The 72,089-nt window shown below is 41.1% G+C and overlaps 1 protein-coding gene, 2 long non-coding RNA genes and 5 other non-coding genes across 10 annotated transcripts in view; 4 read left to right on the forward strand and 4 right to left on the reverse strand.

Moving 5' to 3' along the window:
- Positions 1–270: 270 nt before the first annotated feature.
- LOC138245413 (5S ribosomal RNA) lies at positions 271–389 on the reverse strand. Its single transcript, XR_011194023.1, has one exon. It is a non-coding gene; the product is annotated as a 5S ribosomal RNA (ribosomal RNA).
- A 1,505-nt stretch (positions 390–1,894) lies between these two features.
- LOC138243641 (U1 spliceosomal RNA) lies at positions 1,895–2,059 on the forward strand. The gene has a single exon (XR_011192294.1). It is a non-coding gene; the product is annotated as a U1 spliceosomal RNA (small nuclear RNA).
- Positions 2,060–2,682: 623 nt separating this feature from the next.
- On the reverse strand, positions 2,683–2,801 carry LOC138218968 (5S ribosomal RNA). The gene has a single exon (XR_011181558.1). It is a non-coding gene; the product is annotated as a 5S ribosomal RNA (ribosomal RNA).
- A 2,312-nt stretch (positions 2,802–5,113) lies between these two features.
- On the reverse strand, positions 5,114–5,284 carry LOC138243643 (U1 spliceosomal RNA). The gene has a single exon (XR_011192296.1). It is a non-coding gene; the product is annotated as a U1 spliceosomal RNA (small nuclear RNA).
- Positions 5,285–16,393: 11,109 nt separating this feature from the next.
- Positions 16,394–16,465, forward strand: trnat-cgu (transfer RNA threonine (anticodon CGU)). The gene has a single exon. It is a non-coding gene; the product is annotated as a tRNA-Thr (tRNA).
- An 11,040-nt stretch (positions 16,466–27,505) lies between these two features.
- Positions 27,506–29,531, reverse strand: LOC138242906 (uncharacterized). The gene is made up of 3 exons (XR_011191781.1): positions 29,396–29,531; positions 29,197–29,283; positions 27,506–28,719 (listed from the first exon to the last, which is right to left on the reverse strand). It is a non-coding gene; the product is annotated as an uncharacterized lncRNA (long non-coding RNA).
- Positions 29,532–29,654: 123 nt separating this feature from the next.
- On the forward strand, positions 29,655–33,405 carry LOC138242862 (uncharacterized). Of its 3 annotated transcripts, none has more exons than XR_011191723.1 (4): positions 29,655–29,755; positions 31,699–31,846; positions 31,934–32,047; positions 32,153–33,405. It is a non-coding gene; the product is annotated as an uncharacterized lncRNA (long non-coding RNA). The 3 variants fall into 3 exon arrangements; XR_011191725.1 differs by having other exon boundaries at positions 32,747–33,405; XR_011191726.1 differs by having other exon boundaries at positions 31,746–31,846.
- A 33,685-nt stretch (positions 33,406–67,090) lies between these two features.
- Positions 67,091–72,089, forward strand: part of LOC138242770 (zinc finger protein ZFP2-like) — a 7,608-nt gene continuing 2,609 nt past the window's right edge. The window contains exon 1 of the mRNA XM_069198326.1: positions 67,091–67,508. Coding sequence (XP_069054427.1) covers positions 67,124–67,508 — 385 coding nt within the window. The 5' untranslated portion in view covers positions 67,091–67,123. The remainder of the gene's footprint in view (positions 67,509–72,089) is intronic.

Raw genomic sequence — 72,089 nt, forward strand, 5'->3', positions numbered from 1 at the left:
ACAATTCTGAAAAACGCGACTCTCCGAACGCGAGCCGAACAAGTCTCCACAGCCGAAGCGCTGTGTCTCTTTTCAGCTGGCGATAAACCTTTCCTCGATCCTTTGCGGACTTGTTAAACTGTTCCTGATCAGAATAAAAAACGCTCACGCTAATACACAAGCACCCGTGTCTCGCCAAAGCTGACAAATAAACAGACGGACAAGCCGCACTGCACGTGTGAACAGGGGAATGAGCGAGCGAGCGGGGATAGGGCGCCTCCTGCGCTTAAAAGCTTACAGCACCTGGTATTCCCAGGCGGTCTCCCATCCAAGTACTAACCAGGCCCATCCCTGTTTAGCTTCCGAGATCAGACGAGATCAGGCGTGCTCAAGGGGGTGTGGCCGCAAGCAAGAGCAAGGCTCGCTGGCACCCTTCTTATTGAGAGGACAGCTCCGTCACCTCTTTTACGACGCTGCTTTTTTTCCCTTGCGTTTTTCTCTTCTTCCCACATTCTCTCTCTTCACTGCCTTCGTCACCGCTCTATTTCACTTCAGCCTTTCACTCTTGCTTCCTTCCAATGAGGACGGAGCTGCGGGAGAAAGGGCGCTATAGAGGATCGCTGTGGAGAGCTGCTGCTGTGCTTTGACATCTGAGCTCTGTGGAAAACGATCTCAATACAATTCTGAAAAACGCGACTCTCCGAACGCCAGCTGAACAAGTCTCCAGAGCCGAAGCGCTGTGTCTCTTTTCAGCTGGCGATAAACCTTTCCACGATCCTTTGCGGACTTGTTAAACTGTTCCTGATCAGAATAAAAAACGCTCACGCTAATACACAAGCACCCGTGTCTCGCCAAAGCTGACAAATAAACAGACGGACAAGCCGCACTGCACGTGTGAACAGGGGAATGAGCGAGCGAGCGGGGATAGGGCGCCTCCTGCGCTTAAAAGCTTTCTGAATTCTGAGTACGTACGGGATCCTCGGCCTTGCGCTTATAACAAAGTCCAAGTCCCTTTGCAGACAACAGCAGTTGTCACATGATTGTCTCTGAGGATGTGCGACAATGGCCAAGGAGAGCCCCGATCTGAGCTTGCGCTCACTTTTTGACCAAGACACAGATGTGTGCTGATTGGTTGAGAGTTTGGCGGGCATTGGAGACCCACGTGGTATTACCACGCCCTGCCAGTCCCTGATTGGTTGATCAAGGTGAGATATGAGTAACTTACTCTTGACACTTAGGAATGCAGTCCAGATGTCCATTTGGCACTCCCTAGACAGATAGGCGCCAATGGATGACCATTGATCATGATAGCCAGGCTTAGCTAAGTGCATCCCCATCTGGGAGCTGTCCCTTATCAAAAGAAAACATCTTAAATCAGCCTGCATGAATACTTTCTCTGTGGCTGCACCACAGAGATGGAAGGTGAGATGGGGCCTCATTTAGGACAGCATACCACCGCTTAATTCTGTCTTATTAACAAGCATTGCCACTACAACGGCATCTCTCCTGTCAAACTTCCTCCTGACTTGTTTGACAGGATCTGGGCCGTGGTGAACAGTGGGAAAGACGCCCTGTGGAGAGTGAGGAACATGGGGCTGTTCAAAGGCATCGAGGTCCCAGTCAAGGCAGCAGGTAGCCTGGCCCTGTTCATCACCCAAGAGAACTATTACCTCAGAGATCTGTGGAGAGAAAGGAGGGAGGAAGCAGAAAATCTGTGGGAAATAGAGAGCATAGGTCAATATCTCAAGAAACTGTGAAAAACATTATCATGTTTAAGTAAAGAATGTGATTTACACCAGAAAAAAAGAAATTGTTGCTATGTAACTGGTACCGTGTCAAAATGTAATGAGATGTGATCATATATACTGTTTTAAGTATGTATATTAATGTAAAGCTTTCTAATTTGTGATGTCCTGTATTTTTTTGTGAAAAGAAAATAAAGTTCTTAAAAAATCGATTCACCCAGGGCGAGGCTCGGCCATTGCACTCCGGCTGTGCTGACCCCTGCGAATTCCCCAAATGTGGGAATCTCGACTGCATTATTTCTGGTAGTGGGGGACTGCGTTCGTGCTCTCCCCTGATGTGCTTGGTCCAATATCGGATACGGAAGAGTTACGACACCACGTGCTGCGATAGGATCCCAGTTCGAAAGGAGTCGATGCCACTGCTGGTTCCCGGTTTCTTTTAGTTAGAGGTCCGGAGAAACATTTCAAGCTGGTTACACTACTCCTTCCGGACATTCATTCCCTTTTCAAAGTCAGTCGTTTTGCTGTAGTCTGCATTATTTAGGCTGATTATCGAGGTTAGCCTTTATTTGGTCATGGGGGCCTCGGTACTGTATGCTAATTCTCGACAGTTTCACCCGTTTTCTGATTGCTAGGTTCTGTACCAGTGCAGACATGTCAAACAGTGAATGGCTGTACCTCTATTGTATCCGTGCTCAATGAATGAAATCAGTAATAAATGAATATATGTATAGTTACACGAAAAACAAGTGGTTTATCGACTCATCTTCATTTGCAGATTTAGAGGCAGCTTCGATATTCGTTTTACAAACGTTTTTTTTTTTTTATATGGGTCACACACATGCCATAGCAACAAAACATCTCTAGAGATGAGGCTATAGATCACCTTTCCATCCTCCAGGTTTTCCTCCCAAAGCCTACGGCACCAACGGCGACCCCTGCTGGCCGAGAGAGCAAAAGCTTGCAGCACCTGGTATTCCCAGGAAGTCTCCCATCCAAGTATTAACCAGGCCCAACCCTGCTTAGCTTCCAAGATCAGACGAGATTGGGCACATTCAGGGTGGTGAGGCCGCAAGCGAAAGCCATAGCGCCTAACTCGCTACTTGAAGCTGTGTGTGGCTGGGGCTCTGTGCCCCCCGAGTTGGACTGAAGGATCGTTCGTGTGCAACTCTTTGGAAAGGAGCCTCTTTCCAAATTGCATTGCGTACCTGGATGTTGGCGAATGTGCTCCCTTGTGTTGGCTTGTCCCGCACTGGAGGAGAACAAACAAACTGCATGGAGGAGCACAAGGCAAGTCTTCACAAGACAAAAACCTCCAGTGCACAGCACTCTGAAAACATTTCTGGGCTGTCGCGTGTTTATTTCAGCACATAAAGCACACCAGTCCAACACGTCGGCCGGGCGCGCGGCGCCTCCGCCCTCTTGTGGCTTGCGGCGTCAGAGCAAGAGGCTCTTTCTCGCTGCCTTTCCGCTGTGTTGCAGAGCCCCGAGAGGGAACCTGGAGCGCACACTTTGAGGGGGGCGCTCTGCCCCCGGTCTCTTGCGCGAGTACTAAATCTCACGGCGCCAGCCAGCGGCCAGGAGACAAATACAATATCGCGGGACAGGGGGGCCTCGTCATTGATTGTTACATATGAGACGGGGATTAGGAGGAGACCCCGACTGATTGGTAAAGGGGAACACTAAAAGACCGACAAATGAATGTACCTGCATGTGTCGTGTCGTCTACTTCCCCCGCCCTGCTGTGTTTGCTGTATTGTCTTTGAAGCCGGCCCCCGAGACAAGACGGGCTGTTCCTGTGCCCCAATTAACACTTTACAGGTGCCATTCCCCGGCATTGTGGCCATTGTCGGTGGTCACACGCGATAAGATGAGGTGGAGAAGAGCGGGGCATGCCCAGCGCGAGACATTCAAGGAGGGGGCTGTGCGAGGTGAGGTCCGACACGCCGGATCCCCGACGCTGCTAATGCGGAGCACTTGTTGAACTGGCATTGAAAGGACGTGTGCGCACGGAGCGAGCCTTCCCTGCGGCGGAGCGTGGAAACTTTCTCCCCGCGCTACAGGAGTTGTGTGCGCTGCAGCGGTGCCGAGAGAACAGCACAGAAGACAGCAGGCTCTGGAGAGCGGGTAAGAGATGGAGCCTTGTGGGCAGGCGAGCAGGCCCGTTTTTGGGAAATTGCTGAAAAGGCTCCGGTGTTTGTTCGGTGTATGGCAGGTGCACGACGCGAGCTTGCGTAGCGATCTGCCGGTCTGGTGTTATGCAAATGAGGCCAAATTGCGTCCCGGGAAATGCTGCGAATGTGCATTGGTGACTGCAGATGTGTAGGAAACGGCGCGCTCGTTTTCTCGTTTTGCCCACCCAAATTGAGCACGGATACAATAGAGGTACAGCCATTCACTGTTTGACATGTGTGCACTGGAGGTTTTTGTCTTGTGAAGACTTGCCTTGTGCTCCTCCGAGCAGTTTGTTTGTTCTCCTCCAGTGCGGGACAAGCCAACACAAGGGAGCACATTCGCCAACATCCAGGTACGCAATGCAATTTGGAAAGCAGCTCCTTTCCAAAGAGTTGCACACGAACGATACTTCAGTCAAGCTCGGGGGGCACGGAACCCCAGCCACACACAGCTTCAAGTAGCGAGTCAGGTGCTATTACTTTCGCCTGCGGCCACACCACCCTGAACGCGTCTGATCTCTGAAGCTAAGTAGGGTCAGGCCTGGTTAGTGCTTGCATGGGAGACTGCCTGGGAATACCAGGTGCTGCAAGCTTTTGCTCTCTCGGCCAGCAGGGGTCACCGTTGGTGCCTTAGGCTTTGGGAAGAAAACCTGGAGGATGGAAAGGTGATCTATAGCCTCATTTCTAGAGATGTTTTGTTGCTATGGCATGAGTGTGACCCATATAAAAAAAACCCATTTGTAAAACGAATATCGAATCTGCCTCTAAATCTGCAAATGAAGATGAGTCGATAAACCACTTGTTTTTCGTATAACTATACATATATTCATTTATTACTGATTTCATTAATTGAGCAGGGATACAATAGAGGTACAGCCATTCACTGTTTGACATGTCTGCACTGGTACAGAACCTAGCAATCAGAAAACGGGTGAAACTGTCTTGAGAATTAGCATACAGTACCGAGGCCCCCATGACCAAATAAAGGCTAACCTCGATAATCAGCCTAAATAATGCAGACTACAGCAAAACGACTGACTTTGAAAAGGGAATGAATGTCCGGAAGGAGTAGTGCAACGAGCTTGAAATGCTTCTCCGGACCTCTAACTAAAAGAAACCGAGAACCAGCAGTGGAATCGACTCCCTTCGAACTGGGATCGTATCGCAGCTCATGGTGTCGTAACTCTTCCGTATCCGATATTGGACCAAGCACATCAGGGGAGAGCGCGAACGCAGTCTCCCACTACCAGAAATTATGCAGTCGAGATTCCCACATTTGGGGAATTCGCAGGGGTCAGCACAGCCGGAGTGCAATGGCCGAGCCTCGCCCTGGGTGAATCGATTTCGATTTTTATGAACTTTATTTTCTTTTCACAAAAAAAATACAGGACATCACAAATTAGAAAGCTTTACATTAATATACATACTTAAAACAGTATATATGATCACATCTCATTACATTTTGACACGGTACCAGTTAAATAGCAACAATTTCTTTTTTTCTGGTTCAAATCACATTCTTTACTTAAACATGATAATGTTTTTCACAGTTTCTTGAGATATTGACCTATGCTCTCTATTTCCCACAGATTTTCTGCTTCATAGCTTCGTAGCAATATCTGGGACAGACTTCCCCCCTGAGGGTAGCGGCCTGTACATTATTTCCCTTCTGAGTCTTTCCTGCTTCCCACCCCATAGAAATTGAAACATCAATCTCCTCAGCGCCGCCGCAACACGGTGTTGGATTGGGAAGGTAGAAGCCAGAAAATTCAAGACAGGCAAGAGCTCGGCTTTGATGACCAGCACCTTCCCTGTCATGGTGAGGTCTCGGTCCTTCCATTGCATCAGTTTTTTGTTTAAGATTGGCAATTTGTTCTGCCAATTTACTGTTCCTATCTCTTCTCCAAAATACACCCCCAGGACCTTAATTCTCTTCTCTTGCAGCCTGAGATCATGTCCTTCTTTTGGCTCCCTCCAGTTCTGATAAAAAATCTCACTCTTAGATTTGTTAATTTTTGCAGAGGAAGCCAAAGAGAACTGATCACAACACTGCAGTGCTCTGCTAATTGAGGCATTGTCAGAGAGGAGGAGGGTGACGTCATCCATGTATAGAGACGTCTTTACCTCCGTTTCTTTCACAGCGCCGTGCACCTTTTCATTGCTCTCGCTTTCAGAGCCTCCGCACGGCACACGAAAAAAAATCAATATCAGGACGCGCATTGAAGTGAAAGCAGGAAACATGCACTGTGCAGATCCCTCCACATTAAGAGGTGAGTGGGTGTGTTTGATGCACAAAGAATGCTTTGAAAAGCGTCAAAAGCAAGTCATTCCAAGTTGGTCGTTTGTGTTTTCCATTCACATGCGAAATGCTGAAATTATCTCTCGGCTCCTCGGTTTTCATTTCTGCTCCATAAAGGAATCACAGCACGCGTCGGCTTCCAGCATGGTGGGTCGGGATATGATGCCGGGGGTCGGAGAGAGCGATGTCTTCCTCGTTAGTATAGTGGTGATTATCCCCACCTGTCACGCGGGAGACCGGGGTACATCAGGACGCGCATTGAAGTGAAAGCAGGAAGCGCTGCGACATGCACTGTGCACACTAAGAGGTGAGTGGGTCTGTTCAATCACAGCGCTAGGCGAATCCCCAAACAGTATGCATGGCGACAAAAGGAGCCGGTTTGTTTCTGCTTGGTTTTGAACCAGGGACCTGTCGCATGTGAGGCAAACGTGATAACCACAACACTACGGAAACAGTGGGAAGCTGTGCCCAGTGGCCCAGTGTTGAGCTTCGCCAATGCGATGCGATTCAGCAGCTTCCAGTGCCTTTATTGGAGTGCGCTGATGGACCTTGCTCATTCTCCAGAGACCAGCACGCTTTTCATGGACAGAGCAGGAAAGGCGGTGCCACATTCTACAGCCCTCTCCACGCAATCGACAAAATCGGGCTACTGAAGTGGAGAAAATATCCTCTCCAGAAAGTGCAAATATCATCTTGGAGAGTATAAATCCTCTTGCCGAAGGTCAGCACTTTCTACGAGAGTACCCCTCCCACCTCCTGCAGGTTTCTGAGCTGCAGCAATGATCAGTTCGTCTCACATGCGAGAAGTCTTCAGGTGGAAACAAGAGCCCCCTCTTCTCGCACATTTTGCACATGTTTGAGTGGTTTTAATGCGGCTCTTTCGTACATGGTGCTGATCTTTTGGAAAGCAGGAGCAGGTGACTCCTGTCACATGAGAGAGCACAGCCTTTTCCACCCCCAGCGTGTGTTTTGGTAACTTGCCATGATCGTATAGTGGTCAGTACTTTGCGTTGTGGTCACAACAACCTCGGTCCGAATCTGGGTCACGGCAGAATAGGGGCGTCTGCCTGTACTACTTGCACGAATGAAGGCAAAAAAAAAGCCAATCGATGTGAACGAACGGCACTTTACAGAGGAGCGCTGCCTGAGTGGATTGTTGATGAGGCCACTCTGACATCTTCTGTTTTCTTCAATGACTTACTCAGTGAAAATATTCAAGGCGATCTTGTCACTGTACTCCACGTAGATGATCTAAATGAATTCACAGTAGAGTACAGGACACACAGTGAGGAGCTCACGCAGTCAGTACTCTTGAATACGACAAGAGGAAAGGCACACTGCACATCTGTGGAACAGATTTAGCTTAATTGGCTTAGCTGGCTAAAGCACCTGTCTAGTAAACAGGAGATCCTGGGTCCGATTCCTAGCGGTGCCTTTCTTCATGTCTTACTGTACAGAGTTTATCGTTATAGGCAAATCCCATGCCTTTTAATTTATGTGAATGCAAGTGTTCGTTTCCTTTCTGCAACAACTTGTTTTTAAAGAAATCTATACAGCTTGCGAAAGATGAAAGACAAATGTTGAACCCATGCCCCCAAAGAACCTGGAGCCTTAAGCCAGCACCTTAGACTGCTCAGCCACACTACCCGCTGTGCCTTGTCTCTTTGTCTCATTACTTGCCTGGAGGAAGCCGGGTGGCTCTTGCTCTTTTCGTCCAACTTCGTGGCGTTATGACTGTGGAACCGACTGCACCTGCTTTTTCTGAGATGCTTCCCCTCTCATGGCGAGATCTCGACTTCTTTAACATAAAGTTTTTCTGTGGAGCAGGCTTCAGACCTCTGCGTAGAGCACCCTTGATCTCATTTTTTTTACAGCAGCTGCATCCGGAAAATTGTGCTTTTTACTTTTTATTTGTACAACAAAAATACATACAATACAAACAAGAGCACATATAACGTATCAAGCAAATCGCCAGGGGTTCATGCTATAATACAATTACATTTTATGAAACACGATTGCACAAGGTAAATAAGAAAAGGTCCGCACACCCAGTGGGCAGTGATTCGTCGAATATACTATATATCACATTTCTTTGAAAAAATAAAACATTTCCCTGGGTCAGAGATTAAATAAAACTTCACTCGCACCAAACAAATTTATATTTCTAAATATCACAACATGATCGAATTTAAGTCATTTTAATAACAATGAATAGTCACCTATGCATTGCAATATAAAAATTTATATTGATTTAAATCGCGTTTAAATCGCCTTTATTTAAAACCCATAAATAAAGCTGATAGTGTTTAGACTTTTAATTATTTAAAACTGTATTATAGCAGCACAATGCACAATGCAACGTAAATCGCTATCTTTGTCTTCTGCGTAATAATGTTCACCTCTCTGTCCAGCAAATTAACAATAGTAATAATAATGAACTTTATTGTATATGGCGCCTTTAAAGGTGGCTCCTCAAAGCGCTTTACAGGATAAAAACAATAACAACATTACTGTTAGGCTGGGCAAACGATTTTTTTTTAAAGAAATACAAAATGAGATATAATGATGTGTTCCGGCTTAGACATTAACGAAGAGCATAACAAAGGTCATAAAGGTCATAAACTATATTAATTTTGGAACATCAACATATTATGTAAACTGTATGTTGCTGTTATTGGTATTTTAAAGAAAAAAATACTGTAAAATCCTGGGTTCGGTACAATGATTCAGGCATTCATGTGAAGGACAACAGAGCTTTCACTGGCTCAAAAAGACAAAAAGAATAATGGACACAGCGCGAGCCTGCATTCTCTCCTCAGCCGTCCACACCACACTTTTCCCTGGGTCAGATTTTAAATAAAACTTCACTTGCACCAAACAAATTACCACACACTGAACACTGAACATGTTAACCCAAATATGTCTCACAATACTTTTATGGTACATTACTTTGCTAAAATGTATTTAAAAATAAAAACGATTACAAACGCCAGCAGAGAGAGAGACACACACACAGTTCTTCATTGTCAAAAAGTAATTGTTTTTTACTTTTTCAGCACCCAGACAAACGCAAACGTGTTATTAATGAAATGTTTTTATTCATTCTTAATCAAACTCACAAGTTGTCATCTGCTGTTGAAGCTCTGTGAGACTAGACTCACACATGGCTAGACTTGACTCGGCTCTGGCTTTCCCATCTATACCGATGCACTGCAAGTACAACCCCCCTCTCTGCGGGAGTGCTGGCTGTGACGAATTAAACCTGTTTCACAGGTATTTTCAAAGTAGAAGGGGGCGAGATTTCCAGCAAAAGACACCTCCACCCCTTCAAAACCCAGTAAGTACAGTACTTACTAGTTAAGAAAGCTAGGCTCCTCAATGAAATCGCTTTAACATGCTAATGCATTGGTGTATTGGAGTAAGTAAAAAGACAAGGGACATTCTTCCTCCCCCTACATTCTCAGAGTAGAATAGAATTTTCCTTTGACAAAACAAGGCTCGCCAGATAATGTGAATCGAAACCTGTTTTTCTAGCTTTTAAAGTCGTGCAATGTGTAAGCAGGAACACATCATTATTTCTTACATATGAAAAATACATAATATAGCTCCCAAACAAACACAAACGTGTTTTTAATAAAATGCTTTTGTTCACTCATAATCTGACAATTTCAGGAAGACTAAGGAAGGACTAAGGAAATTGTCATCTGTTGTTGAAGCTCTGTGAGCTCGGTGACTTTGAGACCACTTGTTATCCCAGGTTGTTTGAATCGCCACAATTCAGATAGAGAAAAAAGAGCTGACTGACAAGATTAAAGATGTGGCTGTCAATGTTGGATTAAAAAAAACACGTTGCCCGATGTTAGTTGCATTGATTGAAAAATAATTTTAGTTCGAGAGACTGGATAAGTAATTCAAGTGTTTTTTTTTAACTTCCTGAAAAACAAGTAATAAAACTAAATTCAATTTAAAGGTCTTTATTAACATGACAGATGGGTGCAATCAGTGTTGGGTATTTACTTTGTAATCTGTATTGCTTGGTGATGCCACTTTTAAAGGTGATATATAAAATCAAGGCTTTAACTTGCTTTAACTCTGCAAGTCTGAGTTCTTGTGTCCGTCCTATCTGAGACCGAAAGTATTACAATATGTATCTTTATAGCAGGTGGTGTACAGCTTTTTAGTATAGATTACACTTTTCTAAAATGTATTTAAAAAATAAAACGATTACAATCTAATCTTTCCACGTTTGATCCCAAGATCCCAAGAAAAATAAATCTAAACGGGGAGAAAGCTATGCTGAAACTTTATTAAGATACTTAGAAGACTACACAGCCCAATTTATGTTGCATTTGTCTGATTGTGAGGCGAAACAGCCCTACACAGCCCTGTCGCAGTACACAAATATAATCATATCGTTATTAATTTCTTTAGATACGCAATTCCATATTATATTAGCAGAAAAGCTTAAAACTGCCACTATTTCACATGTTAGTTAAAGACTTCGATGCTTAAAATGTTTAGGGAGAAATCAAATTTTCTTTAAAGTACTGATTCCTGGAATCTGACTGGCTGACAGCCTTCTGAAGTAGTTCCATAATATCTGGTATACGGAAAAGAAAGTGTTGAGAAAAAAAGCCTGGATTCTCATGTATCTGATACAAGTATCTTTTAATACAGTCTTTGATGTGCTCTTGAGGATCCTTGTGATATTTTGAGCCCTGGTTGAATGATAAGTGTTGCAGTTTAAATAATTTTCGTAGTTAGAAATTATGAAACGCTCTGTTAAAAGCAAGGGAGTTTTTATGTCCGTTGCAGTAAAAGAAAATGCCTGACAAAGTAGGGCTTGGACAGATTCCAAGTGCTTGTACAAATGTGCTTAAGAAATTATCCACGAAATGCTGTGGTGTTTGTCAAAGAAAAAACTAAAAGTATTTTCGTTTAAAATGACGGTTAGAAAGAATGTGGACCAGCATAATACTTTGAGTTTACAGCTTGTCCAAAGTCATTCATTATTAATACTATTAGTAATATCTTCGGTAAAGGCTTTGATGCATAAATATTTCTGATAAAGGTAGGTTGTGTACTTTTGTCCAACTTTTGTCCAAGCTCAAATGCTGTACATGAGAGGTTCCAGCATGACCTCAAATGACGCGATACACTGCGTGATACTGCATGATACTGCGTTTTAATGTGACACGCCCACCGGGGTATACCACGAAATACACCACCCATTTTGAATGGCTGCATCTGTGTATACGTCGCTGCGACGTATTATCAACATCTAATTGCAACCGTAAAATCGACAACATTAATAAACGCATATATAACGTCGAAAACACATCTAACACAGTGCCTGAGGCTTTTTACTGTATATATCGTGGGTGCTGCAACTAGGAGTATACAGCCATCTGCACAGTGTACGAAGTAAATTATTTACGTAGTAATTAATTAATTTACTATATTTATTACTGTATTTTCTATATTTATTACTATATGTACTATATTTATTTTACACGTGTAAATAAATTAATGTTTGGCCATTGACAAAGTACAACTATTTTTTTATTACAAGTTAAGTAAATCCTTTTGCCCAAAACTGAAGGGGCGACACTCCTCCCTCCCCCCGTGACACCAGGCCTGTCCCCATCCTATTCCATAATGTCATTATATATAATACCTTACAACAGTGACCGTTTCCTTACTAACTGCATGCGTTAAAATTGCACATCAGCTCATAGTAGGGGGCACATAGCTGCGATGTATTATCAATGTTAAATTTCAACCATAATATCGACAACATTAATAAACGCATACGTTGTGGTATATTTTCCGGTTATATACCACAATGCATTGCTAGTATTCGTTGGTCACCATTTTGGACACGTTTTTCAATCGTAGAAGAAATCCGCAAATATCTCAGCAATCCTCTTTTGACGAGTAAGTATAAATAATAATAATAATACTATCTGAATACATACAGATCTTACTTAATATTATTTTGATTAAAATAGTACGTTAATAAGCAAAAAATGGCACATAAAAATAGTGTGAAGGGGAAGATGACACAAAATCGTTTTGCCGTTTCTCTAATTATTCTTATTCTATGTTGTACTTTCAAACTTTGGGTACTCTTTAATTAGGACAGACTTTATTGCTCAACTGCTATGATGCAAGCCAAATTTTATACGTTTATTATAGCTTTGAGCTTAGTTAACCTTAATGGTTCATTTTTGAGATTATACTAAAGAAGATATTAATCATCATTTATTTGGGTAGTAATATTATATAATTTTCTCCTAGCTGCGGTGCTGAAGTCCCACCCTACCTTTAAAGAAATAAAGGAACACACAATGTGTTACTTGAAGAATGCATATGCAAGGCAGGGGGCCAGGAGATCTGGACACTGAAAATAATAGGTTTCTGGTTCTAACTGTTAGGACAATTAGACAGGGTTTGCAAATGGTGGACAAAAATCGTCTTAACTTTCATTGTAATATTTTTTTTCTTGGAAATATAGAAGTTGTACATTTTAAAATCTGTATTGTAATGTATAATAGGCCTCTACCCATATACGTATAATAGTCCTCTAAAATTATCCGTATAATAGACTTCTAACCATATACGTATAATAGACCTCTAAAGTTATCCGTATAATAGACCTCTAACCATATACGTATAATAGTCCTCTAAAGTTATCCTGAACTCCAATCATATATGTATAATAGTGCTCTAAATTTATCCGTATAATAGAACTCCAACCATTTATGTATAATGAACACCTTATCATAGACGTATAACAATAGACAAATATTAGAATTTCATTCTAGACGAATTGCGGACCACATTTAGACGTCTAAGGTATGCGTTTAATAGACGTATATTACACGTCTTTTGCCCACTGGGCCGTCGTCCATGTGACTGGATATAAAAATAACTGATTCATTTTTAACCGGTCTCTGGAAGCTTAGATGTGACTATTTTTCCTTCCTTATTTCTTCATTCCCATGAATTTACTCTGTATTAGAGGAAACGCGAAAGTGGGAAACTGCAGACATTCTTCGTGAGTGGTGGATTGTGGTCAGTGAGCATCTGCACATCTCTAAGTCAGTTCCACAAGCTGTTCTGTTGGGGATGTAGCTCAATGGTAGAGTGCATGCTTTGCATGTATGAGGTCCTGTGTTCAATCCCTGGTATTTCCAAGTGTTTCATATTACTGTGCTCACATCGCAATCTTCTGTTGTGTGAGAACTCCTTGTCTGTGTTTATAGACAGCTAGGTTTACACAATTAAATTTAGACACACTCGAAGTGCTACAGTGTTCTCTCCTGTTTTAAATGTAACTCCAAAACATTTTGTTCTGTTCTTCACACTTGTCATGGCTTTTGCAGAAAACACCCTTTGAATTTCTTGAGAGATCATTCAGCGAGTGAGTCCTTCCTCTGGACTCCGCACTAAGCTGAAAGCTGCACAAACTCCTCATTGTATGTCCTGTACTCTTACAAGCGCTCTCGTGTAGATGTGGAGCACAGTTATAAGGACACTTTGAACTTTTTCCGTTTGAAACGGAAAATGCAAATGATCATGAAAAGTATTGATCGTATAAAATATCCATGGTACAACTCGAGAAAGAACTGAAGGACTACACAACAACTTTTGATGATTACAAGTTACTTTAAGAAATACAACCATCCGCACATGGGCTTGGATCCTGAACGCTTAAGTTGAAAGAGCAAAAGCGAAGGATGACCTGTAAACTCTCTTCATTGTCTTAAAGTTTATAAAATAAAACAATATCTTACTTTCTTAATAATTTCTTACTGTTTATAGACGATTTATTGAATTTTTGCAAAATCTCATTTACAAACTTTTTTCTGTTAAATTGTTATTCACATACTCGAATGTAGATAAACGTTATTGTCTTCCGGGTGTGTGCCCATTTCTCAAAAAAAATATTTGTTAGTCTGTTGGGAGGCTGCACAAGGTGTTTAGAGATAGAACATCTAAAAGACAGGCTTTCTAAGCTTAACATCAAGGCAGTTTTCTCAACAGAAATGCTCTTTGGCACTTTCAGCTTTACTTTGGGAACATTGCCGAGATCACTTCTGAGCCAATGCACGTGATAGTGTGCCGGCAAGTACATTTAATATTGGCTGTGTTAGCGAGCTGCTTTTCCCTTTGAAACTTTTACTTCTTCATGCTGAATCATTGGCAGGGGTAAAGCTAATTAAATCTTTTCGCATAGCGCTCCATCAGAAAATACTTTCTCCTTGGTCAAAACGGGCACAGAAAGTTTTATAAGGGCAGCCTGTTTTGCACCGTCTAAATAACAGACAGTATGCGAATAAGCTTTTTAATAACAGTATTTACAATATAACCCATGTTCAAAAATGCTTTTAGCTTCTTTTAGTCTAAGAAACAGGGGTGTTTTAGCGGATTGTGGTCTTCAATTAGTAAACGCTGAAGTGTTTCCCCGCTTGTGAACAGATCTGGCTCCATTTAAACAGAATCCTGCTCAGCTCCTGCTTTCACTGCAACTTTTGAATTGAGCCCAAAGCGATAAGCAAGCTGAATTATCAAAGCTCATTAGGTACTAGAGATCATGGTATGTTATCAGGTAAATGCAGTCCCATGTATCCTCCGTAATTTCGAGTAAATACCAAAACACACCATCCACGACCCACAGCGGGAATAAGCAGGACTTGGTTGTTCAGAGCGTGAGGCAACTATCGCCAAGAGGGGGGTTTGATCCTCGCTCTCGCTACTATTTGAAATGCCAAAGACGCGTAATAGAGATTTTTGCAGATGTTTTTTTATGCTCCACTATACATTACAATAATGAAAACAAATCAATTAGAAATATGCAATACAACGTCGGTTCCCGAAAATAAAATCTGTTTTACACAGACATCATTGCTTTTGAGATAATCCAGATTCTGAAGACAACTGCGCCCTAGCTCTGGAAAATATTACTCAAAGGTTGGAAAGTACAACACGTTTGTACGTTTGACGTTTACAACATGTAACATGGCACTTCTCCAGCAAAGCAACTCAGGTTGGTGAACTACTGGTGTATTCAATACACCTCCATTCATCCATCACTTGTCAGGATGGTTGAGTGTTCTAAAGCACCATTCAAAGCGCTTTACAGGTAATGGGGACTCCCCTCCACCACCACCAAAGCACCATGATCAAAGACTTGTGTTTTTCTAGCTCTCACGGGTATTCTTGTCTCCAGATCGAGGTGTGGGTTCAAATCCCACTCCTACCAGTTGCTTGTCAGGATGGTTGAGTGTTCTAACGCACCCTGATTAAGGACTTCTGTTTTTCTAGCTCTCATGGGTATTCTTGTCTCTAGATCGAGGTTTTGGTTCAAATCCCACTCCTACCAGCTACTCTTTTTCCCTGTTACATTTTCCCATCTTGATGTGCTTGCTGACAATGACAGGAGGAGGAAAATGGAGAAACTGCTTAGCAGACACATGATGGGCAGGAAGATTCATGAACTATTAGATGTGATTAGCAGAAAGTCAACTATAAATAGACTTTGTGCATTAAGAACTGTTTGTGTTGCCTGTAATCTAGGTAAGATTTTCGGTAAGGTATGCATTCAAATGTGAAAGACTATAATAATATAAAACCAGGAGAAGACTTATTAAAACATACTGTTTTCCTTGCGGTTTCTAATGTATTTTATTAAATGGGGGCTTTGTGAAATCAACTTTTAGCCTCTTGGAATGCAGTCACTCTCCCCGGTCTAAATACCATTATGTAAAATTAGGAAGCAGCAGTATTTTGATAAAGTGCGGTGTTCCTTTATCACAGTAACACAACAGTAAACAGTAAACGCTCAGGTGTTTATAATTACAGTGAGCAGATCAGTGAGCAGGTGAGCAGATCACCCTCAATCTAGAAAAAACCTTTCACAGCGATATTTGAATCGAGCCCCATAGCGTTAAGAAAGCTAAATTACACAAAGCTCATATGACATTGGGAGTCACTGTACCCTATCACGTCCTGCTTGCACTGTCCTACTAAAAGATTAGAGGGATCAGAAAGGACACAAACAACCCATGAATCAACGATTTTGAACTTAAGGGTCGCAAGCTCTACCGACTGCGCCTCTTGTTCCTCTATTACAACAGTAAAATTACTAGGGTTGATTCAACATATAGTAAGCTGACCCCGCTCCCAGCGAAGGCACGGTGGCAAAGTGGTAAGGCGTCGGTCTCGTAAACCGAAGATCGCGGGTCCGAATCCCGTCTGTGCCTCTTTCATTCACCGCCACGTTCCTTTATCTAAGTCTACAAGTAACATGGAAACGTCTCCTCTTGTTACTCTTTCTGTGGAAGCGCACAGTTTCCTGTTAAAGCCAGAACGTATTGCGGAAGTCTAATATATGAAATTTGTTAAGAACTTGATTGTCTTTTCACAGAGAAAAACGAGAAAACCTTTTTTTCAGAAGTGGGATTCGAACAAAAAACCCGAGGGGAAACTGTGACCTGAACGCAACGCCTTAGACCCCCAGCCAACTCGCCTGTGGCTTTTATATTGAATTATATGTAATTTATTTATTTCTACTCGTTGATAAGAAAAAAAGTGAAATCGTGTAATTAGGGAAATCTCTTTTTTTTCATGTGGAAAACTAGCACAAGCAAAAGTTCAGAGCAGCGCTCAATAAAAACGATCAGAAACCGAAAGCGCGAATTATGCAGATCAGTACATTCCCATACCAGTTGTTCTGCAGAAGAAATAAAAATAGCCGAACTCAAAGACGTTGTATTGCATATTTCTAATTGGTTTATTTTCCTGATTGCAATGTATTGTGAAGCATAAAAGCCAGCTGCATCAATCTCTATTACGCGTCATTTCTAAAGGCGTTTCAAATAGCAGCCAGTGCAGTATTAACGCTTTTGGAGCATGTATTACATTGTAAATAATCTTATTTAAATAAGTTTAAATTCGCACACTGTTATTTAGACAGCGCAAACCTGTCTGACCTCATACAACTTTCTGTGCCCGCTGAGTAGATCTTAAAGCAGCTGCAGCCAAAGTACCCGTAATGGCAACACAGTGCTTTGAGTTCGGCTTTTCTTATTTCTTCTGCAGAACCACCGGCATCGGAATATACTGATCCGCATAAGAAGCGCTTTCGGCTTTGATGGTTTTTATTGAGCGCTGGTCTTAACTTTACATTTGCTCAGGCTAGTTTTCCCCATGAAAAAAATACATTTCCCAAATTACACGATTTCACTTTTTTTCCTATCAACAAGTAGAAATAAATAAAACATATAATGCAATATAAGAGCCACAGACAGGATGCCTGGTGGTCTAAGGCGTTGCATTGAGGTCGCAGTTTCCCCTGGAGACGTTTGTTCAAATCGTACTTCCGACAAAGAGCCTCAATCGTTAGAGTAGAAACGACAGAATCTCTAAGTAGAAAACATTTCCACAACATCTCGCATTTCACGTGTTTAATGTTATTTGTCTTAGTGGCTGTTTCGGTGAATGATGGCTCTCTTTTCTTGCAGGGTGACAGCAAACTTCTTCAGAGGGGGAGTCTCCAACGCACGGCTTTTCTTTATCAGGACCGAAGGTAACAGAGACAGACTTCAAATTCAAATGAATTACTTCTTGAGCATTTATGACCGGTAAAAAGCTGAGAGCAGAAGAAAACGTCATTGGAAATGAAGAAATGTCTGCTGACAGTAATCAGAGCTCACGCTCAACTGCGGACAACCGCTCCTTGTTAGTACAGTGTTGAGTACCCCCGCTTGTCGCGCGGAAGACCGGGGTAAGTTTCGGTGACAGGGTGCTGGTTTAATTTTTTAACAACCTGACTTCAGTTAAAAACTGTGTACTATTTACTAAGTTTCAGACTACTTATTGCGGTAGAATATGGAGATCATATCTAGCTCTGAGCTCAACTGCAACAAGAAGTCGTGCTTAACAAAGTCAGAGCCCATCTGAACGTGTGCTCAGTGTAGTGCCCAGGACTCAGGAGCATTGTTGTGGTTCTAATTAGCACGAACTGCAGGGGCTCTGAATCAAAGCAATTTCAATTTATCTGTTCAGTAAATTAAAATGCAAGACACCTTAAAATGGGATTATTACTTTGTCTCTGTCCCGTTTGTATATAATCGAATGTCTAAAAGATACCAGTAAGGACACACAACTACTAATGGGATACTTATTGGAAATAATCCCAAAACAAGCACGTGCGAGTAGTATAAAGCGACACCTTTCGTCAAACTTTTGACAGGTACCACGCCCCCTTTTCCATCCAATGGTCGTCCGCGGTGTTTGGTTGTCCCGCCCCCCAGCCATCCAATGGCGTGTTGTTATTTGTGCATGTCCCGCCCCCTCAGGAGCCAATGGTGTGGGTCGGAACCCCCACCGGCCGGTCGCCCCGACACCTCGGGGTCCCAAAGCCCCCAGCCGGCGCATCCCTGGGTGTGTGCGAGTGTGTATTGGTTTGGAAGTGGGAGCATGTCTGCCGCGGGGTTGAGTGCGCTCTATTATAACCCTAGGAAATCGGGCAGTTACGGCGGCGCAGGGGGTCTGTTGCGGGCCGCGAGATCCCGGGGTGTGCGCGGCGCCAGCCGCGGGCGGGTGGTCGAGTGGCTGTCCGGCCAGGCTGCTTATACGCTGCACAAGCCAGCGCGCGTACGTTTTAAGAGAAACAGGACGCTGGTGTCCGAAATGGACTGTCAGTGGCAGGCCGACTTGGTGGACATGAGAGAACACCACGCATTCAACGACGGTTTCTGTTACATCTTAATGTGTATAGACATGCTGTCTAAATACGCTTGGGCCGTGCCGCTGAAAACCAAGACTGGTGGGGCCGTGACAGGCGCTTTCCGAAATATACTGCAAGAGGGGCGTGCTCCTAAAAAGCTACAAACGGACGAGGGTAAAGAATTTCTTAACAGGACCTTCCAAAATTTTCTCAAACGTGAGAATATTGAACATTTCGTTACGGCCAGCGATGTGAAGGCTAGTGTGGTCGAGAGGTTTAACAGAACTATTAAAACAAAAATGTGGAGGTACCTGACACACAAAAACACCTTTCGTTATATCGACGTCCTTTCAGATCTTATTTACGCTTATAACCATAGTTACCACACGACTATTAAACGAACCCCGGCTTCTGTTACGCCCGACAACTCCCTTGAGGTGTGGAGAACGGTCTATGACGCGCACTTTAAGAGAAAACCGTCAAAGGTTTCATTTAATGTGGGTGATCGCGTGCGGGTGTCCAAAATAAAGGGAGTGTTTGAGAAGGGATATGAACAGACCTTCACAGATGAAATTTTCATTGTCAAAGAGCGGTCCGCGTCTCTGAGACCCTATTACAAACTGCAGGACTACGCAGGCGACGATATTAAGGGTTCCTTCTATGCCGAAGAGCTACAGAAGATAAACCCGGATGTTGAGAACGTCTACCGCATCCAAACGATTTTAGCAACCAGGGGTCGTGGCAAAAACAAACAGCTTTTGGTAAAGTGGCGTGGCTGGAGCGATAAATTCAATAGTTGGGTGAAGGCTTCTGAGGTCCGAGACATAGAGAGGTGGTGAAAAATGAACCCCAATGGTTTCTATGTGACGCTGGCCAGTAATTCATCCTCAAAGATGTTTCCAAAGAACACTAACGCCTGCTTCACAGAGCATCTGGCAAAGGCGATTGACCTGGACGGGGGCTGGGAAGTGGGCCTGGTCGAACTACACTATCCGAATACACTAAACACTTTTGATGAAGACGAAGTTTTTCTGTTCATCAGCGAGGAGCTCAAGACTATCTGGACCTGTACCTTACCGAGAGGGTACTACGGCAACATCGAACAGCTCTTGCATGAAATGAAACGGGCTGCTGAAAAATCCAAGTTAACGGACAAAACGAACACGTGTCATTTGTTCAGTACGGCGCTGGTATCGGGGGTATTTTCAGAGCGCTATTTAGAAAAGCCGTGCCTTTTCTGAAACGCGGGTTTGAAATAGCTAAGCCGCACATGGCATCGGCAGCTAAAAACATCGCCAAAGACGTGGTCGGCAACGTTACAAGCGTGGTCATGTCTAAGGTGGGTGCACATCAGCAGGAAGGTTCGGGTCTAGCATACATCCGCAGGGGTGTCGGTAGAAAAAGACAGACGTCATCATCCCACCGTCGGGGGCCGCCGAAACCTGATAAAAGAACGGCTAAGCGCAGACAGGCAACTCATAGAAGCTTCAGGTCGACCAAGAAGAGCGTGACACACCGCAATCAACGCGACACGAAACGAGACATATTTTAAACATGGCTTTTGTTCACGGCGGGTCTGCAGAATGCGCCAAGTCGGAGCTGGACATATTTCAATTAGCACCTACCCAAACAAGCGTCGAGAAAAGCTTTTACATAGAAGTTCCTCCCCTCACGGCCCTAACGGAAAACGCACCTCTGGAGTTCTACGTCGCAGGCAACGGTGAAGATTATTTAGATTTAAACAACACGCTGCTCTATTTGACCTGTAAAATAACGGAAGCAGACGGTCGGGACATTGATGCGGCAGCCCGTGTGAGCCTGGTGAACTACCCCATCGCTGCCATCTTCAGCCAGGTTGACATCACCGTAGGAGACCGATTGATCAGCCAGAGCAACAACTGCTATCCTTACAGAGCCTTTATAGAGTCGGTCCTGAACTACAGTGAAGAGACGCTGAAGACGCAGTATTCAACAGGTCTCTTTTACAAAGACACAGCCGGTGAACACGAGTCCACAATTTTGGATGGTCCCAATCAGGGGTTCCGAAAAAGAGCATCATACACGACGCAAAGCCGAAAACTGGAGCTCCTGGGGCACATTCACGCCGACCTGTTTTTTCAGGACAAACTACTACTGAATGGCGTAGACCTGAAAATAAAACTCACGCGAAACAGAGATGCTTTCTGCTTAATGAACAACGCCGGAGAACACAAACTGAGCGTACTCTCTGCATCTTTGTTTGTGAAAAGAGTCAGAGTGTCACCCGGGGTCAGACTGGGACACGCCGAAGCACTCCTGACGGCCAACGCTAAATACCCCATAGACCGCGTACAGATGAAAGTCTTCAGCCTGCCTGCCGGGAGCCGTGTGTGTAACCAAGAAAACCTCTTTCTCGGGCAGTTACCCAAAGTGGTCATTTTGGGGTTTGTGGACAACGCGGCATTCAGCGGCAGTTTTACCCAAAACCCCTTCAATTTTAAACACTACAACGTTAACTTTCTGGCTCTCTACGCGGACGGGGAACAAATCCCCACTAAACCGCTTCAACCAGACTTCCAGAATGGACATTGCGTCCGTGAATATTTTAATCTGGTGGAAACAGCCGGGAAGCGTCTGAAAGACAAACCTGTTCTGGTGGACCGCGAGGAGTACGCGCGCGGTTACACATTGTTCGCTTTCAACCTCAGCCCCGACGACGAGTGCACAGGACATTATTCACTTATCAAAACGGGTAATCTGAGAGCTGAAATACGCTTCGCGACCCCGCTACCCACAACAGTTAACATGGTTGTGTACGCGCTGTTCGACAACGTGATAGAGCTGGATATGAGACGTCAAGTCATTTACGACTTCAGCTAAAAAGCACTGGGAGACCACACAACCTGCACATAAAGATGAACACCAAACAGCTGGAAGACATTCTAACCCGAGACCGCTATACCCGAGACAGTTTTCTAGGCGTGTTCCCCAGTGATGCCCTACCGAGCGAGAGACTGGCGCGGCGCCCTCTGAGTTTAATAGTTAATACTCACCCACACGACCGCCCCGGTGAACACTGGCTGGCTATTTACTTACCCGACGACGAGGGCGCAGAATTTTTCGACTCCTACGGATTTTCACCCGAAGCCTTTTTCTTTCCCAAGAACATTAATGATTTCTTAAACAGAAATTCTAACTCCATATTTTACAATAACAGACAATTGCAAGATTCTTTTGCAGTGACCTGCGGTCTACACTGCGTCTTTTTTCTATACCATAGATGTAAAGGTTTATCTTTTAGAAACATTTTAGAACTTTATTCTACGGATGCAATACAGAATGACCGCATGGTGGAAATCTTTTTGAAAAAACGACGTCGTGTGAGACGGAGACCCCGGTACCCTTTCAAGCCCTTTGAAAATACGAATGTTCAATTATGCGGGTGTTCACGACAATTTAAAACATGTCATAAATGTTAATCGGTCGTCTAAAATAAAAATGAAATCGAACCATTTCGACGTCTGTGTGGTTATTATTTAAAAAGAACACAAAACATGGCTGAAAATCAACACAATATTTTTATTATACATTCGCTGTTACAGCGCTCAAGCTTTTTTTAATACATGTTACAGACAAACCATTTTTAAACATATTGTGCACGCTTTTTAATATACATTTCAAGTCATTTAACACAAACACACAGACCCAGAGAAAAAAATGTTACAAAGACAGCCATGTGGGTCTAGGTATTAATGATCGTCTCCTTTCAGCGGTTATCTTAGAGACCGGGTCGACCGTCGACAACTCTACCGGTTGTTTTAAAGTTTTGGCCGCCGCGGCACACCCCGGCGGGGCAGCCTTGAGTTTTTCAAGAAGCTCTCGGTTACCAGCGTTGGCTAGCAAGGTGCCCGGCACGTTGATTTCAGCCATAGCCTCCATGAACACATCCCAACCATTAGGCTTCTTACCGCCAGCAACTGCTTGCTGCTGCGTGAGAGCCCGGACAAGATCAATCATGTGAGAGCCCTCAACGGGTGCCCCCTTGTACACAAATTCCCCCTTTTCATTCCAGGCTATTAGTGGTTCATTGCGGGCCATGGTCTTTAACAATATCTCGGCATTTCTCCGGAACCTCTGAGACACGCTGTCCAAAATATACCCAAAGTCAGCCTCGCTCGATGACGGCGGTTGCGCGAACGTACGTGATAGTTCGGTGGGTGCATTTTCCGGTAGTACAACGGTTAAAGTCCCCTTTTCGGAAGTCTCCTGGCGTACTAATGCCAAATACCGTTGCAACACCTGGCTGTACAATTTCACTTTTTCATATTCGGGCAGATGCGAGTTCTGCAGAATGTCACGCATTTCATCATCCAGCCGACGGGCGGTTATTTTTCTTACATCGCTTTCGACCCCAGACCGCTCTCGGAGTCGATTGAGCTGTTTCTGAGGTACCAGGTACATTTTTTCAGCGTGCTCCATTATCGACGTTGTAGAAGCCCCGTAATCAGTGGTACGGCAATACTCAACAGGGCCCCGATAAAACCACCGGACTGGTTCATCAAGAGTCTCTTTCTTTTAAGAGAAAGACCCTTTCGACTCAAAGTCTTTATAAGCTTACGCTTTCTCTTCAGGGTCCCAAACTGCTTAGCAGATAACGGTATGTTCCCTTTCAAGGTATTCAAGGCGATTTCAGCTATGGCCTGTACAAGATCATTTGTAGCCCCGCAGAGAATAGCTTTCCGCTGTTTGGGGGTGGCTTTTAGCAGAAAATTTAAGAGAGTCAGGTTTCTCCGAACGCGTGAAGACATGACGACGCCCCGAACGTGTTTTTTCGACTGAGTCGGTGGTTGTGAGATCACCGACTTTTAGATTTTTTAAACACATAAGCCGTGGGTACATCTGGGGGGAAAAGACCTGTTCGCAAGCGATAGTCATCTGGGGTGTCGGCATTTAAATCCACCAACAAGTAACCGAAAGGTTTTTTAGTAGCGTCATCGAACGCTTCCAAAAAATATTTGGCTTTACCGGGGTACATCTGCCGGGACAGGGTTGTAATCTGTAGTTTATCTCTAGGGTTTTTAAACAGCACCATGTACTTTGTATTTAACGCGATGGTTCTACTTTTCCGACCTCGACAAAACACATTTTGGACGATATACATGATGCTGAGGTTTCGGTGGTGTACGTATTTGGTAAAAGCTTTTTCTATCTCATTATTTTCACACGCAGACTCCATCAAATCATCCACTATAATCAAATTTACTCTACCCGGCGGCAGTAGCTGGACGTCGGTAGTCCTTCTATAAACTGAATGTAAATTTCACAAGCAACTCGTCGTATAGAGGTTGCCAGCAGCTGTAACACCAGACTATGTTTTCGGGTTTACGAGTCATAACGGTATCACCGCTCTCCAAGAGCTGTTTTATAAAATAACTTTTACCGCAATTCGAGGGTCCGGACAAAATGCACGAAAAAGGGTGTTTTAACCTGACATCCATCGTGTTAATATCCGTAGGGCAATGATGTCAAATTTTCTTGCAGCACCCGCTTGTCGTACACCACCTTCTGGGTTTTCTTTAAGGTCCGGGTCTCAATGCGCCAATCCTTTTTAACACGCACGATCATCGGCTGTTGAATAGAAATGTGTTTAAATTCCCGGCACTCTGCATAAGGGTTAACGCCATAGTCAAAAACCAAGTCCCGCAGACTCTCAAAGTTAACTTTTTCACAATTGTTCACATTGAGCGTAATGCCTTTTACCTTTAAACAGGCTTTCCCTCCAGACAGTTTGTACCCGTACGACTTGGGTCCTGTTGACACAAACTCGGTGATGTGTTGACCAGCATCGATTTCGCTGGTCAACTCACCCAAGTAGTCGTCCAGTTCCGGATTCCACTCACCCTCCCGGCTCACAAAGATAACGGAATCTGTGTCATGGTAGAGACAACGGCCTTGCAAAGCATTTAGCAGATTGTATAACTCCAAGCGGGCATAGGCGGTTGTAAAGCTAGCGATGAAAATGTTAGTGTTTGAATGGCCCGTATAGTGGTGTTTAGTGTGTTTCCACGTAACACAGGCTGTGTTTTCATCGATAAACTCGCAGGCTGACACCTCATGATATGGCGTAAATAAGTACCTGAACAATTCATCGGGGTTTCTCACAATGGTGGTCTGTGGTAAATTGTCTCTTTGCCCATACTTCCCCCACAAACTGTTCAAGGCAATTTTTGAAAGCTGTCTTTTGGCCGGATTCTTTTTAATGTTGCCGGGGGCCAGCCGGACACCCTCTTTTTCATAATATTCGCGGATATATCTTTGTTGTTTCGCGACATCTGTACACCACTCTGGAAACCCCGAAGCTTCCTGCTTCCCTTTCAGATGCAGTTTGATGTAGTCGGTAAAAAGATTGTGTGAGGCCTTTTCGAAATGCCAAATTTCGTAAATTTTACACACTCTATACCCCAGGTCTATGGCCTTCTGTAATTCGGGGGTGCACCAGACACCAGTCAAGGCGCGATCTTCATCACCGTGCTCACAGGGGGTGGTCTGTTTTGTTTCAGCACACGTACGACACAGCGTGAAAAACAGTTTTTTGTCAATTTTGGTTGGTAGAACTGGAAAGTACAAACGTCTGGGTGGGTAAACTTTCACCTTCGCTAAACCGAAATACCGTTTTAAATCTCCAAAGTTGTTATATATTATTCGGGGGTGGCCCAGTGGGTATTTTTTAGTTTTGTTCACAAACGGATACAGACTGGTGAAATCATAGTAATGAATTTTTTCACCGGGCTGCGCTGTGTAATGCAAACAAATCGCATTTGTTCTCCCCCCAAAAAACGACTCGCGAGGTTGCAGAGGCTCTGGTAATTGTGCGGCTGTTAGAAATTTACCCAAGTCTCCATTTTCAACAAGCATGTCTCTGAACTCGTGCTCCCACAAAACACGCACGTTAAAACCTCTCATTTTGAGAAAATTAATTTTCACCATCGTCTTTCTGTACAACCAACCAAAAGTAGTGTTTGTCAGCTGATTAAAATCGTTTTCACAATAACAAACGCTACAACCGTGAAAAAAGCAACCGTTGAACTCAAAGGTTGTCGGCACTCCGTCAATTACAGCATACCCATCCAGAAAATATGGGCCAACCTTGAACTCACCGGCCGTGGTTAACGCGTGTTGGATTTTAACGCGCTCTGTGTTCGATGTACATAAGCCATTGAATGCTGGGTGTAGAAAATCGTTTTTGCTGGCGGTGGTAATTGTCATGGGGTAGCAACGCAATCGTCTCTTCCTGTAAAAACATAAGTCTGAACATGGCCATGCAGACACTAGCGATGGTCACAAACTGAAAGGGGTCGATGCACACAACGCTGGCGGCCCCTGACTCAGTCACGCGTGTCTGTCTGGTCATATTCATGACCTCGTCCCGAAACCTGACACAGCCTTCTCTTAGAATTGCCACATCCAACTGGCAGTAACGTTTCAACTCTCTCTGTAAGTTAAACACACTTCCCCGGCATTCTTCATACCAAACCAAAAACTCGGCTCAGTTCAGGCGGAGGCATCGGTCCGACATAATTTTGGTTTTCTGCAGTGTTCATCAAGTGTGGAAAATGACCCTTACACCCGGGGAACCCCATGGCGGCCGGCAGTTTGCTTAATTTCATAGGCAGAAAGTTTAAAGAATCGATAAATCGGATGTTCAGAGCTTTTACGGTCATACACATTATCTTACCACCCTGATTAATTAGTTCAACGTCCATCTTTTCAGCTAACAACTGCCTGATCACTAGGTAATTGTCATATCCCTTGCCATTGTGCGATATGAACGTATGGTTTTTGAAACGTCTATCGATAAATTTACACACAAAATCCTTTAGACAAGTTTCACCATAAAATTCCCAGCTGCGTTTATTGTCAATATGAAGGGCGTGGACGTAATTTGGTATGTGGGTCCCCGTTTCCTGCATGCATTCAAAGTCGAAAAAAATGTACTTGTTTGAAATTTTGGGGTTGTCCAAAGGCGGTATGTAGCACAAATGTGTGTCCGGGGTGTCGATCACGTTGTTACAACGCGAGCACAGTTTCTCTTTACATTTGTGACTTGCGAGGTTATAAACCCCACATTTCTCACAAAAGACCCTGCGCTCACACTTACTCACACCCGTCGCCGCATTCCGCAAGTGTCTCGCCAAACACTGTGAGCTACGACAAAAGACCTTACAGGCCGGGCAATTCTGAATTTCAGCATCAATTTCGCAACACTGGGGATCTAAACAGGTTTTACAAGCTTTAACACAGGCGTGTGCATTCTTGTGGCTATACGCGGCGTGGCAGTTAGTGCAAAAATACGCCGCCCCCACAAAAGCTTTAATATTTAAAACCCCATAAAAATGCTCTTCATGCAGTAGAACAAAAAGTATTTTAGAATTTGGCGGTGTGGGCCCCGTTGTAAAATATTTCCAATCACCCTGGTCGTGGTACAAAATTTTAATAACCACCTTTAAATGTTTTTCAAAAGCGGCAATGTCTGACAAACTAATTTTCCGATTCTCTGGAAAACCCAACTCTTTGTGCATTCGTTTAGCGCCCTGTAACATTTCCCCATCGGTACAACCCTCATGAAACACAGATTACCCCCCGTGTAATGTAAGTCGATAAGGTGTGCTTTTTTCTGCGCAATTACCCGGCTGTACAGAACGGATTTAAATCTTCGGCGGGCACCCCCCTGCATATTCCTAACTATCGTCACCACTAAGCGGAGGGTGTCATCGGTGAGAACCTCTGTGTGGCTCTGTAAGAGGTCCGAGATGTGGCTTAAAAAATCGCCCGCATTTAATTCTCCGGGGTGTCTCCTGCGTGAGAACAAGGGTTTGTTAAAACCACCCGCTGTCAAACGCAGCTGTACAAAATCATTCGCCCCGATGTTTGGAGAAAGTTCATCCAATATTCTCTGGACTGCACCATGCACAGCGTCTATAGCCTGTACATACGAGGTTATTCTGTCGAGATTAACAAAACGAAATTCTTCATGGTGCTCTGTTGCTCTAAAATTATTATAAGACCTGTTATAACGGCGTATACACTCCAGGAAAACCATGGGGTCTCTATTCACCCCGGCACCGCCACCAACCTGATTCAGATCGTTCAGTACAACCGGTTCTGGGTTACCACCATCCTGTTCTGCCACAACAACCTCGGGCCTTAAGTTATTTTCTACCACTGCATTTTCATTGCGTGGCTCTGGCGACCCTTGGGAAATCTGATGCCTCGCTCTGAATCTTTGACGACGCAACAAACATGCTTTTGCCAGTTTAATTCTTTTATTTATGTACAAAAGCTTGCGGTTGGCAAGCGGTTGGTCTTTTAAGCACTTTTTAGACCGCATGTTTAGTCATTTATCACCGGGGATTTCCACCGATGAAGCATGAAATAGCATCAACAGGTTCTGAAATCCAGAGGTTAGAGCGGCATCCTCTTTAGAAATTATATCTAAGATGTTAGCGGCGAAAACCTGGATCGGTTTTGGAAACAAGGTCTGTACGACGGGTTAAACCGCTCTTAGACGCTCTAAAGCTCGTTTTTTGGTCACCTCACTAGTCCTCGCCGTTGTTAGTATCTGTGTAATACCGCGCACGGAGTCTAGCACATCACCCAACACCAAGTCTTTAGGCGCGTTATTATTTCGCTCCGCAGGCTTGACACGTCTGGCTTTGGTCGACGTCTTAACAGTCGTCTCGGATGCAGTCACCACCATGGGTTCCGACGTTTCCACCGCATTTGTTTCACCGCGCGTCGATACAGATGCTGTGTGAAAAAATAAGACTTTTTATTACCACGCCAATGCTCCACATCTCAAAATCTGAAAACAACACTGTGATAAAAATAAAAGACTTTTCAACACAACAATCAATGAAATCTAAACTGTCAAAGTCAGAAAACTACGATAACTATGATAAAAACGCCACGCATATGGTGCATCCTTACACAAAGGGCTGTGGGTGAATGGAGCAAGTTACCCGGCCATGTTGTTACACCGGTTTCCTTGACGTCGGTGGTGGCGCTACTGGGTCAAGCGGCGTGCTAACGACATGTAGACCCACGCACACACCAGTCGCTTTTAACTTTAAAAGCTAGGCAGTTTTAAAATAAGTTTTTTTAACACCCCCAAACAGAAAACTCCGCGAAGTAGGATCTTTCAGCGAATTAACAGCCTAACAAAAGAAGTAACGTTTACCGTAAGTGGATCATAACACATCTTGACCACGCTTAAATTATATTAACCTTTGCCTGTTGGTTTCAGACGTTTTGAGCTTGATGCCCCAGTTAACTTGTAGGCGCGCCGCAGTTTATTTTTTGAAGGTCCGGGGTCTGTACGGAGTGGGAAAATACCATTAGTGAAAAATATAGAAAAACGGTATGTATTTTTATTATAGACACGTTTAAATGACCAGGCTAAAAGAATGTTTTATATAATACCAACCTCTTCTCTCAGGCGCTCTGATAATATCCCCCGCACCGTCTGGTATGATGTGAACATCGGCCTGTGTCACCACAAGGTTTTGGGTTGGTAATGCAAACCCCAAACGGGGTTTTTTAAATGTGTGGCGACTTGTCCCTTCGCCCGCATCTGTGGAATAGACACATGCGCGTTTTGGTGCGGCGTATATACCCCTGTGTCTTTAAGACTCACATGGTCGTAAAGCGTTATTCAAAACATTGTCGTAATTACTCACCGGTGTTGTGCTGCACCGTAACTGGTCTTTTTACACCCGTGGTTTTCGGGGCTATTGGAAATGAATGGATACACACAGTCACGACCACATTACGACACCAATCGCGGGTAATTCCATTATATTCATTCAATATTGCCTAGTATACAAATATTATACAACGTTTTGTAACTATAGCTAACACGAGACATGCACCGCGACGTTGTAATTGCCTCACAATAAGCCAGATATACATACCGCTGAAATTCGTTGAATCCGCGGCTTCGTCTATCAAGTCGAACAGTTCTAATTCTGTAAACAGACTATCTTCAGACTGTTGCAATTGATCGGTGTGGTCCATTCTGACGAGTTAGGCGATAACGTGAGACTGTAGGAATTGGAATGCAGCTAAAACTTCGCCTGTTAAACCGCTGGTACTTATACTCAAGCCGCTAAACATTCTCTTCTAAGAAACACACATGGCCCCCCATAAAACCATTAATCTTAGGTATCGTTGGGGGTGCACGTACTGGTCTGTAGAAATTATTTTAAGAAACATTTTAGAAAACGTTTTAGACCGTTATAATGTTAAAATCTATATTATTTTAAGACATACAACTGTGTCTAAAATTTCATAGCTGTTAAAACGTGGCGAAAATGTACCGCGTTGTCTTTGTTTGATTCACCAACAGACCGCTAAGAATATTATCAAGCAAAATGTTTTTATTATGTATCTGTTCTTAATAGGGACGTGTTCAGAAACCAAGCTTGACGTTTTGAGGTTTTATTTTTCCGCGCTGCGCTGTTAAGAACATTTTTGCGTGAAATACATGTGGTGCTTGTAAATTAGAAAACTTTACATGAATTTAAAATGTTTGTAAACTTTCACTGGTGTCAATTTTAGCCCCCCCCTGCATTCCAGAGCCTGTGGCTAACCCCTCCCCACACCCCGTCTCCAACATCATCACAATGCATCTCTACCGGGAAACAATTTTAAAACTTTAAGAACAATCCGTTACAGTCTGTAGAACAACACCCCACCATTTGTTGTCTGTTAACACCTTAAAGACTTTTATGCTGGCGCTGTGGGGAAATTTATCCCAAACTTTCGAAAAAGCTGTCGCGAATGTGTTATTAAAAATAAACTGTGTCTTATTACGTTATTTTAAAAACTTTAAGACCAACCACGCGTGTTTAAAATTTCTTGTCGGGTGAAACACATCATTTGTGTTTGCGTTGTGTGTTAATACTTTTAAAGTTTAAAACTTATAAACTGATAAGCGAATATAGCGCGTTATAATGTTAAAATCTATATTATTTTAAGACATACAACGGTGTCTACATTTCTTAGCTGTTAAAACGTGGCGAAAATGTACCGCGTTGTCTTTGTTTGATTCACCAGCAGACCGCTAGGAATATTATCAAGCAAAATGTTTTTATTATGTATCTGTTCTTTATAGGGACGTGTTCAGAAACCAAGCTTGACGTTTTGAGGTTTTATTTTTCAGCGCTGCGCTGTTAAGAACATTTTTGCGTGAAATACATGTGGTGTTTGTAAATTAGAAAACTTTACATGAATTTAAAATGTTTGTAAACTTTCACTGGTGTCAATTTTAGCCCCCCCCTGCATTCCAGAGCCTGTAACTAACCCCTCCCCACCCCCCGTCTCCAATATCATCACAAATCATCTCTACCGGGAAACAATTTTAAAACTTTAAGAACAATCCGTTACAGTCTGTAGAACAACACCCCACCATTTGTTGTCTGTTAACACCTTAAAGACTTTTATGCTGGCGCTTTTATGCTGTGGAAATTTAGCCCAAACTTTCGAAAAAGCTGTCGCGAATGTGTTATTAAAAATAAACTGTGTCTTATTACGTTATTTTAAAAACTTTAAGACCAACCACGCGTGTTTAAAATTTCTTGTCGGGTGAAACACATCATTTGTGTTTGCGTTGTGTGTTAATACTTTTAAAGTTTAAAACTTATAAACTGATAAGCGAATACTTCTCGCTCTCGATAAATCGGGGGGGGGGTCATCACAACCAATTGTAAAATGTCTTGTGTTATGTAGGCGTGTTACACCATTGGCGCATATTCTTAAACGCTCCGACCTGACAGGGCCGCAGTGCGTGCTTGGCGCTGTCAGACACCGCAGAGCTGCTGAGATGGCTTCTTTGTGTGGAGAAACAACGGGGTCCGCTACTCTACAAAGCGAAGAGGTAGGCGGCTAAAATATTTTTTCGGCTCGTGGAATTGTTGTATCGGTGCTTAGCGTATGTCATTTTAATACTTGGTCTTCTTTTTAGCAAAACCCGAACCCACCCTCTGAACCCTGTGACCGCGGTGGGGGTGTGAGTTCAGCTGGGGTACCAGATGTTGAAGAACAGCCGGGTGCTAGCAATGATACCACGCTACAAATGGTAAATATTAACGAAAAACCTTAGCTCAAAAGTGTAAATGCTCGGTATTTTAGGTGCAAAGCATGTCTATTTTGTTAAGCCTTCCTTTTCTTTTTCCTTTAATAGAATAAAGAGGATGTGGACGGGTCAATCTTCAGCCTACCGACACATGTGAATGTCTCGTGTCTATGCTTGTGTGTTCGCCCAAATGTTAATAAAGCTGATGCCCCTGACCCTATGAGCCCGATGTTATGCCCCAGATTGTGAAAGCAGTAGTTTATTGCATCTTCAAACACTGTTTAAAGGGGGTCCTGGTTGATGACTGCCCGGCCTGTTTGATTGACCATCCTGGGCAGCGGGGCCACACATGTCTGTCTGTCGGCTACGCAGATGGGTTTGAAGATGTGACGTTTGCCGCTTTAGAAATTTATAAGTCTCTCAGTTTAGCCCGAATTTTATCGGTTGTTCTGTACACCGCCCGGTGTCTGGGTTCGTACACCATTACAAATGACACTGAGCGGTGCATAAAACAGTTGCTAAAAAATATAATTGAGGACCACTCCCCATACGAGCATGTACACGCCACCCTTGAACAGCTGGATGAAAAATTAGTAGACGTGACTTTTGATGTGTTGCAAAAGAAACACTATTCTTATTTTTACAGACGCAAAAAAAAAGATCTATGTAAAATGTGAATACAGATTTCACTCTGTTTTACAGACCCGGGTGTGCCATCGACCGAAGAATGAAGAATTTCGAATGTATACGTCTGAATTCTTACTAAGAGTGCTTTACACACTTCTCTCTACAAAGCTTGATATGCAAAACAAAGAGTCGAATGCTAATGTCCTTAAATTTGTTAAAGAGATAGATGCGTATGTCGAGAACTTGAGTGAAATTATTACAGATCTGATGTTTTCAGATCAGAAAAGGAAGCCTGGGGGGTTCTACAGTGTGTATTCCAAAATACAGCGTGTTTTGCACAGAACCTGTGGTAACACCATCCCGCTGGTTACGCAGGCAAATTTTTTTGCCCTGCTCGATCGGATCGCCCAGTGTGGTTCACATGGCTTTAGACACGGTGAGCGGAAGGGGGTTATGAATGCTTTTTCAGATGCCGCAAAGTTTCTCAGCAGTGTAGGGGTGGTGGTTACGTGTACCGAACTAATTTTCCGCACCAACATTTAATTGTTGAATGCAAACAGGAGCCGGTAACGCATGTGTGCTGCGTTGTTTCACTGTTTGAAAACCCCTGTTGAAATAAAGCGGTTCACATTTCACATACTTGCAAACTGGAGTCTGTAACTTGTGTAAAAAGTGCTGCTGCGCTGTTTCTGTGTTTGAAAACCCACTGTTGAAATAAAGCGGTTCACATTTCACCTGGTGTTTGCCCGGCGATTTCTTTCCGTGAGACTTTACGCAGTCAGTGTGTGTGTGTTTGCTTGCACCCCGGCTGTTTTGGAGACACGGCTTCTGCAGCATATAAGCAACCACGGCCCAAGCGTATTTAGACCGCATGTCTATACACATTAAGATGTAACAGAAACCGTCGTTGAACGCGTGGTGTTCTCTCATGTCCACCAAGTCGGCCTGCCACTGACAGTCCATTTCGGACACCAGCGTCCTGTTTCTCTTAAAACGTACGCGCGCCGGCTTGTGCAGCGTATAAGCAGCCTGGCCGGACAGCCACTCGACCACCCGCCCGCGGCTGGCGCCGCGCACACCCCGGGATCTCGCGGCCCGCAACAGACCCCCTGCGCCGCCGTAACTGCCCGATTTCCTAGGGTTATAATAGAGCGCACTCAACCCCGCGGCAGACATGCTCCCACTTCCAAACCAATACACACTCGCACACACCCAGGGATGCGCCGGCTGGGGGCTTTGGGACCCCGAGGCGTTGGGGCGACCGGCCGGTGGGGGTTCCGACCCACACCATTGGCTCCTGAGGGGGCGGGACATGCACAAATAACAACACGCCATTGGATGGCTGGGGGGCGGGACAACCAAACACCGCGGACGACCATTGGATGGAAAAGGGGGCGTGGTACCTGTCAAAAGTTTGACGAAAGGTGTCGCTTTATACTACTTGTGCGGCAGCTGGTAAACCCCTGTAATAATATTTGCAGTGACAAAACACTTTGAAGATTTGCAATCTATTTAAATATGGATTTACTAAATTTCAGTTCTCAGGCATAACTGAACTCTCACTGTCGCATACTAAAGGCTTTACATGCATTAGCTGTGATACAGATTCTAATAAACACAGAATGAAACTTAGTTTTGTTCCTCATGGTGATCCTCTTGTAGATCCAAATGAAATGTTTAATATGATCCCCCAAGAAAAAAAAGGAGTCCATTTCCGAATAATTGATACCCCATCAAACATTTTTTAATATCCCTGCAAGTTTATACAGAGAATGCTGGTTCGCGGCTTAAATTCAAATTAAAAAAAAGGAAACGAGTTGGAAACTATGTCAATCTGGGATTTAAATCACCCAGAACATTTCACTACATTGGGCAGTATGTGACAGAGAGCAGCTCCTGACATCCCTTTGATAGATCAGTTAGTAAAGTGGAGGACTGTAGTGGGTAATAGCAGGGAATCCTTAGGTTGCTGGTTCAATTCCGGCTCAAAGGATGGCACCTTTTGTGTACTTTGTTTAATCAAAGAGTTAAAATAGTGAATCTGTTTCATTCATGCGTTGAACAAAAGCTCAATAAACGACGAAGCAGAGGCTCCTGTTCTGAATTCACCTCAAGTCTGATTGTCTTGTTTTGGTCAAGATCTGATCTTTGAATTAAGGGACTACACTGTCTGCTTTTTAATTAAAAAATACATACAAATGTCAAGTTTTTTGTAGATATAAAGGTGTTCTCTGTTTTCAAAGGATAGCTACTTAATTGGCTTTATGATTTGGTATTGATTTTGTATTGTTGTATTATTAAGTTTGTGCTTTCTGTGTTTTTATCGTATTGTGAACTACTTTTTTAAACAAACGCTTACAAAGGCAGACACGGCACACATCTGTTTATACCAGCGGTGAATTGTACATTTTTCAGTACAATCTACTGTGCACTTTTGGGAGTATAACAGGTTCGATATAAAGTGGCAAAAATATAAAAGGGAAAAATACCCCAGACTGCGTGTAAAGGCTTCGTTGTGACTGTTGTTTTATTTTTAAATAAAGATGGCGTACTGTGCACAAAATGTTGCAGAAACACAATCTGATATTTTAATAACTATTATTTTAATAATTTGATAAGTATGAGGTCCCGGATCCAAATCTTCAGTCCTGATATTTTTAAAAATGATATCTTCCCTTCCTCTCGTGGAAGTCACACGATGTGAACAATTGTTTTTTTTTTCACGTTGCGATCCAAAGAGCCTCAGATGCACAGTCTAACAGTAACCAAACCAGGAAGGATTCTGCTGGGAGCCGGACTGAGCTCATTCTCACTCCCTGTGCTGAAAACAGAATTATCTCTTCTCCGAACATCGTCTACAGCTGCTAGATACTGTTCTGTGTCCTACTGCTCCAGCAATTCCTTTGACCAAAGACAGATCACTTGTGCGCTTTTAACCTTCTTGCAGCTACAGGCGAGACTGAAGCTGGAGATGTGAAGGCACCCGCTGGTGCATGTTCTCCAAATTTCACAATCGCGACAGACTTCTCTTTTTTTAAAAAAGTAGATATAGCCCTGAAAAAAGCATTAGCTTTATCAGTTTTTACATTATTCAAACATGATATTTTTATTGCATTTTACATAATAATAATAATAATAATAATTGTAATTATTATTGTTTAAACTTATATAGCGCTTTTCTGGATACTCCACTCAAAGCCCTTTACAGGTAATGGGGACTCCCCTCCACCACCACCAATGTGTAGCCCAACCTGGATGATGCAACTGCAGCCATAGTGCGCCAGAACGCTCACCACACATCAGCTATTAGTGGGGAGGAGAGCAGAGGGATGAAGTCAGTTCAGAGATGGGGATTATTAGGAGGCCATGACTGGTAAGGGTCAATGGGAAATTTGGCCAGGATGCCGGGGTTACACCCCTACTCTTTCAAGAGACGACCTGGGATTTTTAATGACCACAGAGTCAGGACCTCGGTTTTACGTCTCAGCCGAAGGACGGCACCTGTTTACAGTTTAGTGTCCCCGTCATAATACTGGGGCATTAGAACCAACACAGACCCGCCCAGTGACAGAAACCAGACAGTATCGTGTGTCGGGCTCGGCTGCGAGCAGGACAATGACGTCACGGGGACAAAGTAGAGAAAATCAAAACGGTTCTATAAAAGACCTGTGTCAGCTGTCGGTTCGCAGTCTGGACTCTAAATCCACCGATCCGATTTCAAATCTCTCTAACACCTGAGCTACGGCTTCTTTCGAGTAGTTATTCAGGAGAACATTATGTTAATCATATAGATGAAGCGTTTAATATATTCAGGTGGGTAGCTACGTCAGCATTCGTATCTGCAAAGGAACAAGTAATACTGTAGGTTTATTCCACGCTGAAAAGAGAAGAGAGAAAACAAACCTGAAGAAGGTTTCACAGCTATGTTTTCTCTCTTCTCTTTTCAGCATGGAATAAACCTATTCCCAGTGGGCAGTGATTCGTCGAATATACGTATATATATATATCGTCGAATATACGTATATTCATGGTGAAATACGGCTATACGTATATATACGTCGCCGCGACGTATAATCAATGTCGAATTGCAACTGTAAAATCGACGACATTAATAAACGCATATATAATGTTGAAAACACATCTAACACAGTGCCTGAGGCTTTTTACTGTATATATCGTGTGTGCCGAAACTAGGAGTATACGGCACTCTGCACAGTGTACGAAGTAAATTATTTTTGCAGTAATTAATTAATTTATTATATTTATTACTATATTTAGTATACACGTGTAAATAAATTAATTACTGCGAAAATAATTTACTTCGTACACTGTACAGAGTGCCGTATACTCCTAGTTTTAAAACTGACAAAAATGTAGAAAACACGTTTCTCACTTAGAAATTTAAGATGGGGGTGGGGTATTACTAGTAGCGGCACTGAACTCACCATGGTGCAATTCATTTACGTGACGGGCTAGTGGTTTAATGGATAACGCGTCTTATTTCGGTTTACAAGATTATCGATTCGACTTCTTCCGGGGTTGTGTGATTTAAATCAGGCTCCTCAGAAATAGATGTCCGGTATGTAAATGAACTGCACCTGAAAGCAAACGTTGGGTCTGGGTTCCTTTCTTTCCTGCATGAAATAGCAAATCATTACAAAAAAAGACACCAACTAATGTCCAATAGCGTTAGTCATTTAAGTAAACATGAATATACTGTAAGGTCTTGGTACATAGGAGTGGATTTCAACCACAATTAAAAAAGGGCGAATTATAATTACAGGCTTCAGACACGTTTTCATACAAAAGTGACCAAACACTCCCTAACTTTCAGGTTTGCTTGAACCTGTAACAAAAACATGGTCTGAAACTTCCATTCTCTGATGTTACTGTCTCTAAAGTCGGACATGATGTTACGCAGATGGGCAGTTTTCTCTCGTCGTGTTCAAGATTACTCGCTGCATAAGCTCCTTATTGCGTGTTCTGTACTGCTCTGTTATTTTGTTCAGATTACCTAAGTGGTGTACAGATAAAACCCAACCGCGTGGTGTAATTTCCGGGTTCGGCACCAGCAGCACCTGCAAACACATCAGCTGACCTCAACATGACTTGAACTCACAACTTTCTGATCTGAAGTTAGACATGCTACCATTGCGCCACGAGGTCACACATTAATTCCCCCAAAGAGAAAAATCAGCGTCCCTGAAAAATATTTTTTTCATTCTCTTCCGTGAGGAGCGCCGCTCTTCAAAAGAGGGTCTCTTCTTCCCAGACCACAGATTATTCTTTCCGCCCGTCTCTCTCACAGAGAGCAGACACACCGTCTCCACTGATGTGTTTACTACATCTATAGATCTGACCCCCTACAGCCCCTTTATACAGCCCCGATATTCGATATTCCCCGATAAAGAACAAAAAATATTCCTGGATAGGATATTTACCACCAGCCTCGTGAACATCTCATCTTGACCTCTTCCAGGAGGAGCACAATTTACACAGAATCCTCTCTCCATTTAGCAAATAACACAAAACACTGTTTACCTGTCAAGACAGAAAACCAGGCTGCTCCAGGTGAGGCTTAAACTCACAACCTCGGCATGACTCCACTGATGATGTCATTTTACATGGTCTGAACCAGGAAAGAGTTTGGAAGTCAAGAAGTTATGGTGTTGTTTTAATACTTGCCTACTCATTTAATTTTTCGGTCAAATCTTTTATTTGCGAGTTCTTTCAATTGATGTTAATCCTTGTCCCGATGCACGATTCTGGGCCATGGTGCATCTTGAATAATGTTCTTATAGGCTTCAGTTTGGAAAAGTGCACTCTTCAGAAGCTACCGAAACCGGTAATTGTTATGTAACACTTAATGCAAAAGCAACGTTCGGGTTTGAAAAAGAATATTACTTGCTATGAATACAAACACTGTTACAGGAGGCGTGATAGGGCTATTTTAACTTAGATCATCAATTCATCTTACATTTCTTCTCCATCTATATCAACAGTGTAATCGCTACTGAGCGCTAAAGGCAGGTCCTGGCAATACAATCTTCTTTAGAAAACATTTTAAAAACTATTTCCACTACCATCTGTAAAGTAAAAGATACCGATTGCACACAACTAATAAAATATTTTTTCCAGGGACGTTGTAGCTAGATGCAAATTACAATCGAAAATGCATCAGCTTTAAAATTTTCTTTTGGATCCAGAGGACGATCAGCATGAGCCATTAAAGAGCCTGTAGCTACAAGAGGGTTAAAAGCACACAAGTGATCTGTCTTTGGTCAAAGGAATTGCTGGAGCAGTAGGACGCAGAGCAATATCTAGCAGCTGTAGACGATGTTCGGAGAAGAGATAATTCTGTTTTCAGCACAGGGAGTGAGAATGAGCTCTGTCCGGCCTCCAGCAGAATCCATTCTGGTTTGGTTTCTGTCAGACTGTGTGTCTGAGGCTCTTTGGATCGCAACGTGAAAAAAAAGAACAAAAAACATTTGCTCACATCTTGTGATTTCCAAGAGAGGAAGAGAAGATATCACTTTAAAAAAAATCAGAACTGAAGATTTGGATCCTGGACCTCATACTTGTCAAATGATTAAAATAATAATTATGAAAATATCAGGTTGTGTTTCTGCAACATATCGTACACAGTACGCCATTTTTTTCTAAAAATACAGTAGATTGTACTTAATAAAAATGTACAATTCACCGCTGGTATAAACAGATGTGTGCTGTGTTTGCCTTTGTAAGCATTTGTTTAAAAAAGTAGTTCACAATACGATGGAAAACACAGAAAGCACAAACTTAATAATATAACGATACAAAATCAATACCAAATCATAAAGCCAATTAAGTACCTATCCTTTGAAAACAGTGACATTTGTATCTACTTTTGAATTACAAATCAGACAGAGTAGTCCCTTAATTCAAAGATCAGATCTTGGCCTAAACAAGACAATCAGATGTTAGCTGAATTCGGAACAAGAGCCTCTGCTTCATCGTTTATTGAGCTTTTGATCAACGTCTGAGTGAAAAAGATTCGCTATTTTAACTCTTTGATTAAAGTTCACAAAAAGCACCTTCCTTCCAGCTGGAGTCAAAACAGCGACTTAAGGATTCCTTACTGTTCCCACTACAGTTTTCCGCTCTACCAACTGAGCTGTCAAACGGATCTAAAGAACTCCACTCTGGCACATACTACCCAAAGTAGTGAAATATTCTGGGTGATTAAATTCCAGTTCGACATCAAGTTTCCAACTTGTTTCCTTAGTCTTGGTTACCTTGAATTTAAGCCACAAACCAGGATTCTACTTTATAAACTTCTGGGGATGTTACAAAATGTTTGATGGGGCATCAATCATTACAGGCGGAAATTCACTCCTTTTTTTTTCTTGAGGCATCATATTAAACATTTCATTTGGATCGAGAAGAGGATCACCATGAGAAACAGAACAAACTGTTTGATTCCGTCTTTATTGGGGAGCTGTATCACAGCTAATGCATGTAAAGCCTTCAGTATGCGATAGTGAGAGTTCAGTTATGCCAGGGAGTGGGAGTGAAGAGAACTGAACTGAAATTTAGTAAATTCATATTTAAATAGAGTGCAAATCATCAAAGTGTTCTGTCACTTAAAACTTATTACAACACTACCAAGAGTGGGGATTGAACCCACGTGGACACTGTGCCCTGTCACAGAAACATACCCTGGTCTCCCGCGCAACAAGCAGGGGTACTCAGCACTATACTAACGAGGAGCGCTCTTCCGGTGCTCTGTTTACGGTCAGCAGTCATTTCCTCTTTTCCAAAGACATTTTCGCCTGCTCTCAGTAATTAATGTCGGTTTGAAGTCTGTTCCTTTTGTCTCCGCTCTTGACGAAGAGCAGCCTTACGTAGGAGACTCCCTTTCTCAAGAAGTTTGCCATCACCCTGCAAGAGAGAAGAGCCATCAACCACCGAGGCAACCACTAAGACACTTAACATTAAACACATGAAATGTGAGATGTTTTCTACTTAGGGATGTTATCGTTTCTACTCTAACTTCTTTGTCAGAAGTGGGATTTGAACAAACATCTCTAGGGGAAACTACAACCTGAACGCAACGCCTTGGACCACCAGCCATCCTGCATGTGGCTCTTAAATGGAACGATATGTTTTATTTATTTCTACTTGATGATAAGGGAAAAAAAAGTTAAATGTAATTAAGGAAATGTCTTTTTTCATGGGGAAAACAAGCCTGAGCAAATGTAAAGTTTAGAGCAGCGCTCAATAAAAACTATCTGAAACACGTAGCGCTTCTTATGCGGATCAGTATATTCCGATACCAGTGGTTCTGCAGAAGAAATAAGAAAAGCTGAACTCCAAGCACTGTGTTGCCATTACTGCTACTCTGGCTGAAGCTGCTTTAAGATCTACTCAGCGGGCACAGAATGTTGTATGAGGTCAGACTGGTTTGCAATGTCTAAATAACAGTATGCGAATTTAAGCTTATTTAAATAAGAGTATTTAGAACATAATACATGCTCCAAAAGCGTTAATCCTTCACTGGCTGCTATTTGAAACGCCTTCATAAATGACACGTAATAGAGATTTATGCAGCTAGATTTTATGCTTCACCATACATTGCAGTCAGGAAAATAAATCAATTTTCTTTAACACCTCTGGATAAAGTTCTTCTGTGGAGCAGGTTTCAGACCTCTGCATACAGCGCCCTTGATGTCATTTTATTTTTACAGCAGCAACCATCCTGAAAGTTTTTTTAAAATATTTCTTATTTGAACAACAAAAATACATATAATACAAAAAAGAGCACATATGACGTATCAACAACATCGTCAGGGGCACGTGCTATAATCCAATTACACTTTCTGAAAAATCTACTGTCCATGCAAATGTACATGCTAATCTACAGGGTTCTTTTCTGCACTGAGCTGCTCATTTGAAATCCAGAAGGCAACACAGACGCGCTCCTATACCAAGAGTCTTATCTGGACCACCTGGATAAAAAAACAGGAAACCTAAGCACTAATCTATACTGACAGCTTTTGAAAAGGAGCTCTGTAATATGCACAAATACAAAGACAAGGTATAAATACTCCATAGGTTTAAAATTCAGGAATATGAATGGTCAATTGTTTACAATTGGAGTTTTTATGTTTCGTATGATTTAGCGACTTTTTTACAACATGTAAAAAAAACAGCACACCTAAATGACAAAGCCTTAGAGCTACAGAGAAAAACAAATTGCATTTAAAGTAATTTTAAAGGCTCGAGATAACATTGCACTATAAACGCAAATGTTTGTCTTCTTTGTCGCACTTACGTTTTGTTGCTTTAGCAAATTTCATGCAGTTTATTTCTGACACAAGACATAACAAGCTTGTGTATTTATGACAAAAAAGCAGGGAAACAATTTTCATTGACCTTGAAACTAAAATTGTTAAAAAGTAAGTTAAATGCACATATAGTAAATATATTTTCTCATATAACGGTGTGTTTTTTTTGTCTAAGAATCCTTCATGAATGGTTTAACAGACACTTTGCATGATTAAAACAAATATTTACGAATTTTTACGTTTTATACAATAAAGTTTTATTGTGAACATGAGCCCTGTTTATCGATATCACCAATACAGTTCTGGATTTTATTCTGCCTTCCTACGCACATATGAATTTTCTTTCACACAACAGCTCGCATGTGTGGTAGCGTATTTGCGCCAGTGAGAAAAAGAATGATGTTGGCTTTTAAATGATGAACCGTTTGCGTTTATACAAAATGACAAAACGTTGTCGCAGACATTGGGACATACTCTGTTTAAACACCTGTCGTTTTCTCTGATATTGGCTCCTGTGCTTCGGTCCATTTGAGAGAGGAGAAGACACTGAAAAAGTCCTGTGAAAGTCGATTTTGCACCTGCGCCAGTGCTGTAGTGGTATCATACAGACGCCCATCCAAATCCATCACACGCTGGAAGCTCTGGAAGGCAACGTAAAATATTGCTCTGTCCGTCGGTGGATTAGGTATGCACGTTTTTTTTTTTCAATGTAAAATGCAATGTAAAAAGATCAAATTACATTCAAAATCGATTAATGTAAAAACCGATAAAGCTAATGTTTTTATCTAGTTATATATTTCTATATCTAGTTCTTCAAAGGTCTTTTTTTAAAAAAAAATGTTTATCGCGATTGTGAAAGTTAGAGAAGGTGTACCAGCGGTTGCCTTCATATCGCCAGCTTCGGTATCGTCTGTAGCTGCGAGAAAGTTAAAAGCGCACAAGTGATCTGTCTTTCATCAAAATATTTGCTGGAGCAGCAGGACGCAGAGTACTATCCAGCAGCTGTAGATGGTGCCCGGGGAAGAGCTGATTCTCTTTTCAGTACAGGGAGTGAGAATGAGCTCAGTCCGGCTCCCAACAGAATCCATTCTGGTTCGGTTACTGTCAGACTGTGCGTCTGAGGCTCTTTGGATCACAACGTGAAAAAAACAAATAAAAACAATTGCTCACATCGTGTGATTTCCACTAGAGGAAGAGAAGATATCACCTTTAAAAAAATTAGAACTTAATATTTGGATCCGAGAGCACTTGGTGGTGGTGGAGGGGAGACCCCATTACCTGTAAAGCGCTTTGAGTGGAGTGTCCAGAAAAGCGCTATATAAGTGTAAGCAATTATTATTATTATTATTATAAATTATTAAAATATCAGATTGTGTTTCTGTAACATTTCGTGCACAGTACGCCATATTTAACAAGAGAACAACAGTCTCAACGAGGCCTTTACACACAGTCTGGGGTATTTTCCCCCTTTATATTTTGCCACTTTATATCTAACCTATTATACTCCCAAAAGTACACAGTAGATTGTACTTAAAAAAATGCACAATCCACCGCTGGTATAAACAGATGTGTGCCATGTTTGCCTTTGTCAGCATTTGTTTCAAAAATAAGTTCACGATACGTTAAAAACACAAAAAGCACAAACTTAATAACACAACGATACAAAATCAAAACCAAATCATAAAGCCAATTAAGTACCTATCCTTTGAAACCAGAGAACACCTTTATATCTACAAAAAAACCGTGACATTTGTATCTACATTTGAATTACAAAGCAGACCAAGTAGTCGCTGAATTCAAAGTTCAGATCTTGGCCAAAACAAGAAAATCAGACGTGAGCTGAATTCGGAACAAAAGCCTCTGCTTCGCCGTTTACTGAGCTTTTGATCAACGTCTGAGTGAAAAAGCCACTCTCTGGCACATACTGCCCAATGTAGCGTAATGTTTCGGGTGATCTAAATCCCCGTTCGACATCAAGTTTCCAACTCGTTTCCTTAGTCTTGTTTACCCACGAACCAGTATTCTACTGTATGAACTTCCGGGGATATTACAAAATGTTTGATGGGACATCAATCATTCCAGGCGGAAATGGACTCCTTTCTTTTTCGAGGGATCATATTAAGCATTTCATTCATATCGAGAGGAGGATCACCATGAGACACAAAACAAACAGTTTAATTCTGTCTTTTTTAGAAAGTAGCGTTTGTGATACATTAATAATATTTTCGTGGAAATATAGAAGTTGTAAATTTTTAAATTTATATTTGAATCGAAATGTAGTTTTGAGTCAAATATTAGCGTGTTCATGTAATTAGTTTGTGTTTGTCATTACTATATATATATTGCCATGTTACTAGAATTTGTAATTAAAGTTTACTAGTTGTGTTTTTTTATGATGATTAGCCATTTGTTGATTACAATATTGTATATAATGTATAATTTGAACTACATATTTTTCAGGTGTGAATAATTGTATATTTTAAGAATAAATTTAAAAAATAAATCATTGGCTTTATTTACTAGTTTCTACACCTATAAAAATCTTTCTTTGATGTATAATAGACCTTTAACTATATATGTATAATAGTCCTCTAAATTTATCCGTATAATAGAACTCCAACCATTTATGTATAATGAACATATAATCATAGATGTCTAATTGACGTATATCAATATAAGTATATTAGAATTTCATTCCAGACCAGTTGCGGAGCACATTTATACGTCTAAGGTATGGGTTTAATAGTCGTATATTCTACATCTTTTGCCCACTGGGATGTGCTGGTTTTAATTGAAAAAAAGCTAGATACACATTTTCTAATGCAGCCTTCATTACAAGAGTTTTTTTCTCGAAAGCGTGATATGTAAAAAAGAGAAAAACGAAAATATATGGATGACAATATTTCAAAGATGAAGATATTACTTTTGAGAAATTGTCATTTTATGTATCTAGACGCTTTTCAACCACTGGTTTTAGACCTTTGCTATGCTTCCTGAATCATTTTCAGTGTTATAAACTGGGTGTGGAGGTAGCGATCACTTTGTAGAGCAGTTGACAGGCTGGAGCTGTTCAGACTACTCTTGTTATTTCTCAAATGCTTCCATCTTTTTTCTTTCACGCTAGGACGCGAGTGTGTACATGTGTTTGGTTTTCATTTCACTGATTCTCATTGAAGATTTGGGAATTAACGACGAAAGAATCATTTGCCTTGAAAAGCAGAAGCTTTGGTTCACAACGATCTTGAAGACACGCCCATGTAGTGCAGCGTGTGATATTTGTACTATAAAAGACCAAGTGCTCAAAGTGATGTCTGCGTTTACTGTTTAGACTTTTCATCTCGGGCGCACTTCTAGAAAGCAAAGATAGAGCAGTTGTGTTGAATCATGCTGCGACAGCTGTCAGCAGAGTGGCGCAGCAGAAGCGTGCTGGGCCCATAACCCAGAGGTCAATGGATTGAAACCATCCTCTGCTATACACACCGTCAGTTTAATGAAGTGAATTAAAACTGATTTTTTCTCTCGTGTGTGTGCAAACTTCACACTTACTGTATTCGTTAATCTTTACCAGTAGCAGATGCCCAAATGTATCTTTGGTTGTTCTGAGATCCTTGATAGTTTCCTCAAATCCTTCAAATGAACATCCATATCAAAGCAATTATGTTTATATTTATTACAATTAAGGTACATATACAAAATATCAACGCACATTTGTATAATACTCATTTAATAATGATTGTCAAGTTCTCCAACAAATCTGTGTTCTAATTTTAAAATATTTTTGCTAAGGATACAACGGGTGTATAAATGAATTCTCCTGACAGACAGTTGAAGATAAAATTCCACACGTGAAAATGGTTCTCTTGGACATTTACTGAGGTACTTAATTGTTTACTTGTAGTTCCACACGAGTAAAATCAAGAGGGTTTGCAAAGAAATCCCATCAAGTTTAAGCAGAGATTATGGTTACAGCGGAACAATCTGAAGCACATCCCTGAGTGGGTTTGAACCACCAGCCCTTTGTTTAACAACTGCATAGAAACACATTCCCGTTGCTTTTTGCCATTCATACGTTTGTAGTTAAAATAAAATACTGACATTTTCCTGCCAGCCAGCAGTATTTCTCCTGCACTGACCATGAATAACCAATAACTTTATTTCATCTTTCACAGGCTGTAATCTACAGAAAAGGAAGTGAATACTTGTATTAAGCTAAATCAAGCCGACGGAAATGCACTGCCGTTGTTTTTCTCCACTATTCGTTAAAAGGAGAAAAATCACTGGCATTTTCCTGCGGTATTTCTTCTGTCCTGATAAGCAAGACTATTTTATCTTTCATAAGTTGTTTGAATTTCTTGAAGTTCAGAAACAACTTGTTCCAGAAGGGAAATGAACACTTGCTTCAAAGTAAATCAAGACGTATGTCTCTCTCGCTGCGTGTGCTCTTATCTGTCCATCTCTCTCTCCTCTTCTGTCTGGCAGTCTGTGCAGAGTATCTGAAGGGGATGTAACACCACTTGGCAAAGAAGAAAAATTCTGAGGCAGAATAAAAAAAAAACATTATTCTCTTCTCAGTCAGATTCACTATTTAGACTCACACTCAGACAGAAGCTCAACTCCGTACTGCTCTCTATCCTCACAATCCAGAACCAGAAGATATTCAGACAATCAGTGCTGCTACATGAACAATATCAGACAGAACAGCCTGGACTCAAGTCACATCTCCCCCTTTTCTCCTTTCTCCCAGTCCTCTTAGAGACATAAAAGAGCTCCTGGTTCTCCTCTCTGTGAACTGGGCTCAAGACTCACTGATCTGGCAGCTGTGGGCTCTGTTCCAGGGCAGAAGCAAAAAGCTTCTATTAACCCTTTCCAGGACCTCCAGCCCTTCAGTATTACTTTCTTTACTGTATGTCAGCCTCCAAAGATGTTTTTATAAATGTTTTATGACACAAGTGAGTGTGGAATTATCTTAGTATTTATGTAATAAACACCAATAGTGACACTTTGATCAGTATATTGATTATTAGTAGCCGATGGGTGATGGTCGTGTCTAGATAGTGACTAGTTGACCAGTCTGTAGCTTTGAGCAGTGGGACTCAGATCACACAGAAGACCTGTCTGTGTGTGATCCACACCAGCCCTGGAATTCAGTGTCTCCCACACATCTCTCACAGAGAGTCTTATAAATATACAGCCCTGGGATTCAGCTGCTCTCATAAGTGTCTCACAGTCTTCTAAATTTACTATTAGATAAAGTCTTGTAACAGTTATACAGTTAATTTAAATCATCAGACTACCTATAGAACTGAGAGCTGGGTGGAAATTAAACCAGGATACACATTTTAACCTCTAGGATCAGGAGTCTGATCCTCCTGGCTTCTATACTCTGTAGATTTGTGTAAACCCTTAAAAGTGCTTATTTCGGGGACTTGTGCTCGTTCTCTACTGCTCCACACGGGTACGCTTTGTAACACATTCATCTGTGAAGTAAACTATTTTTTTTCCTGTTTAATGAATTTAATTCCTAGGTTTGTCGCTCTCCTTCTCCAACTGTTATGATTCGCTTCTCTTCACAGCCCGGTTTTTTGTTATTTTTTTTTGGAGACATTATATCTGTAAGAAAAGCTTCCCGGGCTCCGGACAGGAGTCTCCTCCAGCGGAGACGCGCTCTGCTCTGTCAGAAAGATCGCTGTGACGTCACAGACACCAGCCAGAGCGTCGGGATCAAAGAGCGAGGCGCGCTGAGCGCACGGAGGAGAGTTATTGATCTCTTATCTATCGACAACCAATTAATTCAACTGAAGAACAGTAGAACAGTAGAACAGTAGAAAAATTGATTAACTTCACCGATTGGTGAGTACTGATTCTTTTCCTGTTCTTTACCCGGTTTTCAATATCTAGAAAAAAGTCAATAAAGACTCTATCGATCAATTACCATAGTGCGTTTAGTGTTAATAATGTTCAATCCGAAATTAAACAATGATTATTCATATTATTATTAAGGTTACTGTATCCTAGAACTAGAAAATTATATTCCAATTGATAAATGTATGAAAGTAACAGTTTACAGTGCCTTGCGAAAGTATTCGGCCCCCTTGAACTTTTCAACCTTTTGCCACATTTCAGGCTTCAAACATAAAGATATACATTTTTTATTTTATGTGAAGAATCACCAACAAGTGGGACACAATTGTGAAGTGGAACGAAATCTATTGGATTTTTGAAACTTTTTTAACTAATAAAAAAATGAAAAGTGGGGCGTGCAAAATTATTCGGCCCCCTTGCGTTAATACTTTGTAGAGCCACCTTTTGCTGCGATTACAGCTGCAAGTCGCTTGGGGTATGTCTCTATCAGTTTTGCACATCGAGAGACTGAAATTCTTGCCCATTCTTCCTTGCAAAACAGCTCGAGCTCAGTGAGGTTGGATGGAGAGCATTTGTGAACAGCAGTTTTCAGCTCTTTCCACAGATTCTCGATTGGATTCAGGTCTGGACTTTGACTTGGCCATTCAAACACCTGGATACGTTTATTTGTGAACCATTCCTTTGTAGATTTTGCTGTATGTTTGGGATCATTGTCTTGTTGGAAGATAAATCTCCGTCCCAGTTTTAGGTCTTTTGCAGACTCCAACAGGTTTTCATCCAGAATGGTCCTGTATTTGGCTGCATCCATCTTCCCCTCAATTTTAACCATCTTCCCTGTCCCTGCTGAAGAAAAGCAGGCCCAAACCATGATGCTGCAACCACCATGTTTGACAGTGGGGATGGTGTGTTGAGGGTGATGAGCTGTGTTGCTTTTACGCCAAACATATCATTTTGCATTGTGGCCAAAAAGTTCGATTTTGGTTTCATCTGACCAGAGCACCTTCTTCCACATGTTTGGGGTGTCTCCCAGGTGGCTTGTGGCAAACTTTAGACGAGACTTTTTATGGATATCTTTGAGAAATGGCTTTCTTCTTGCCACTCTTCCATAAAGGCCAGATTTGTGCAGTGTAAGACTGATTGTTGTCCTATGGACAGACTCTCCCACCTCAGCTGTAGTTCTCTGCAGTTCATCCAGAGTGATCATGGGCCTCTTGGCTGCATCTCTGATCAGTCTTCTCCTTGTCTGAGCTGAAAGTTTAGAGGGACGGCCAGGTCTTGGTAGATTTGCAGTGGTCTGATACTCCTTCCATTTCAAGATGATCGCTTGCACAGTGCTCCTTGGGATGTTTGAAGCTTGGGAAATCTTTTTGTATCCAAATCCGGCTTTAAACTTCTCCACAACAGTATTACGGACCTGCCTGGTGTGTTCCTTGGTCTTCATGATGCTCTTTGCGCTTTCAACAGAACCTTGAGACTATCACAGAGCAGGTGCATTTATACAGAGACTTGATTACACACAGGTGTGTAATCATTTATCACCATCAGTCATTTAGGACAACATTGGATCATTCAGAGATCCTCGCTGAACTTCTGGAGTGAGTTTGCTGCACTGAAAGTAAAGGGGCCGAATAATTTTGCACGCCCCACTTTTCATTTTTTTATTAGTTAAAAAAGTTTCAAAAATCCAATAGATTTCGTTCCACTTCACAATTGTGTCCCACTTGTTGGTGATTCTTCACATAAAATAAAAAAATTATATCTTTATGTTTGAAGCCTGAAATGTGGCAAAAGGTTGAAAAGTTCAAGGGGGCCGAATACTTTCCCAAGGCACTGTAAATGCATTTCTTCCAGTGTTTATAAATCATAAGCATGGTAACCACGGCGACAGGCCGTCACGTCACTGTGCGCGTTTATGTGTCTCGCCTTCGTCACAAAGAGCGATGTGATGTCATGGGTAGCAACTAATATAAGTGTTTTCATGTTAAATTTAGCAACTCGTCTCTGGTGTCTCCCACCCAGGGCCACAGCAGCCTGCGCGCCGCCGCGTCCAGCGCCAGGGAGAGAGGGCGCAGAGCCTACTTCGTGGGTGGAAAGGCTTTCATTGATGGTGTGGAAGTGAAGCTAGAATAAAACGGGAAAGAAATGACTGCTTACACGGGACTTACTCTGACGTTCTTACGATCTTTTATAGATAACTAATACTAATACTGGTGTATTGTAACACTTCGGGGTTCCGGCAGGCACCCTTGTCGTTACCGCTTCCGGTCGGCCCCGCACCGTCAGGGATGCAAACCCAGGCCTCCAGCGTCCCTCAACAGGTGAGCTAAAGAGAGACCTCTTCTCAGCTTACCGGCTGTGGTCCTCCTATTACAGGGAAGGGCGGTGATGTCATCGTTCTGGTAAGCCGGCTCTTACACAGTGCCTGTCGGCCGTATGCGTTACAGTATTCATGTTAATATTGGTGAGAGTACAGCTAGTAGTTTTAGTGCTTGTGTTCATGTGAGTATTAATAACAAAGCGCTACTGACAGTTTTAGTTTTAATGTTCATACTAATGTTAATATTAATTATAATTATAGTGTTTCTTTTAGAGAATTAAGAGTAGTAGTGTTAGTTTTAGTAATAGCATTACTGTTATCATAAGTAGTTTGTGTCAGTGTTAGTGATAATGATAGTGTAAGTCTTAGTGATAGTGTTACTGCTGTAGTATTTGTGTTAGTGTTAGTTATCGTGTGTCTGTAGATAAGTGTGTGTGGATGTGTGTGGGTATGTGTCTGTGAGCTTGTTGTGTCTGTTAGTGTGTGAGCGTGTGGTGTCTGTAAGTGTGTGTCTGTGAGTGTCTGCGTAGTGTCTGTTTGTTTATGTGAATGCATGCCTGTGAATGAGTGTGTATGGTGTCTGTGAGTTTCTGGTGTCTGTCAGTGTCTTGTTGTATATTTGTAAGTTTATGTGTGGGTATGTCTGTCAGTGTGTGTAGTGCCTATGTGAGTATTAATGACTATAGTGTTACTGATAGGTTTAGTATTCATGTTAATATTAGTGATAACTATGCTGTTAATGTCAGAATATTAAGACTTATCGTCATGTTCGTTTTCATGACAGTATTACTGTTAGTATAAGTATTATTAGTCTAGTAGTAGTTTGTGTCAGTAACAATGATAGTGATAATGATGAACAAGTTAGTAACAATGATAGTGTATTTTATGGTGATAGTGTTACTGTTGCAGTATTAGCAGTATCTGCATTAGTGTTATAGTGCATCTGTACCTAAGAGTGTGTGCGGTATCTTTGTGTGTATATACTGTCTATGTGTGTGGGTGAGTGTCTGATTTTGTATATAAATGATTGTTGTGTCTGTGATTGTGTGTAGTGTCTGTGAGTGTGTAAGTGTATATCTGTCAGTGTGTGTGAATGTGTGTGTAGGTGGGCTTGGGCTCCACTGGTGTGTCTGACAGAAGTGACCCATCAACAGGTGCTGAGGTCCAGAGCCGCTTGCGAATAGAAACACTTTCTATAGTCCAGACCAACATCCAGAGAGCTGTGAGTCTTCTGTTTTTATCACTATTAGTGGTAATGACAGCAGAAATTCCCACGTGAATCATTATTAACCGAAACAGCCATCAGAAAATATCGCATTTGCAATGATGTCACTCCTCTTCTTCATGAATTTTCTTTAGTGACATGACGTTTCTGTGTCTGAGTGCCTGCTGCAAATAGTGTGACAAGCCATTTCTCTCCAATATTTTCCAGTGTGGAAATTTATCACATATAACACATTGTTCTCATTATGAATACCTGCAAAGTCACAGTGAAACTGCTATGGCGAATGAACTTTTTATTGGTGGAAAACGTTCAAAAGACTTAATGGCTCCAGGGAAGGCTTGAACATACAACCTCAGTATAACTCCACTGTGCACAGCTGTGCAAGTACCACACACTGACCGATTGCACCTCTTGACCTCTGTAAGTCAGGCTCCTACACAGATTGTAAAACTGGCACAAATGCAGGGTGAAACATGGGGTTTCGGATGTGGATACATCTCCACATGGGGGTAAAGGACAGTAAAATAGTAAGGAAAATACAAGAGAAGAAACTGAAATAATTGTGTTCACTGAAAAGTAGGAAGAGGAGGTCGGTCAAGCAAAATAGCTTTGTGGATAATGTGAAGCAATATTGTTTTGTGTCAATCACATCACACGCATTTCTCTTCATGTGCCTTAAGCTGTGCAATTTGTATGGTCATTGAATGAGATTGATTTCTTCACAAGCCCAGTCAATTGCCAGTGGAGAGCTAGCCGATGCACGCCTTCATGAAGACTCTCGTTAAGATGATCACACCTTTCATTTTCAAGTCGCTTCCTTTGCATACAATACTGTAGGAGCACTGACTAAGAGAAAGGATGAGAAATGGCTTTAATCAAGCGATTGTGGCATTTGTTTGCCTGAGGATCCTTGTGTGCTGAACTGGCTCCTGCAGAAGTGCAAAGCAGTAAGACAGAAGGTTTGTGTCATTTAAGACTGTAACAGAACAGAACTTCTGGTAATTACAATACTTTTATGAGAGTAAATATTTCTGTTGCATCATAGTTCTGATAATGGTGAAAACAGGAGCACTTTCTCTACATTTTTGACTGAAGTATTAAAAAGGTAAGAAATACTATCACTATGCAAAAGTTGTGTGAGTTCCTCACTGCGTGTCCTGTACTGTTACATATGGAAGCCCGTTTCTGCCAGGGAGTAAAAAAAACACGCTAGGGTATCTCAGAATTTTGACTTTATGTCTCACATTTGTGACTTCGAAATAGCCCATATTTCATTGTCTGTCCTTTTGTTATTGTAATGGATTCGGGTTCTAGGGCTTGTGCCCTCGCCACTCCTACCCTACTTCATGCCTCGCTGTATTGGCTCGAACCCAGGTCTTGCCAGCTGAGCTAAAGAACACTTTCTTTAGCCCCAGCGGCCAGTATCCCTGTTATGTGCAGGGGAGGGCGGTCACCACACTGCAACCAGATCATACAACCTGTATGTCGGCCGTTCCGTTACACTATATTCATGAATCGTACAGGATCATAGGATCTATAGGCCTGAAGACTTGTCTTGTACAGTGCCCTGATAAAAATCAAATTAATTACACTAATTTTTATGGAATCCCATTTCTGCCAGTGAGGCTTCCATAGTACCCGGATGGAATAGTGGACGGTGGGCTTTTAAAACAAAAAAATATATTTAAACACCAGAAATACAAAAACAGAGACAGAATATGAAATAAGATACAGAAATAGACACTTCACATCCAGAAGAATTCACAATTATAAAAGCCGAAACTTATACTTTTTTACATATTTCCATTCTATGTCCTTTTTTACTTAAAAAATAAGGTCTTCTTAAGCTCAGCTGGCAAGACCTGGGTTCAAGCCAATGCAGTGAGGGGTACAAGCCCTAGAACCAGAAAACATTATAATAACAAAAGGGCAGCCAATGAAATATGGGCTATTTCAAAATCGCAAATGTGAGATATAAAGTCGCAAATACGAGATATAAAGTAATCCTGAGTTACTAAGTCAGAATTCTGAGATAATAAGTCGCAATTCTGAGTTACTAAGTTGCAATTCTGAGATACCATAGCACGTTTTTTTTTTACTCCCTGGCGGAAACTGGCTTCCATAGTTACACGTGCTCTCGTGTAGATTATCTACGTGGAGAACAGCGACAAGAACACATCGAAGTTTTCCCATATGTGAAGGAAATGCTAAAGAGCCTGAAAACTTTGAACATTTAAGTTCGCATGTTTTATATTCTTGATATACTTTATATAGCTTACAGCAGAGTTAGCAAATCATTACAAAAAACAGCAGCTAATGTCCACCACCAATATTGTAACACATACTGCCACCAGTGAGTGTGTAAGAGCCGGCTTACCAGAGCGGTGACGTCACCGCCCTTCCCTGTGATAGCAGAGGCTGCAGCCGGTGGGCTGGTGGGAGGTCTCTCTTTAGCTCAACAGGCTGGCTCCCTGTTGAGTGATGCCAGAGGCCCAGGTTCAAGTCCCCAATGGTGGGGGGCTGACCTGATGTGGCAGCACGTGAACACTGTAGCGTTACAATATATGGTAAGGTGCTGTTACTTGGGAGTGTTAATCTACAATTAAAAGAAACACATGGCATATATAGCTCTAAAGAGGTTAACATAGATGTCTGTAACAGATCAGTCGTCTTCTGTCCGTTGCAGTTGAGAACAGATTTAATACGGAGCTCCGGAGAACTTTCTGCAGCAAATATCGCTGCAGAACTTGCCCGTGAACGACACCAAAGATAAAAATAAATATCACAGGGTTGCCCATAAGAGGGAAAAATGAAATCAATTGTGCAAACAATTACAACACTCTTCCTCTTACAGTGGTCTCATGTTATTTTTCTTGCCATAAGAGCAGTGGGATTGTTCAACTGTTTCGTTCCCCAACTGGTTAAATAATAATAATAATAATAATAATAATAATAATAATAATAATAACAACCACAGTGGTAGCTGATTGTTCTTGTCAGTGGCCAAGTGACCTGTGCGAATATGTTGATTTATTCTCCTCAAGGCATCGCTTTAGCAATTAAAAGAGCCAGGTTTTAACCCATTCAGTGCTTATATCAACTAACGCCACGTTCCTGTTTCTTGGTCTTCAAATAATTTACAATGTAGAAGTACAGTACGGCTGCTCTTCATCAAGAGCCGAGACAACAGAAACAGACTTCAAACTCAAATGAATTACTTCTTGAGCGTTTATGACCGTCTTTAAAAAGATGAGAGCAGGCGAAAACGTCTTTGGAAAAGAGGAAATGACTGCTGACAGTGAACAGAGCTCATGCTCAGCTGCGGACAAGCACTCCTCATTAGTATAGTGTTGAGTACCCCCGCTTGTTGCGTGGGAGACCGGGGTACGTTTCTGTGACAGGGGGCTGTCAAATATTGCTGTGCACCAGGGAGGCCTAATGGTTAAGAGTTTGTACTTAAACTCTAATGGACAAATATCCATGTGGGTTCAAACCCCACTCCTGGTAGGCTCTTGTAAATATCTTGAAGTGACAGATCAGTATGAAGATTTATGCTGTATTAAAATGAATTTACTAAATTTCAGTTCTCTTCACTCTCTGGGATAACTGAACTCTCATTATCGCATACTGAAGGCTTTACATGCATTAGCTGTGATACAGCTCCTAAAAAAGACAGAATTAAACAGTTTGTTCTGTTTCTCATGGTGATCCTCTTCTCGATCAAATTGAAATGTTTAACATGATCCATCGAGAAAAAAAAGGAGTCAATTTCCGTCTGGAATGATTGATGCCCCATCAAACATTTTGTAATATCCCCGAAAGTTTATACAGTAGAAGTCTGGTTTGTGGCTTAAATTCAAGGTAAACAAGACTAAGGAAATGAGTTGGAAACATGATGTCGAGCTGGGATTTAAATCACCCGGAACATTTCACTACATTGGGCAGTATGTGCCAGAGAGAGGCTGTTGACAGCCCTTTGATAGCTCAATTGGTAGAGTGGAGGCCTGTAGTGGAAACAGCTGCAAATCCTTCGGTTGCTGGCTCAAAGGAAGGTCCTTTTTGTGTTCTTTAATATAAGAGTTAAAATAGCAAATCTTTTTCAATCAGACGTTGATCAAAAGCTCAATAAACCACAAAGCAGAGGCTCTTGTTCCGAATTCAGCTCCCATTTAATTGTCTTGTTTTAGCCAAGATCTGATCTTTGAATTCAGGGGCTAATCTGTCTGCTTTGTAATTCAAAAGTAGATACAAATGTCACGTTTTTTTGTAGATATAAAAGTGTTCTCTGTTTTCAAAGGATAGGTACTTAATTGGCTTTATGATTTGGTTTTGATTTTGATTTTGTATCGTTGTATTATTAAGTTTGTGCTTTCTGTGTTTTTATCGTATTGTGAACTTATTTTTGAAACAAATGCTTACAAAGGCAAACAAGGCACACATCTGTTTATACCAGCGGCGAATTGTATATTTTTATGAAGTACAATCTACTGTGCATTTTTGCTAGTATAACAGGTTCGATATGAAATGGCAAAAATATAAAAGGGGAAAATACCCCAGACTGTGTGTAAAGCCTTCCCAGTGGGCAAAAGATGTAGAATATATGTCTATTAAATGCATACCTTAGAGGTATAAATGTGGTCCGTAATTTGTCTAGAATGAAATTCTAATATACATATATCATTATACAGCAATTACACATCTATAATTATATGTCCATTATACATAAATGGTTGGAGTTCTATTATACAATTAACTGTGGAGGACTATTATACACATATGGATAGAGATCTATTATACATCAAAGATAGGTTTTATAGGCATAGATGTTTTTTATTTGCATTTGAAATGAAGTGGAATTTTAGTGTAACACACAAACCTGAGCTAGTCTGACGCCGGTGGGGGGGTTAGAGGGTTGAAAATGATGCCAGAATCAAAGTTCTTAAACAAACACTTTGAAAGATTGACACCCATATATTTTCGTTTTCTCTTTATTTTACAAAATGGGTGTTCGAGAAATCAAATGTCTATTGAAATAAAGTTGCATGAGAAAATGTATATCTAGCTTTGATAAATTAAAGTGGGACATGTGTCTGTCTTAATGGGATCACTCTTTGCAGGGACATTCCTCACATTTGACTATTACTGTTGCTCAAATTAATTGTTTTGAAATTGGTTGTAATCGCATGGAGGCAACAACAAAAAGTGATTCTTAAGGAGATATTAGGCAGTGGTAGGATTCCAGCTCATACCCCCCTAGTGACTGGAGCTTGAATCTAGCTCCTTAAAGTGCTCGGTCGCTTTACTCTCAACTGCTTCATTTCTCACATTGCTGGGAAAAACTGGCTGTCTTGTAAAGGCTGGTGGGAGAAGAAATGAAAAAATGCTAAAAACGAAAGGACACTATTAATAGAGTATATCTCGACCTACACAGGGCGTAACATGAAAAAGTGATCAACACCTTTGTGATGCTGTCACTCCTCTACTTCATGAATTTCCTTAATTAAAGAAAGGCCATTTCTTTCCGATATTTTGTGTGATTTTTGATCCCGTACGAAAAAGTAGTATGGGGAAAGGTTTCATCATAAGGCTTTTTTTAGAAAATCAAAAGAAAACCACAAGTCGTGTGGTATTATCATCAATATCCTTCAAAATCGACGTTCAAATGAAGGATTTGAAGAACTGTTAAAAAAGAAACATTAATAGCAGGATTTTGATTTTTGATCTTTGAATCCTAAAGTATTAATTGGATTTCCGTGAAGGTGTCACCCTACAAACAGCACAAAGGATGAAACACACCCCTTTTGTTAGTGCTGGGGTGTGCTGTTGAAAGTAGTGTTTGTGCTGACAGGTGTGGTCACGTCCACGCCTCATGAGACCACTAGAACTAAAGACAAGAGCTGAAGCCCCCCCCTGGCATGGCATAAATGTGAGGAAGATCAAGAAGGTAAATGGTAGCATGGCTGAGCAGTCTAAGGAGCTGGGTTTTAGGCTCTAGTCTCTCTGGGGTCTTTGGTTCAAATCTCTGCTCTCCTTCAAGAGGCTCCATAAGGAGTTTAGAAATGGGCTTTCAAAAAGAGGCTGTTAGCTTAACATCAAGGCAGAACAAAAGGTTTTGTTTTCTCAACAGAAATGCTTTTTGGCACTTTCAGCTTCACATAGGGAACAACGTCTGCCAAGATCACTTTTGAGCCAGTGCACATGGTAGTGTGCTGGCAAGTACAATTACTATTGGCTGTGGTGGCGAGCTGCTTTTGTCTGTGAAACTTTTACATCTTCACACCGAATCGTTGGCAGGGGTGGAGCTTATTAAATATTTACACATAGCGCTCCATCAGAAATACTTTGTCCATGTTCAAAAGAGATCAGGGGATTTACTTCATGCTTTCACAAAGCATACCTTACCCAAAAGATTTAAATGGTGAATTGATTGTGCTTCTTGATGTTGTTCCTGTGGTTGCCTTGGTTACAATGGTGAACGTTCTTACACGTTCTGCTAGAGTATCCACTGGGTGGGCTTTCTCAACTGGCTCGGATAAGTCATGAGTGCTCCATCTCCGGAAAAATAATCAGCACTGTTGTTTTTTCTATGGCTGTCTTTTAATGCATATAAAATCACAAGTTCATTGATTTCTCCAAATAACAACGATACTATTAAAATATTTCAACGTTCTTATTGAATTGCTCAGAATTCCTAAAATGATTTTATAATTCAGTTTTGCTTTACTACTTTCAGAGAGTCTTTTATTGACTTTGCTGAAGCAGATAAGTGACATAATCACAAATGCGACCAGTAGTGCTGCTGTTTCTGGTTAATAATGATTAATGCGAGAAAAAAAACAGCTCCTTGCATTAAGAGCAAGAGTAACCAATGCGCGCTCTTGTTGAGTTGGGTATTTTCCATGGTGCTCTTCCTCAGCTGCAAAGTTATTTGGCGAGCAAAGACAAACACCACTATGACTTATTTGCCCAGCTCTAACTGCTGTGTTCGTTGACGAGGCATCTCAAAGGGACACACTAAAAAAGAACACAATCCTTCCTGTGGTTGGTGCGTTGTTTCACCCGTTTACATTCTTCTACATTATTTGCAGAAAGGGCTTTATCACTGGAGTTGAACAAGTGTGCATCAGTCCATGAAACTCATCAGTACTGCTGTGTTTCTATGCATAGTTTAATCAAGAGCACTTAAAAGATTCAAAAAGCTTTCAAAGAAAACAGAATTGAAAGACAGTTGAATAAAGAAAAAAGCCCCGTCTGGGAATCAACCACCGTCGCACGTGTGACTGGATATAAAATTGATTAATTTGTTCCCAGTCTCTGGAAGCTTGGATGCGTTTATTTTTCCTTCCTTATTTCTTCATTCCCATGAATTTACTCTGTAGTAGAGGAAACGCGAAAGCGAGAAACTGCAAGCATTCTTCGTGAGTGGTGGATTGTGTTCAGAGAGCATTTGCACATCTCTAAGTTAGTTCCAAAGATTGCTCTGTGGGTGGTGTAGCTCAAGGGTAGAGTGCATTCTTTGCATGTATGAGGTCCCGGGTTCAATCCCCAGCATCTCCACATGCTTTATATTACTGTTCTCACATCACATTACTGTTCTCACATCACAATCTTCTGTTGAATGAGAACTCTTTGCCCATGTTCATAGAGAGTTCATAGAGAGCCAGGTTTACACAATGAAATTCAGGCACACTCTAAGTGCTACGGTGTTGCTCTGCTGTTTTTAAATGAACCTCCAAAGCATTTAGTTCTGTTAACCACCAAATGATTAGAACTAATCCAATTGATTTAGAATCCAAATGATTTAGAATTCAGATAAAGACTGTTTTCTTCCACAAAACCATGAAATTTTCACATCCACCAGGCTCCAACTTCTCTCTTGCAGTAGTAAAGCAGACCTTGCGGGGTGAGCATTTGCTCTGGTAAATTAGGTCACGTGTCATGTTAAATCATTTCTTCTCAACACATTTCCTGGTGTACGTTTTCTCTATGAAAAAATATATATTTTCTTGTTTTTTTATCAAAGCGTGCAGAAAGAAAGAAAAAGAAGAAATAGTGTCGTAAAAGAACTCTGTCGCCCTTGGAAGATATCAAACGCATTGGACATGAAAAATGCCAGATAACAGCCATTTCTCTTCGTTTCTCAGTGTCGGGGCTGCTATGTAAAGTAGGCAACTTGCTCTGAGAGCAGGCTCAGTGCTTACTGAATGCAGGTGTCTCAGAGCGGTGTGTTCAAGTGGCTGTAAAAGGACAGCGTTTTTCTGCCACCGTGGTTTAGTTGCTTAAAGCTCCTGTGTAATAAACAAAAGATCAAATCACAGCGGTGCCTTTCTTCCTATCGTGTGGTACAGAATGTAGCATTTTGGACAATCAAAAAGGGTTTGATTTCATTTAATGTGTGTGTTCATTTTCTTTCTGGAAAACGTGTTTTTCAAGAAATTCACACAGCTTGCGAAAAATGAAATTCAATTCTTGGTTATCAGTGCAGAAGAAATATTGCCATCTGGCAGAAAGAAAGGCTGGAAACTTGTGATTGAGTCAGACACCTGTCAGTGTCTGTGGTGCAACTGGTTAATGCAGTTGGCATTATCTGAAAGGTTGGTGGTTTGAACCCACCTAGGGATGGATTTCTTCTGTGATGTAAACATTGTCTCTGCACAGGTTGGTTGGAGTTCACAGTAAAACCCTAACCATAAATTTTTATTTGCAGGAAATTTGAGTGTTTAACATGTGTCAGCATCACTGGGAAATTTCCAATAATGCCCAATATCGCAACTCCCCAGAAAACCATATTCACCCAAAAAAAATGATCGTCGAATCCTCATTTATACTCCTGTCGCATCCTCTGCTGAAATATTTTAAAAAGAAAACTTGACAAGCATTGTTGCATTAGCTAAGGTATGCGTATACGTGATCTGACAACTGGAATCAATTTCCTGTTGCTAAACTGTTTATTTTTAAGTTTTTTTTGTGCAGTTGGATTTTGGTATTTTTACATATTTACCTTAATCTTAACATAAATTTAAACAAAATACTGTACAATCTATGGTAATTGTGTTGTAATATTAAAAATGTTAGCTGAGGCTGCAAAGGGATGAAAGGGAAACGTCAGAGGGTATAGTAACAACAAGGTTAGGATTGGTGGAGGTGGTAGGGGTGTTGATGGTTTTCCTCTGTAGAGGATAATTGAGTTTTTTATCCTTCTCTGAAGTGAGAAACTGGAAGAGTTGGGAGTTGAGGGATCTGATGAGGTTAGTTATAAAAGAAAGATGATGTTGAGCTGTTAGCCATAAAAAATCCTTTACGTCTTTGATGTTGTTATCAAAGATAAACTGCATCAGCAAACATAAAAAGATAATTATCCTTGCTTACTGCCCTGTCTTTCTCACACCTGAAGAAAGCTCCACAGCCGAAACATTGTGATTCTTTTCTTCTCTTTTCAGCATGAAATAATCCTTTACTTGTTCCTTTTCAGCCTACACATGCTGATGCAGCTACCCACCTGAAAAAATAATCATTTTTTCCATGATTATTTATTCTGGCATTGAAGCGTATTTTGTCATTCCGAAGTGTCGTAATTACTGAAAAAATATGTTTTTTCTTCATTCATAAACTAAGACAATGACAAATCACTATGAATCGCAATTAGCCTGTCCTGATCTAGCTTTTCTATATACTTTAACATTCCATGTTCAGAATGTCACAACGCAGAAATGCATAGTGTTGGAATATTAAGATGTTTTGGTAACGAGGAAGGAGGGACAAAGCAAATTGGCAGAATGGGTGCTATTTTGTTGACTATAAATCCTCACATGCCATGCTCAGAGGGTCATATTTAAAAAAACTGTACAGCACAAATTCTTGTACTTCAGGATTATGAGAGCCTGTTACATTGTGTCTCACACCTCAGTATCAGAATTTTGAGATGCTTTAATAATCAAGAGGGAGTGCCATAGCAATACAGCAGAAAGTGCCATCACCATTTGCCAATGTATTCTGACATGCCATATTCAAAGGGTCATATGTAAAAAAACAGTACAGTAAAATTTCCTGTATTTTGACAGTCTGTTCCATTTTCTCTCACACCTCAGTGTCAGAATTTTGAGACATTTTTATAACCAGGTTCATAGCAATAAGCAGAAAGTGTGATCACCCTTTGCTATATACTTTAACATGCCATGTTCAGAATGTCACAACTCAGAAATGCAATAGTGAAGTGTTGTAATTATAAATTTACATAGTGTCGGAACATTGAGATGTTTGGTAATGAGGAAGGAGGGATATGCCATGTTCACAAGGTCATATTTAAAAAACAATACAGTAAAATTTCTTGTACTTTGGGATTATGAGAGCCTGTTACATTGTGTCTCACACCTCAGTATCAGAATTTTGAGATGTTTTCTACTCAAGAGGGAGGGCCATAGCAATACAGCAGAAAGTGCATTACCAATGCATTCTCTCATGCCATGTTCAGAGGGTCATATTTAAAAAATGGTACAGTAAAATTTCCTACAGTTCAGGATTTTGATATTATGTTCCATTATCTCTCACACCTCAGTGTCAGAATTTTGAGATGTTTTTATAACCAGGCGGTAGGTTCATAACAATAAGGAAAAAGTTCTATCACCTTTTGCTCATCCTTGGTTAACCATATATTCTCATATGCCATGTTCTAAATGTCCTATTTAATACGGCTATATTATAATTTCTTGTAAAATGCAAGATTTTAAGGCTTTTTATGATCAGAAGGCAAGGTCGTGGTAAATATGCAGAAAGTGCCAGTGAACTTATGTTTTGCCTTATTTACTCATTGTGTTTGTGTTATTGTGAGTTTTGAAAACTGGCTTTTGGTTTTCTGAAATGTGTTTCATCCACAAGTGCAACTTGGATAGTCACTACTTACATATTCCCCTTTACTGAGGATAAGTACAGTAATCCATCCCGATTAGTACTGTAACACAATGGGGGTCAGGGGCTCAAACCCAGGACTCCCATGTCACTCAGCAGGGACCCAGCCCGGTGAGCCAAAGAGAGATCTCTCTACACCCTACTAGCTGTAGTCCTGCTGTCACAGGGAAGGGCGGCGACGTCACCGCTCTGGTAAGCCGGGTCTTACACACCCTGATGGCTGTATGCGTTACAGTACTTTTAAAAATGACTCTAGAGATCCATCTACAGGCGAAAGGCGGCATAACATCACAGCATTTAAGGCAGAAGAAGAGGCTGGCGAATAAGAAGCCAACTTCAGCCTCGTTAATGCAATAACATTAGATGAGGTGAGGTGGAAAAATATTTCTTGCTCTGAATCCTAACATTTTTATAGGAAGTGTTCTAGTACTTCTTGCCTCAAATAAAACTGCTAATACATCACTTATTTCTACTCCATCAATAGCATCAGTGTTATCGGTACTGAGTCCTAAATGTAGGTCCTGTCATCATATAAAAAATCAAAAGTAACGACTGCATTCAACTGATAAAATTTATCTTCGATGACAGTTATAATTTTATCCAAAATACATCCAAAACAAATTTGCAAGTTTTTTGGGGTTCCAGAAGAGCATCATCATGAGACTCAAAACATACCTGTTTATTCTTCTTTCCAGGAGGAAGGATTGTTCAGATGCAAACATTGGTCCAAAATCATTGTACTCTCCTATCAATGTTGCTTCTTCAAATCCTTCAACTGAACATCGATATTGAGGGATGATATTGTACAAATTTTGGTTTTCTTTAAAATCAAATTTTATTAAAATATGAGCCTCTATTATGATTGTCTTGGGTGTTTCGCAAGGTATAATAGACCTCCTTGTGCCCTCCACTAGAATATTATAAAATACAACAAAATTTATATATATAGAATAGCATTTATGGTTACATTTATATTAAAATTAAGATAAATATATGGAAGTATTAAAATACAAATGTACACTCCTAACATAATCATGCTGTCCAACTGTCTTTTTTGCTTGTCATGTTCTCCAACAAATCTGTGTTGTAATTTTAAATATTTTAAATAAGGGTGTAACAAGAGCATAAATGAATTCTCCCTCCAGCCATTGGAAGATCAAAGTCCATGGCCAAATACGATTTCCTTGAATGTTGGTCATTATTGGCCATTCCCAGTGATATTGACTTACATACTTAATTGTTTAACAAAAACAGTCACATTTCCTGCAAATATCAAGTGGGTTAAGGTTTTGCTAAGAAATCCAATTACATAGAGATGAGGTTTACATTGCAGTACCTGGGTTTTGAGATACTAACCTTTCAGTTAACAGAGAAAGTGTGTCCCTTTTCTCCATTTACAAGCTTCTGGTTAAAGAAAAGAAAATAATGCTTCTTTCTTATCAGCCTGCAATATTTCTTTTGCACTGATAAGCAAGATTTGTATCATCTTTCGCAAGCTGTATGAATTTCATGAAAAGCAAGTTGTTCCAGAAAGAAAATGAAAACTTGCATTAAACAAATCAAGCCACACGTGATGATCCATAGTGATACATTTTGTAAGACAAGACAGGAAGAAAGGCACCCCTGGGATTTGAACTCAGGATCTCCTGTTCAATAGGAAAACACATTAAACAAATCAGTCACACCCAAAGAAAGCTCCTCAGCTGAAACTCTCTGTTTATTTTCTTCTCTTTTTAGCATGGAATAAAACTATTACTTGTTCTTTGCAGCCTACACATGCTGACACAGCTACCTACTTGAACTATTTACCAATAATGACACAACACACACTATACACACACCCCCATATTTAGCTGTAACATTACCTTGCTCAGTACTTTTCACTGAGATGCCTTATCTAGCAGAGAGGTCATTAAAGAGATTAAGGATGTGTAACACTTCTGCTTTTACATGAAATATATGCAGCTACATTAGACTTATTTAAAATTAAAGACTTACAAGAATCTTTTACAGACAGAGATTAAAGTGTTTCTTACTTGATTTTCCAAAGTTATTAATTAAGAGGATTTATAATTACTGTTTGGAATGTTTGAGCATTTGTTATTTACTTAGAGGTTGAGTGTTACAATGTGTACATGAAGGTAAAATAAATTCTGATATAACATGCCTTAGTTTCATGCCTACAAATTGTGATATTTGGAAAAATTGGGAAGGACTTCTACAGTTAATGTATAGAAAAGAGTAACAGAAAGTATAAATGCAATATCAAGAAAAAAATAAATGTTCCAATATCTAATAATTGTACTGCTTCATCAATATCACCAGTTCAATTTGGGGTACCACAGGGATCAGTGCTGGGAACAATATTGTTCTCTCTGTACATGCTGCTGCTAGGTAGGATAATACGAAAACTTAATATTAACTTTCATTCGCATGCTGATGACACTCAAATATACATTTCGTTTACACCTAATGACAACTCGTCTATCATCACTTTATTTAATTGCATTAATGAAGTAAAGACTTGGATGTGTGAAAACATTTTGTTACTCAGCTCTGATAAAACAGGTTCTGTTGTTTGGAGGCTACAATACTGATAGGACTACTATAACTTCAGCACTTAACTCAGAGGATTCAAAAATTTGCCTCAAAGACTCAGCACATAACCATATTAGACACAAGGCTCTCGTTTAACTGTCATGTAAAAGAGTATCAAAACATGCTTCCAACAGTTAAGTAAAATTACAAAACTAAGGCAGTTTCTCTCCACTCAAGACACAGAGAAATTAATGCATGTTCTTGTATACAGCAGGTTAGACTACTGCAATGCCCTACTATCAGGTAGCAAAGACCTCTAAAGACCACTGTGCATAAGCCCCACATAAGCGATGTGAACAAACAGCGCTTTACAAATGAGCTGCTTTGGAGTTGACAAAGCTCATCTTGGTCTCTCTGCACAGCCAAATTTCAAGTGATCAGCTCCATGTACAGAAGGAATGTGCATTTGGTACGAGATGCCATGAAACAACAGAAATACACTGAGAACAGGTGGCCTGTCGCTAGGGACCTTTATGCAGTTGAGAAGCATGCAAAAAAAGGTGGCTTGTTTCCGCAGATGAAGGGAAATCCATGTGCTGATTGACAACAAAAAAGTCGCTTCAAATTATCCACCAATCTGTTTTATGTGTCTGACCACATCTTTCCTTCCTCCTTTGCAGTGAGCACATTTCTTTCAGTGTCTTCTCCTGACTTTTCCTTGCTGTATTACTGTCCCCTTCTCTCATGTGGAGATCTATCCACAGCCGAAACCCTGCTTGTTTCACCCTGTTTGTGCAGCGTCAGTCTGTGTGAGGAGAGCGACTTGTGCTGCTCTGGTGGCACAATAGGTCAGTGTACTTATACAGCAGAGTCATGTTGAGATTGTGAGTTCCAGCATCATCTGGAGCACCATTGATTCTGATATACATAAATAAATCGGTACCAGATGATAACTTATAGCGACTTCCTGAGTATTTGTCCCACAATGGACACTTTGTTTGGGAAAACAAATTGAATTGATATATCATGTGAACTCTTGCTCTTAAGATGGAAAGAGATTGCATTTGGTATTGCATGTAATTAGATGCTAATTATTTTATTTACTTTGCCCTCTTGTTAAGATCTGTTACATCAGGAAAATAAAGTATATGCTCAGTAGAGGGGTTGTCATATTTTGTCTGTTAATCAAACATAATCAACAATAATCAACAATTATAGACAACCATTTTTTGCCAAGGTTGTAAATAATAATGCCTTCGAAGTCACATTTAAACTTTCTGTAAAATTAAAAAAAAACAGAAATACAAGCGAGCACTGATTTGTGCCCAGGATACTCTAATGTAACAAATCCTGCCCAGGAAAGTGCCCCTTCTCTCCTTTTGAGCAACTGCCTACCAAAAGGTCTCTGTGCATCTCTGTTAGGGAGATGTCATGATGCTGAGCCTGTGCTGTGCTTCAGTGGCGGATGTAGAGGACACACTGTTGTACACGGAAAGCACATCGAGTTCCTTGGACATGAAAACTAACAGATGGTTTAAACTTCTCTCAATAAACAGGAGATCCTGTGTCAAAAATCCTGAGGTGCGTTTCTTCCTGTCTTGTCATACAGAATGTATCATTAAGGACAATCACATATGGCTTGATTTTGTTAAATGGAAGTATTTATTTCGTTTCTTGGAACAACGTGTTTTTTGAGAAATTCATACAATTTGCGAAATATGAAATACAAATCTTGCTTATGGTGCAGAATAAATACTGCCAGCTTGGAAGAATATTACAGCATTTTTTTTCTTTAAACTTCGTTCCATTGACACATTTAGCCGATGTTATTTAGACAATGTCCGCCTGGAATTTCCTCCCCCTTAAACATTTGTTATATCTCTGCAGCATATCATAGCAGGAGCCTGGTTCAGGTCTTAAATTGAAGCTAAAACCTGCATAGGGAGACGTTTTCATTGTGGAAGTGCAAAACAATAAATCTGTTCCGTTTCACAAAATTCACACCTACGAACGGTGCACGTCGCAGGTGATCCACTCCTCTTGACTAGGTGGCGCTAGGAGGTGCAGTGACGTTTATATCCAGCTGCAGAAACTCCTCTTATTTAGCTCCGCTTCTCGATTGTTTTGACGTCGCGGCCGCGCTTACGAATGACGTCATCACACGGCGCGACACAGTATATATTTCATCCACGTGTGGGCGCTTGAATCATTTTCTTTACATAAAGTTGTTCTGTTTAAACCGCAAATCAGCCTTTGTTTCTGACCGACTCTGAAGAAGGATGGCGGAGTACTTGTTAAATCTGCCAACCCAGCTTGACTCTTTCATGCAGGTTTTGCTCAAATCGATCGTGTATGAAGTGTCGGAAGTTTTTGGGAACAGGATGTCTGACTCCGAGAACGAGTTTCAAGACAAACTCCGCAATATCTCCCAGATCCTGGTGAGACGTGCCGTGTTTAAAATCACACAGTGTGTGGAGGACAGTGTCGGGAGTGAAATGGCGCAACTGAAGAAGGAAAACGAGAGCCTGAAGTGGAGATTGCAGCTGTGGGAGAAGGAGTCGGGAGCTGGAGGAGATCAGGGACTGACAGATCATGTTGGATACACGCTTCCCTGTGAAGTCACTGCAGAAATAAAAGAAGAAATGGACATGAAACGGTTGTCAGGTCAGTGTGGTGACTTGTATGAAGTCAGTATGTGTGTTTAAAACCAGTGTCTATAACTTTCTCACTGATGAGATTTTTTTTTAAAATAACAAAATTTTAAAGAAAACATCTCACAAAATAAACATTCTCATTATCAGTACGCGTTTTAACAAACTATCAAACTGTCATCAAATAAAAAATAACTTTCCTTACTGGTGAGAATATAGTAGAGAGATGCAGAGTGAAGTGGGATGTACAGATGCAGCCATTCAAAATGCGCGGTACAAACCCACAAGCCACCGCGGGGCGGTACACAGATTTCTAAACTGATCAGGATCGTTATCTTTGTCTTATCCATAATAATGTTCACCAGTCTGTCCAGCAAATTAATAATAAACTTTATTTTATATAGCGTTTTAAACGAATAAGTAATTAGATTGCTCATAAACCTAATCAGTTTTACTACATAAACACAGCGAATTGCTCTCTGAAAATGCTTTTTCTTTTTATTTAGGCTCAGATCTCAACTATAGATCATATTATTATAAACTTTCCTGGAAAAATGTCCTTTATGTAAACCATGTTTGCTATTAATTCATTTAGGGCTAGAATACGTTCATTGTCTTCCAATCGAGTCGAGTTGACATTGGAAGCTTGCCACGCCCGGACTGTTACACCAAGTATTAGCATGTTAAATGATTTCATTGAGGAGCCTAGCTTTCTTAACTAGCAAGTACTGTACTTCCTTAGTTTTGAAGGGGGGAGGTGTCTTTCGCTTGAAACCTCGCTCCCTTCTACTTTGAAAATACCTGTGAAACCGGTTTAATTCATCACAGCCAGCACTCCCGCAGAGAGGGGGGTTGTACTCTTTAATGTCTAAGCCGGAACACATCACTATATCTCATTTTGTATTTCTATAAAAAAAATCGTTTGCCCAGCCTAACACTATTGTTTTTATTGTTTTTATTCGGCCTTGCTCCCGGTGTAGGTGTTAATGTGTTGTTGTTAAGTGTGAATTTGTACCAGTTTCCCTGAGGTCTGGCTTTTTTTCTGGAAAACCATAACTCTGGTCTTGTCCAGATTGACTGTCAGCACCCAGGTCTGACAGTGCTGCTCCAGCAGTGCCAGGTTCTGCTGCAGCCTCTGTTCTGTGGGCGACAGCAGGACCAGGTCGTCTGCAAAGAGCAGGAGCTCGATGTCTGTAATGAATGCAGATCAGTAAATCAAGGGACAAAACAATTATTGCGCCCGGCTCCTCAATGGACTTTGACGTGCTAATGCGTTGGTTTAACAGTCCAGGTGTGGCAAGCCTCTAATCTTTAACCTTTAACTGTTTTTCCATCTACTGTATTGCTTTGAGATCCACTTTTAAAGGTGATATGTAAAATAAAGTTTTTTATTATTGTTATAGAGAAACATGATCAGATTTTCCCTGGTTCAGAAAAAAAGATCTAAAGTGCTACACCTAACTTTCTTAATTCGATGTATTTAAAGCAGTGAACTACTGTAGATGTAACAACATTCAGAAATACAATCTAGAATATTTTTGTGGTGTTTGTTTAGATGAAACGTTTAACGTAACAAAATTAAAGACAATTAAAATCTGTAATCTTTCCACTTGTACTGTATGTCATTGGAAAGTTTCTACTTTGTGTAAGGATGGTATCAAAAAGTAATCTTAAGTGGTGAGAAAGCTGTGCTCAATGTATTTAAGGGACTTAAAAGTAAAAGGAGATGCTTCATATTGCTTGACTAATTTTAAAAACTAAGTTATAAATGCAGTTATAAATCCCTTGGTGCCGCGCCGGGTGTAAATATCAAAATGTACATTCGTCCCGGGCAGAGGCCGAAGAGCGCCCGGCTGGGGTGCGCGGGGAAGAGCAGGACAGGAGTGAAAGGCGGGGTTTAGGAAGGCGTACAGTCTGGGCAGGTATAGATTACACTTTTCTAAAACGTATTTGAAAAATAAAAACGATTACAATCTAATCCTTCAACGTTTGATCCCAAAATCCCAAGAAAAATAAATCTAAACGGGTAGAAAGCTATGCTGAAAGTTTATTAAGATACTTAGAAGACAAAGATACTGTATCAATTTATGTTGCATTAGCCTGATTATGATGAAAAAAACACATATAATTAAACACGCGTTTGCGATTTAAATCAAAACATGGTTTAAATCAATAGAAATGTTTATATTGTATCGCATACTGTCCAGCCTCCATTTCTCTATAAAAATTTACTCTATTACACACGCACACACAATAGAAGCAGGAAGCAGAAGCAGGGACCGTTGTCAGAAGGGAAGAAGGTGACTATTCATTGTTATCAAAAATGACTTAGAATCGATCATGTTGTGATATTTTGAAATATAAAAGTCAATTGATTGTCCATAATATCGCTATTCTATTTTTTCGAAGAAATGTTTGTTAAAAGAAAAGTCCAGCACCAGCTGGATTTGAACACACAACCCGTGAGTTGGTAATCAGTTGGTAATCAGCACGTAGACCAGTAGGCTACAAGGGAAGTCGTATGAAGAGAGAGGCGAAACAGCCCTACACAGCCCTGTCGCAGTACACTAATATAATCATATCGTTATTAATTTCTTTAGATACGCGATTCCATATTATATTCCCTTTTAATAAAATTCTAAAAGTATGCTTGTTGACTCCGGTATCACGTTAGTTAAAGACTTTGATGCTTAAAATGTTTAGGGAGAAATGGGATACTGGTGTGTATTTTTTTCTTTAAAGTACCGAGACCAGCCATATACTGTATGTTTAAGTTCCAAAATTAATATCGTTTATGGCCTTCACACGCGTTACAGTATGCTCCTATTCTTTTTATGCTCAGGTACTAAGATTTCCCTTCAGTGGTAAAATTCCATATAGATATTCAATACTTAAATGGGCACAGTTAAGACATTAAATATACATACACATACTGTATACAGTACAGTTTGCAAACAGTAATATGTTTATGTTCCTAAATCAATCTCTTTTATGAGCATGTGAAAGACATGGTGAATCGATTCTCAAAAATTACTGTACTTTGCACGATTGGAAACAAATGCGTGATTGCGAAATGCTGTGGTGCTACTTTTACCGAGACGGTCAATGAAAAAAATAATGTGGACCAGGGCAATACTTTGAGTTTACAGCTTGTCCAAGGTAATTCATTATTAATACTATTGGATATATCTTTGTTAAAGAATTTGATGGCGACAGCTCAAACATGAGAGGTTGAGCTTTCTTAGCTCCACCTTGCGGAAATTCCGGATACTATTATTTTGCTTGCGGTATTATAGGAGAATTTACGGTAACTCGTAGACTGCGTAAAGTGCACCGCAAAATAATGCTGTATCGCCCGTGCGTTTTGAATGGCTGCATCTGTAGCAACGGGATTCTTTATTGGAAACTGAACTGTTTTGTCCGGTTACGGTGCTGAAAACACCTCGTTCACATTTAACAATTGTTTCACTGAATCAATTTGTAATCCAACGTAATTAGGAAACAACATTTATAAATATTGTATTTACGTTGTATTGGTCTAGATTTTTTTTATATATACTAATGATTGTGTATATAAAAACTATTTTAATTGGTTTAAATTTGACCTGTTCTCCAGGGTCTGTCTGTATTAACTCCTCTTGAATATTAATGCAGTGTGTCTGTATTCACACCTCTCTTTCAGTACAGTGTTAATGGACTGTAGTGTCCAGTCAGTCAGTGTGTCTGTATTAACTCCTCTCTCTCTCAGTGCAGTGTTAATATCCTGTTGTGTGCAGTCAGTGTGTCTTTATTAACCCATTTCTCTGATTGCGGTGTGAATGCACGGTAGTGTCCAGTCAATCTGTATGAACCCCTCTCTCTCAGTGCAGTGTTAATGTACTGTAGTGTCCAGTCAGTCTGTATGAACCCCTCTCTCTCAGTGAAGTGTTAATGTACTGGAGTGTCCAGTCAGTGTGTCTGTATAAACCCTTCTCTCTCTCAGTGCAGTGTTAATGTACTGTAGTGTCCAGAAAGTGTCTGTATTAACCTCTCACTCAGTGTAGTGTTAATATACTGTAGTGTCCAGTCAGTTTGTCTGTATTTACTCCCCTCTCTCTGAGCAGTGTTAATGTACTGTCTTTTCTTTCTTTTACTTTCTTTTCTTTTTCTTTTACTGTCAGATATGTGTCCGTGTCTGTATAAATGCCGTTGTCTCAGTGTAGTGTTAAAGTACCGTAGTGTCCAGGCAGTCTGTGTGTATTAACCCGCCTCTCTCTGTGCAGTTTTAAGACAAGTAATGTGCAGTCACTGTGTCTGTATTAATCCTTCTCTTTCTCAATGCAGTGTTAATGTACTGTTGTGTCCAGAAAGTGTCTGTATTAACCCCTCTCTCTCAGTGCAGTGTTAATGTACTGTAGTGTCCAGTCAGTCACCGTGTCTGTGTTAACCCCTCTGTCAATGCAGTGTTAATATGCTGTAATTTCCAGTTTGTCCGTGTCTGTATTAGGCCTTCTGTCTCAGTGCAGTGTTAATGTACTGTAGTGTCCAGTCAGTGTGTCTGTATTAACCCCTCTCTTTCTGAGTGCAGTGTTAATGTTAATGTACAGATGCAGCC

This window comes from Lepisosteus oculatus, chromosome 14 (assembly GCF_040954835.1).
Source record: "Lepisosteus oculatus isolate fLepOcu1 chromosome 14, fLepOcu1.hap2, whole genome shotgun sequence".
Lineage (NCBI taxonomy): Eukaryota > Metazoa > Chordata > Actinopteri > Semionotiformes > Lepisosteidae > Lepisosteus > Lepisosteus oculatus.